General features: G+C 35.9%; 4 protein-coding genes and 2 pseudogenes across 5 annotated transcripts; 4 read left to right on the forward strand and 2 right to left on the reverse strand.

The window, feature by feature from the left end:
- Nucleotides 1–14864: 14864 nt before the first annotated feature.
- Nucleotides 14865–17263, forward strand: LOC120151430 (pyruvate dehydrogenase E1 component subunit alpha-1, mitochondrial-like). The gene is made up of 4 exons (XM_039163891.1): nt 14865–15177; nt 15287–15358; nt 15451–15504; nt 17201–17263. Exons 1-4 carry the CDS (start codon nt 15064–15066, stop codon nt 17261–17263), a joined length of 303 nt encoding a protein of 100 aa, XP_039019822.1. The 5' UTR covers nt 14865–15063.
- An 8308-nt stretch (nt 17264–25571) lies between these two features.
- On the forward strand, nt 25572–27118 carry LOC120151439 (probable galacturonosyltransferase-like 9). The gene has a single exon (XM_039163896.1). The coding sequence runs from the start codon at nt 25843–25845 to the stop codon at nt 26956–26958; it is 1116 nt and encodes a 371-aa protein (XP_039019827.1). The 5' UTR covers nt 25572–25842; the 3' UTR covers nt 26959–27118.
- A 537-nt stretch (nt 27119–27655) lies between these two features.
- On the reverse strand, nt 27656–28408 carry LOC120151440 (annotated as a pseudogene).
- Nucleotides 28409–31362: 2954 nt separating this feature from the next.
- On the forward strand, nt 31363–34659 carry LOC120151431 (annotated as a pseudogene).
- Nucleotides 34660–37136: 2477 nt separating this feature from the next.
- Nucleotides 37137–39783, reverse strand: LOC120151441 (formin-like protein 4). 2 transcript variants are annotated; one of them, XM_039163898.1, is made up of 3 exons: nt 39011–39783; nt 38543–38935; nt 37137–38451 (listed from the first exon to the last, which is right to left on the reverse strand). In XM_039163898.1, the coding sequence occupies exons 1-3, from the start codon at nt 39745–39747 to the stop codon at nt 37152–37154; spliced, it is 2430 nt and encodes an 809-aa protein (XP_039019829.1). In that variant the 5' UTR covers nt 39748–39783; the 3' UTR covers nt 37137–37151. The 2 variants fall into 2 exon arrangements, with proteins under 2 accessions (XP_039019829.1, XP_039019828.1); XM_039163897.1 differs by having other exon boundaries at nt 38543–39783.
- A 16691-nt stretch (nt 39784–56474) lies between these two features.
- On the forward strand, nt 56475–59921 carry LOC120151436 (zinc finger MYND domain-containing protein 15-like). The gene is given in 13 exon segments (XM_039163894.1): nt 56475–56506; nt 56508–56583; nt 56674–56787; nt 56889–57007; nt 57148–57197; nt 57278–57378; nt 57841–57925; nt 58208–58316; nt 58718–58889; nt 59007–59078; nt 59250–59363; nt 59535–59692; nt 59792–59921. Coding segments are annotated over 12 exon segments (1122 nt in total). The 5' UTR covers nt 56475–56489; the 3' UTR covers nt 59628–59692; nt 59792–59921.
- Nucleotides 59922–72089: the final 12168 nt, after the last annotated feature.

The raw sequence follows: 72089 nt of genomic DNA on the forward strand, positions 1-72089 counted from the left end.
TTCAACTGCCCCATTCATCTTTGGACGATATGCCACTGAGTTTGCATGTTTGATCTTGAACTGTGCACAAAGTTCGGTCATCATTTTGTTGTTCAGGTTCAGAGCATTATCTGTAATGATCCTCTCTGGTAGGCCATATCGACAAACTATCTCTTTCTTTATGAATTTGCAGACTGTGGACCTCTTAATATTGGTGTATGAAGCAGCTTCAACCCATTTGGTAAAATAATCAATTGCCACAAGGATGAAGCAATGTCCATTCGATGCCTTTGGTGTGATTGCTCCAATGACATCTATTCCCCACATAGAAAATGGCCATGGTGCTGTCATTACATGTAAAGGAGATGGGGGTACATGAATCTTGTCTGCATATATCTGGCATTTATGACATTTCTTTGCATAATCAATGCAATCTGCGTACATAGTAGCCCAATAGTATCCATATCTCATTATTTTTCTGGCCATGGAAAGACCATTTGCATGTGTTCCACATATTCCACTGTGTACTTCTTCAATGACATTTCGAGCTTCGATGGTATTTAAACATCTCAATAGCATTTGATCACTGCTTCTTCTATACATAATCTCTCCATCAAGAAAATATCCAGCAGCCATTCTTCTCAAGGTTCTTTTATCAATTTTTGATGCATTTGGTGGATAACTTTGATTGTTGATATATTGCAGGATATCATGATACCATGGTTTACCATCTACCTCTTCTTCCACACTATAACAATGTGCAGGAATTTCATACACTTGCATTTTGATTGGCATCATATCAACTTTCTTATTTGCCTGAAACATAGCAGCTAATGTAGCCAAAGCATCTGCCATTTGATTTTCTTCTCGAGGGAGATAATTGAAGGTAACTCTCTCAAATTCTTTTACTAATTCGAGTGTAAAATTTCGATATTCCAACAATTTGGGATCTTTTGTTTCCCATTCTCCTCGCAATTGATACACCACTAAAGATGAATCTCCATATATCTTGAGAAATTTGATTTTTCTTTCTATAGCTGCTTTCAACCCCATGACACAAGCTTCATATTCCGCCATGTTATTGGTGCAAAAGAACTCCAGTCGACTTGTAAAGGGATAATAAACATTTTCAGGAGAAATTAACACTGCCCCGATTCCTCGTCCCAAAGCATTAGATGCTCCGTCAAAATAAAGCTTCCAAGTTGCAAATGCATCATTTGTTTTGACTTCTTCATTCATGGATATGCATAACAGATCTTCATCGGGAAATTAAAATTCAAAGGCTGATAATCATTTGAGACACGACTGGCCAAAAAATCAACTATGACACTTCCTTTTATCGCTTTTTGGTTGACATATACAATATCAAACTCAGATAATAACATCTGCCATCTAGCCATTCTGCCTGTCAAAGCTGGTGATTCCATTAAGAACTTTAAAGGATCAAGTTTGGATATCAACCAAGTAGTATGGTATAACATATATTGTCTGAGTCTTCGAGTAGCCCACACCAAAGCACAACATAATTTTTGTATTGGTGGATATCGAATTTCACAATCGGTAAATTTCTTGCTCAGATAATAAATAGCTTTTTCTTTTCTTCCAGATTCATCATGCTGTCCTAGTACACATCCCATCAAATTTTCGAAGACCGTCAAGTAGAGAATTAATGGTCTATCAGGTATTGGTGATACTAAAATGGGGGCATTGGATAAATATTTCTTAATAATATCCAAAGTTTCTTGACATTCTTCATTCCAGACTTCAGGATTGTTCTTTCGAAGTAATTTGAACACTGGATCACATTTGTCAGTTAATTGAGAAATGAACCGAGATATATAATTTAATCTTCCCAAAAAGCCTCGAACTTCTTTTTTTGTATTGGGTGGTGGAAGATCTTGAATTGCTTTTACTTTATCTGGATCAATCTCAATTCCTTTTTTGCTGACTACAAATCCCAAAAGTTTCCCAGAAGTTACCCCAAAAGTGCATTTAGCAGGGTTAAGCTTTAATTGATACTTCCTCAATCTCTGGAAAAGCTTCCTCAGATTTTGAATATGTTCTTCTTCCGTTCTGGATTTGGCAATCATGTCATCTACATATACTTCGATCTCTTTGTGCATCATGTCATGAAACAAAGTTACCATGGCTCTTTGATATGTTGCCCCTGCATTTTTCAATCCAAATGGCATCACTTTATAACAGAATGTGCCCCACATGGTTATAAATGTTGTTTTCTCCATGTCTTCAGGATTCATTTTTATCTGATTATATCCTGAAAAGCCATCCATAAATGAAAACCATGCATGCCCTGCAGTATTGTCCACCAATGTGTCTATGTGGGGTAATGGAAAACTATCTTTCGGACTAGCTTTGTTGAGATCTCTGTAATCCACGCACATTCGAACTTTTCCATTTTTCTTAGGTACGGGAACAATGTTGGCTACCCATTCTGGGTATTTAGATGCCTGTAGGAAACCTGCATTGATTTGTTTCATCACTTCTTCTTTGATTTGCAACAACATTTCTGGCCTCATTCTTCTGAGCTTTTGTTGGATTGGTTTATATTCTGGATTGATTGGAAGCTTGTGTATCACTATATCTGTGCTCAAACCAGGCATATCTTGATAAGACCATGCAAAGATATCTTTGAACTCTTGAAGGAGATTTATCAATTCTTGTTTTATCTGGATTGTCAGAGTGGTACCAATTTTCACCTCTTTTATTTCTTCATCTGTTCCCAAATTCACAGTCTCAACCTCTTCCTTGTGTGGTAGAATTTGTTTGTCCTCTTTTTCTACCAATCTTAATAATTCAGTAGGAACATCACATTCCAGTTCATCTTCATAACCATTGATTTCTTCCAGACATATAGGCTGCTCTAAATTTATCACTGGATTAAATTTAGGAATACACATGCTATTAACACGGTGACACCTGCAAATTTAAGTCGGAACATTTCCGAAAGAATATAGTAAATTTATGAAATGTAAAAATGTAAGAAAATGTAAAGAATGATTGCCATCTGAAAATTTTAAAGAAAATTTCTTATATTTAACATAATTTATTTTACAAGATACCAAAAAGTTTTCATATTTTTGAGCTAAACATAAAGATTAGTTCTGAATATTACTCTGCATTAATATTAAAAACTATAGGAAGATCTTCAGTGGTCCAATTGGTGAGTGTTTCTCCAGGAAGACATGGTCGAATCCTATCCAAGTACTTGCCAGTCTTGTTGTCATTCATGATCATGTTGATAAATAATCCATTCATAGCTTCTTCAACTATGTCTTGATCTTTTGTCATCTTTTCTTCTTTAAAAGCTTCAACAAGCTGCTGTTCCACATTAATTGTTCCCCCTGATCTGAATATGGTTTTCAACTGTGGGAAAGACATGTGTTTCCAAAGGATTTCTCCTCCTTTCAATTTTGCCTTTCTGTCTTCACATCTTCTTTTAATCTCTTTGTTCTTTTGCTGAAGATTGGGCTTAAACCCTAGCCCAAAACGGTCTTTTTTCATCTTTATACTGATAGGAACTGAAATCCCTTGAAGATTCTTTCCTAGACCTCTCCCAGCTTTAGCTCCGATGCCTAAAGTTTGTTGTACCGTCATCTTGGTGCAATCAGACAGTCTGGGATATGGAATTTTGCTTCCTTCTGCAATAAAGGTTGCATTTACAAATTCAAGAGCTCGAAAAGAGCATTCAAGAGCCTCATCATTGGTGTCGATATATGGAGCATCGCTTGTTACAGACGCAATGATTTCTTCTTCAGCACTGACGCATATTAGTTGTCCATTAACAACAAATTTCAATTTCTGATGTAACGAAGAAGGAACGGCTCCTGCTGAATGAATCCATGGCCTTCCTAATAGACAATTATATGTGGGGTGGATGTCCATTACCACAAAGTCAATATTGTACACGACTGGGCCGATTAACAAAGGTATTTCCATTTTCCCAAGCACTTCTTTTTGAGTACCATCAAATGCTCGTACCACATTCTGATAACTCTTCATGTGTGATTGATCCAGAGGTATTCTTTGAAGTGTGACTAGAGGCATCAAATTGAGAGCAGACCCATTGTCAATCAATACTCCTGGCAACACATGACCATGACAATGTGTCGTGATGTTCAAAGCTTTTACTGACCCCATTCCGCCTTCTGGTATTTCATCGTCTGTGAATGTTATGTAATTGTCAGCGGCTATATGTCCCACAATTCTGTCAAGTTTATTGAGGGATATATCTTCGGGGATAAATGTCTGATTGAGGATTTTCATCAAAGCATTCCTATGCGCTTCTGAATTCATCAAAAGATCAAGAATAGAAATTCTCGCCTGTTGTTTGTGTAGTTGTTCAACCACACTATACTCACTATGTTTCAGGAATTTCAAAAATTCTTGAGCTTGTTTTTCTGTCACAGGCTCATTAAATGTTGGAAGGGATTCATCCTCAAATACCTTATGAGGTATTGTCACGGCTTTTCCTTTTGCTTTCACTTGTTCTGAAGCATTGGATGTTTCGGGAGAGTAACATCTCCCACTTCTTGTAAAGAAACCGACCTCGCTCACTGCTTCGGACGTTGATGTTGTATTCAGACTTTGTATTTTCTCTTCTGTTTTTTCTAGGGAAACAGCTCCTCCTACCATTGAAACATTGGTAGTATAATTCCAAGGTACCCTGCGGGTATCTTTGTATGGAAATGGTAGAGGAGTAGTAATAACTACTTTTGGCCTTATTGGTGCCGGAATTACCGTGGATGATTTCACATTAATGATCACAGGATCATTTATTCTTTGATTTGGTTTAGAATCTTCTAATGAGCAAACATCATCTTCTTTTTTCCCGGGTTCTTCTTCAAAGAATTCTATTTCTCTGTTGTTCATCAATTTTTGCACCAAGTTTCTAAAATCAGGACATAGTTGAATTTTATGCCCTTTCTCCTGATGATATTCACAATAATTCTTGCCTTCATTCTGTTTTGGCCTGAATTGTTGTGGAATTATACCGGCTAAAGAAAGCTGTTGGAATATCCAAACAAATGGAGATTTAATTTCAGAAATGTCAGTCTTTGCTTTCTTTCTGTTCTCTTCCTGAATTGCATTCACGTTTTTATCTCCATGATTTGGCAATGGATGACTTGATGCGGATGGTGTATTGAATTCCAACTTCCCAGTGTTGATCAAATTTTGAGCCACCCTTTTGAATGCTAGACAGTTTTCAATAGAATGTCCTGTAATTCCTTCATGGTAAACACATTGTGCCTTTGTATCATACCAAGGAGGGAATGGTGGTTGCATGGGAACCAAAGGATAGGGCCTTATAACATCTGCTTTTAACAGCGAATCATAGATCTCTGCATATGGTACTGGTAAAGGTGTAAAAGATAACCTTTCATTTTCCTTTCGAGATCCTCTGGAATCTGCTCGATTAGTGTTTGTTTCCTCTTTCTTAACCCTTGGCTGGGTTATTGTAACACTTTTCGATGAATCCTTGCTGTAAGAATTTGCATTGTTGACTTCATTCTCCTTTTTCCGGTACGTAGGTCTTTTGGAACTAGACCCATCATTTGATTCAATCTTGCCACTTTTCAAGACATTTTCAATTAATTCTCCAGAAATGACCAAATCTGCAAAATTTCTGGTCGCATTCCCCATTAGATGGTTTAAATAAGGAGCCTTCAATGTATGGACAAACATTACTGTGGCCTCTTTTTCTGACAAAGGTGGTTGAACTTGGGCCGCAGTATCACGCCATCTCTGGGCATACTGTCTGAATGTTTCATTATTCTTTTTCTCCAAGTTTTGGAGAGTCCATCTATCAGGGACCATGTCTGTCACATGGCGGTACTGCTCTAAAAATGCTTTAGCCAAATCTTTCCAGGATCTAATGTTGGCTTTGGTCAATTGAGTATACCATTTCAAAGCCGGTCATGTCAAACTATCCTGGAAGCAGTGAATTAACAATTTTTCGTCCTTCACATATCCTGCCATTCTTCGACAAAACATAGTAATGTGGGATGAAGGGCATGTAGTACCGTCATATTTATCAAATTCGGGAGCTTTGAACTTGATAGGGAGGATTAGGTCTGGAACCAAACTCAACTCACTAGCATCAAATCCATAGAATGATTCAGTTATTTCCACGGATTTCATTCGCTCTTCTAAGCTCTTGATCTGTCTGGTCAGTTCTTCATTTACTTTTTGTTTCTCATTCAGCTCATTTAAATCTGGGATCAAATGCTCAGTATTAAGATCCCCTACTTTCACATCTGATATAAGCGGATTTTTGTTTGAAGATGTGGGATCCACTTGTTGATCTTCATGTGGTTTAGCTTCTTGTAATGCAGATGTACGAGCATTGATTTGTATAGGGGTAGTACCAGAGTGATAAATTGGTTCTGGTGAAAAACCTAGAGGATATATGGGTTCTTGATCGAAAGATACAGGATTTTCATGCATTTTTCCACTGATAGCCTGCCTTTTAAACATGTCCTCTATCTTCTTCATCATACTGTCTTGTGAATTTGCAATACTGGCTTCAATTTTTTCCAACTTCATTCTCATTTCTTCTTGTTCTTTATGATGTTGTTCCTCAATACGCTGTATTTTATCCTCCATAATTCTCTTAGTAGCTTGTCTAGTACCGTAGTGATGTAGTATTTCTCTTTTGGCCAGAGTAACTGCGATTGAAAAATCTCTTAATATTATTTTTTCAAATTTTAATTAATGAATTTTAACTTAATAAATAATAATTCATAGCGAAAATTGTGAAATGAATGATGAATGTATGCAAAATGCATGTATGTAAAAACATTGATCCCAAAAAGTTAACTGTCATAGAACAACTTTCATCGGCATACAAAAGTTTCTTTATAATAGTTCATAACTACAGATAAGGCGTAGCTTTCCTATTAAGCTCTATAATTTCTTTCATTAACCATGACACCTTCTTTCCACATCTAGAAACTGGATCAACTTGATGCTCAATTATTTTGGCTTCAACAGCTAGTTCCCCAACATATCTGGCAACTTCGCTCATTTGTACCATGGCCTCGAACACCATATTACTTCTTTCTTCACTTCTTTCAACATAAAACTCAGTTGACTTTTGCCATTGTTCATTTGTTCCTTCAAGAGTTTGCTCTAACTCAGTGATTCTGACTTGACAATTGTGCAAGATTTTTTCAAGATCTCTAATTCGTCTTCGCAGTGAAGCATTTTCCTCATTACTTTCTTTGAGATCATTAGGTCCTAGACGAACCTTTTCTTGAAACAATGATTCTTCAAGTTACAAAATGTAAGAATTAAACTCGGAGTTTTTGTTTCTAGACTGATTCAGATCCTCTTCAAGTTTTGTTCGTGCTTCTTGCGTTCTTTGATTAAACTTCTGGATTTGAACATCTTTGTTTCTGCATCTTTGCATCCAGTTGCTAGCCACTTCCTGCTCTACCTCAAGTCTGGTGTTGAAATTTTTTCTTTCTAGCTCCCATTTTTCTTTTTCAACATTGGATTCTTCCATCTTTTGGCCTCTGACTTCAAGCTCAGCAATCAACTGGTTCATTTCAGATTCAAATCCCTTGAACATGATACTTTTCTCGCTTTCAAATTTAACAAAGATGTCATTCTTCATCTCTTCTAAATCTTTGGCTCGATCTCTTTCTCTTTGCATTTCATTCATGATCTCACGGTGTTCAGCCTTGTGTTTTATAATTCGCTCTCTTCTGTCGACCTCGAAATCTTCCATTTTTTGCTTTCCTTTTTACAGGCTTTTGAGTAGACGATTATTCTTTCCTTTCAGATCTTCAACTCGTCTTTTCTCAATGTTCAATTCTCTGGTCATCTGTACCGTCGATTGGCTGGGTCCTGATGATTTTCGGGATTTATATAACTCCTGGTAATTTTTCTGTAAGGCTCTGTACTCATCCTCACCTTTTTCTTTATCTTTTCTCAACATTGCACATTGTGATGAATGAAAGTCAATGTCAACCCCCAACATAACTTTATCTTGTCTCATTTGCTCTAACTCTTTCGACCAGCCATCTCTTTCTGCTTTAAACTCAGCTCTCAAGATTTCAATCTCTGATGGAACCACCTTAATGCGATCTTCCATAGAAATATCCTCATTTTGATCTGGTAGAGGAATATTTTCGTTTTTTCTGACAGATCTCCACTCTTCATAATCAGGAGTTAGCATTTCTTTTGCTGCTTTAGCTCGAATACAAAAAGTTGTTTTCCAAGCTGTAACGGCTTCCATGATATTTCTTTTATAATTTTTGCTGTGGAATGCAAACTCAGATGACTGTAGTCCAGCAGTGATAGGCACAAATTGACGACCTTCATACTGTCTTATAACCAGAAGTGGTGCATATCCAATTCCTCCCCATAATCCGAGCAGCATTATCCAGTTATAATCTCCACATTTGTAAATAAATTCCCTTTGTATTTGCCACGGGGCTCGCCAAACAACGTCATTGCTTTGCAGATTTCGAAAGGCATTAATCCACATATCTTTCTTAATTTCTTTAGGCCATTCCTGCTCCAGAAATTCCTTTAATGGTGAATAATCCGTATTGAAGCGTCGGTATGAAACCTTTTCCGTCCTCCAGAAATGACTACGGATCCAAACATATAACAACTGGGTACACCCTGAGAATCGTCCACCTCCTAATCTTCTGCAAGCATTTAACGATCTGAAGGTCTCTGCTAGGATTGCAGAAACGGGATTAATCTTCTTCGGTAGCTGTTCACACAAGTCTACCACTGCAGCTTCAATATATCCCAATACTCTTGGGAAAATGACCATACCATATATACCCAGAGCAAATAGATCAAATCGTACTTTAGCGTCTGGATGACTCTGAATAAGCTCTCTGATGTTGGTCCAAGCAATGCCTTCACTTTCGCCTTTTTGTTTTGTACGGGCTGCTACCCATTCTTCTCGTACCCCGGCAATCTTTGCTAACTTAACTCGAAAAGGTTGAGTTTTAATTGACTTTGAATATATTCGATTCTCTAAAGCACCTTCAAGATGTAACAAAGTTGTATATTCTTCAATAGTAGGGACCAAGTCCTCCTTATTGAAAGTGAAGCAATTGTACCCTGGATTCCAGAATTGAACTAGGGCTCTGAGTAATTCATCATCAACTTCAACATAGAGCAAATATGGGATGTCTCCGTAAGTCTGATAAAACTGCAATTTTTTGTTTGAATCCCAACTTTCCCAAATGCTTCGCAAATCTTGCATATCATTTCTTTTTAGTGAAACTGAAGCATAACTGGCCAAGTCAGATACATAATCATCCTGCAAACTGTCTCCTTCTTGTCTTTGTAAATCCTCAGCCCACTGTCTTACTTCTGAGTTTAGAATTACTTGACTTGAACACTTTTTATCCATAGATGAAGGCTTTCCAATGAGACAATTAACACAAGGATCAATGTCTTTTATCCTGTATGATGCAATGCAAACAGAAAAATAAATAACACACAAAAAGAAAATAAATTAGTTTACATAATAAAGGAATTTAATAATAACATAAATATTCTTTATTTAAACATGCTCTTCTGAATTTAAATAATTTAAATAAACATGTAATTTAAACAATAAATAAATTAACAGGAAAGACAGAATTCATTTCTCCTGTGTGTACACCTATTTTGGACAAAATTTCGGCATGACTTCTGATCAGAAGAGTTTCTAAGGTTTTTTATATGCAAGGTTTCAGATCTAGGAATAAAGGTACCCGAATTGTCCTTGTTAGTGCCCCCTTGGGCTGCTAACCCTCAATCCTAGTTCATTACAGACTAAAGTGGATCGAGTTCAATTCGAGGGGATACATTTCTCTATGCCTGACACGGAGAATAAATTCTCACGAAGACAGAGAGCATATGAACCCCGGAAGTTACTTGCTAGGTCTGACACGGAGAATAAATTCTCACGAAGACGTCGCTTTCACTCCCACTTAAAAGGGACAACTCAATTATAGAGCTTTATGTTATGCAATGCAAGTGTTGTGTGTGAGGAGAAATGTTCATACCTCTGACAAAATAACTAATAAAATAAAATACTTGCAAATAAAACATATAAATATTATAAAAATAATAAATACATAAAAAATTTGAAAAGAAAGAATTAAAAATTAAATATATGAATTTTTAATTTTTAGTTAATAGAGACAATTTATAATTAAATTTTTAAAAGTTTGACCAGTCCCCAGCGGAGTCGCCAAGCTGTCGTAACCGGTTTTCGTCCGGGCACGAATATATTTAAATTTGGCGGGAAAATTGATGTGAATAAATGGTTTTGAAAATAATTTGGGAGTCGCCATCGGCCTTTTGGGTCAGATAGGTCGAATACCTAAAAAAAATATTTTTTAAAAGAGTTTTTAAAAAAAACATCAATTAAAAAATTAAACTGATATGCGTTTATAACCAAAAATTCGTTCTTTTTAATAATAACAAGGGATTCGTGGTCGGTTACGTTTAGGGAAGGATTAGCACCCCTACAACGCCCAAAATTGGTACTTTTTAATTATAAATTGTCTATATCATTAAAATTTTAAAAATTCAAAAATATATTTAATTTATAATTCTATTATTTTCAAAATTATATTTATTTAAAAATATCCGAAAAGAACTTCTAGGTGCCTTAAGACAGCTCTTTTCTTTGATATTGATAAATATTAATTTAAATAATATTGTTTATTTTTTAATTTTTTAAAATATCAGAATAGGACATCCAGTTGTATTAAGACTGTCCTTTTCTTTGATAAAAAATAAATATTTAAAAATTATTATTTATTATATATTTATGAATATATAAAAATATTTAACCATATAAAATAAAAAATATTACTAAAACAATGTATTTTAAGCAGTAAAATTAAAACATATAAAATAAATAACTAAATTATAATAAAAATAAAATTAAATCTAATTCCTAATTAATTAAATATTTTATTTTTTATTTTAATAATTTAGTGACCAAAACAAAATTATCTAAAATTCAAATTTTATAATAAAATTAATTAAAAATATGAACTAGGGATAAAAATTTTATTTATTAAAATTAAGGGATTAAATCTGTCATTTATCCTAAATATATTATTTTAATAAAAGGGACTAAAATGAATAAAATTAAAATTCGAAGACTAAATTAAAATTATTACAAATTCAGTTTAGTGACCAAAATGTAAATTTTACAAATACGAAGGACTGCGGCCGGGGTTTAACTATTTCGTAATTACGCGAATAGCCCTTCCCAAAACGGCGTCGTTCGGGAAGGGCTATTTAAGCCTAAAATCAGCTGGCCCGAAGGGCCAGCCTCATTTCTCCTCTCTTCCCTCTCTCTCTCTTTTCTGAGAGAAAGAAATTCTCTCGCTTCTCTCTAGAAAAGAGAGAAGCTCTCCGGCCGGCCGCCGTTAGCCACCGTCAATACCACCGCCGGCCGCCATATCCGGTGGCCGGAAATTACAAATCCCACCCCAAATTAAAGCCTGGTTTTCCCTAAAGCTAGATCCGTAGGTTTTTTAGCCTAAAATACTACTGAAATGCGTAGATCTAAAGTTTATACCTTCGACCTTTGACTTTCCGATGGCTCCAAAAAGGTTCTGATGACCAACGGTTCCCTCGGTAAGTTTTTTTCTTCCTTTTTCCTTTTGTTTTTGCTCTGTTGTTGTAGACTGGGATCGCTGGTAGTTGTTATTTTCTCTGTTTTTTTTTTTCTCTGTTTCTGTCCCTCCTCTTTTCTTGCAGATGGGTGGTGGCTTTTATAGCCACCACCGGTGTAGCCGTCGGACCGGTCCGAAGAAGGGCTCTCGGTGAGTCACCGGACTACCAGTGGTGACTCACCGAGTAGCCATGGCGTGGACGGCTGCCATTTTATCTTCTGGAGTCTTCGGTTGGGACGTGGCAGCGGCGTGGCGGCGAGAAGACTGTCGGCAGCCGCGTGGAAGCTGGGGCGGCGCCGCGTGGCCCTAGGGTATCAAACCCTAGGGTTTCTCTCTGGAACCATGTGGACCGTTGGATCGTGCCAGATCCAACGGTTGTGATGAGGCGGCTGAGGATGATTAGGGTTAGGAAACCCTAACTGGAAACCCAAATATTTAGGGTTTCTGGTTGGATTTGGACCGGCTCTGGTTGGTTTGTAACTGGGCCGGTCCAGTTGTAATTGGGCCTGTAATTATTATTATGTATTTAATATATTTAATATAAATTAATAATAATAATAATAATAATAATAATAATAATGATAATAATATTAATAATAATAAGGATAATAATAATATTAATAATAATAATATGGATAAAAAAAATTTTAGTATCTTCAGGCAGCTCCGGTTTATTCATGTTCAGCGTGATAGCAACAGACCTGCGGACGCTTTGGCTAAACTCTCTTGGTCTCTCCCGTTTGGTATTGACAGGTTTGCAGAGCCGCTTGCACCTGTTCGTTCTTTCCTGCATGATGATCTAGCCTCGATGGCTAGGAACTAAGCCGATCTTCTTCCGTTGTACTAAAAAATTGACTGGCGTACAATACAAAATTCACAATTTGTGAATAATACAAGAACAAATAACAAAATTAATCCTAAAAATTCTATAAATCTATATTAAATATTGATTTGATAGATATTATCATTACTATAAAAAGTTTGAGGACATTTGAGCACACAACTTCCTTCTATCATGAATTTGAAGTGAAATTACCCTTGACGGACTTTGTCTAGCTTTTCCACTTTCTGGTACTATATAATTTATAATAAAATTTAAATGGAATATTGATCGAATTGATAACGAATAAAATCTTCATTCTCTTTATAAGAGTGATATACAGATATTAGTTCATTGATTAGTTAGTTAAGTTTCTAATTATTCAATTAACCGTTACAATGATCGATTTTGTTTTATACTAATCATATCTATTTTATAACTTTAAATAAAAACTCTTTACATAAATAATCAAGTATAAAATAACTTCAAACAATATAATTAATTAATTAATTAAAGTATAATTAATTAATTAGACTCTCTAACAATAACCGTCAATACCTAATAAACCTTATCAAAAGCAACAGGCTAGCGGGCGTCCTCCCTTCTAGGGCTGTCAATGAGACGAAACAGATCGTGAGTTACTCGAGATCGACTCGGTCAAGGCTTTATAAATACTCGGATTGAATGAACTCAACTCAAACTCGAGCTCGACTCGAATTCTTAACGAGCCGAAACGAGCTACTTGATACTCAACTCGAAAAGCTCGTGAGCAACTCGAAAATATAATATATTAAGATTTAAAAAAAAATATTAATAATATTAATATTTGTGTGTTGATTTTTTTAAAAAAAAATACAATAAGGCTTTCATGTATTTAAAGTTCAAGTTCGAGTTCGAGCCTTTTCGAGCTGCTCACGAGCTTCAGTTCAAGATTTCGAGTTCGAGTCGAGCTTAAATTAAGCTATCGAGTTTTCGAGTCGAGTTGACCTCTATTTCAGAGTTTTCGAGTCGAGCTCAACAAAACTCGAGCTCGACTCGGCTCGTTTACACCCCTACTCCTTTCTCATCTTTGTTACCTATCGGTAAGCAAAAATTTTCATCCATCATATGTAAATCACAATTCTTAAGCTCTTTATTTTCTCCTCTTTTCAAAAATTCACATGAAAAAAAACACTGTTTCTCCAAAGCAAAAAATAATAAATAAATTTTAATTATCGTAAAATCCAATCTCTTCAACGTCTTTGCTACAAACACGACGAATCCTTCGATCTGAGCGGTAGAACTTCTCTTCTCTTTTATGTTGTTTTTCTTGTAGAGTTTGCTTGAGAACATTGGTTTTTGTTTTGTCAACTCTTTTATTGTTTACAATTTAGTCATTTTCTCTTTGTTTTTCTGTTTCAGAAACTATTTTTCATTTAGCCTGCCTTTATCTGCACGTAATGTGAATTTACAAGTGAAGTTCATTTTGGTGATGATCTGTTGAGGACGTGAGGGGAATAAAAAAAGATTAAAGAAGTTTATTTCGTTTGGTGTTTTTCAATTTGGTTTTGAGATCTGCTTCGTGCTTAATTGTTTGGTTTAAAATAACTGTGTTTTTTGTTGATTGCAGGAATTCCTTGCTTCAGATAAATCGAAGTTCAAGCATGATTTGTTGGTGTGTTAAAGTTTGTGAAAAAAACATACTTCTTATTGCATAAATGATAACTTTACATCTCTATTTATACAAGTCATAAAACTACCAACTACCCTATAACCAATTATCTAACAAACTAAACTAAGCTGATAATATGTCACAACTTCTCTCAACATGGTGAGATCAAAGAAAAAATTAAGAAAAGAGAAAAAAAAGCTTATGTTTTAATTAGAAAAAAGTGAAAAAAGATGAAGCGGTCTAGGGATGAGGTTTACATCGGCGGTTCTCAACTTAAAAGACGTGGTTTCTTCTCGAGGAGAAGGGTAAAATGAAACTTAATCTTCTTTTTATATTAGTATTGTTTTTGGTCTGATTTCGTGTTCACGTTCTGAAAGTTACAATGAGTAAGTTTGAAATCTCAGAACATGGAAAGTACGCCTGAATGTGTAGTCCAGGGTAATCATAACTTTTGAACTTCTTTGGAAACAATGGGCATCTATGATGTTATGTTAAACAAGCTTTTTGGGACATACTCATGAATCTCCATTTTCAGTTGCTTGTTGATAGTTCCTTTGATTCCCCTAGGATAATACGGTATGACAATCACTGAGTAGTTGATAAGTTGTTTTTTTTTTTGCTAATATTTGATGAAAATATGTTTACAAGGACACTCTATTGGTCTGAGATATTAGTATTATGAGACAAAAGCTATTCTTATAGGTACTTAACTCCTATGGGTGTAAAGTATTGGGAACTTCATTCTACAAGATGCCTAACGATATATGACTCCTAATTTTGTGAGCTTACAAGTCATGATAGTTGGAGTGGTATTGATGGAATGATTGTAGATTTACATTCTATCTAATTAGTTGACGAGAAGTATCTATATGCTGCTATTTCCTTTGTGAAATCTCATACAATTTTCTGTAATATATCGCATAAGTAATTAATATTAAGTCATGCCTGCTTATATGCAGATTCTTGAAATGGACACTTACAGATATCACGGACATTCCATGTCTGATCCTGGAAGCACCTATCGAACCCGTGATGAAATTTCTGGTGTTAGACAGGTAGATGTTCAATCATGATATACTTTTCCAGGGATTCGTTTCTTGAATATTTTATGTTGTATTTTAATCAAGTAATCTAAAACTGACATTCTAGATGTGATGTTTCTAGGAGCGTGATCCAATTGAAAGAATTAGGAAACTAATATTGTCTCATGACCTAGCTAGTGAGAAAGAGTTGAAGGTATTTATAACTAATTTATGAAACTATCAGAATTGAAATCCTGTAAGAATTTTGAAGTGAGAGACATATAAAAGTAATGGGAAAAATTTCAGGTCATTGAGAAGGAAGTAAGGAAAGAGGTAGACGATGCAATTGCTCAAACTAAGGTAAGACATTTTTCTGTTGCCTTCATTTTGATTTAGTGATTATTTATAAGTTTTTTTTCTAGTTGTCAGCGTATATGGTAACTTGTGAATTTCATTAATGAGTGAGCTCTCTTTGTCCTTTTCTTCTTAAAGTAACATTGCTATCAGATAAGAATGGTATCCTTCAAATGTAGAGCTTTGCTAAAACTGATCATCACGAATCTGTTCTGGAAAATTAGTTAATCCAAACTAGTCAAATTGTTAGCCCATTTATTTCTTACCAAGTTCTCCATGCAAAATGGGCAAGAAATTACCTGATGGAAGCAGGTAGTCAATGGTTTCATGATTAAGTTTGTTCAGAATCCATCATGATGATCCTAGATGCTTTTACAATAAAGTTGAAGATCATAGGTAGGAACCATGACTTAAAATACTTTTGTTGCTTAATCAAGGCATTAATATTTCTTTTGTGTATTTGTGCCTAAAAGGGAAATGGATTTTGGCCTCATGCTCAAACATTGAGGTTAATACATAGGAATAGGTGTGGCCATCATCATATAAAATTTTTCAATCATCTGAAAACAATGCCACAAACCTACTTAAGATATTGTTATCAAAATTTTCTGGCTGAGTCAAACATAGGGGAGTTTAGATTGGAGTAGACTGTATACTTGGCAAGAACTCTAGTTGAACTAAACCTTCAGTAGTTGAAATGATTTCAGCTAACTTTGGATTTTTACTAGAATTCCTGTTATTCAAGGCAATGAACAAGGCAAAAATCACAGTTAGATTCAGCTAAAGAACCATTCTTGAAGTTTGACTGCTTGAATTAAAACTTTGGATAATGAGTTAGTTAAATGATAAGAGTTTTAAGCTGGTTCCGATGGTCTTCCACTTATGGGAGTTTTAACTCAATTAAAGCACATCCCCTTAGTCAGATCTACCATGAAAATCATATATTTATATAGTAATAAATGTACAAGAGGAAATATGCTGGTAATTTATAGGAACATGCTAACTTGCCCTTGCACTCTTGATTGCCTAAAAGGTATAGGGATTGGCATCACTTTCTTGCCTTGTGTTAAGGCTTTTTTCGGTGTAACCTGAGTTTACCAAGATCTAGTACCTTTAGCATTCTGCAAGGTGGAGTAGGATTGCATCTTATGGAACTGAACTAAAACCTCGAGAGAGGCAATGTTGGCATAAAAAACTTCTAGTAAAGCCACATGCTATTTCAGAAAGATGGAAAACATATTGCATCTATTCTGAGAGTACTAAAAGTACATTGTACTTTCTGACTGCACACGGGCATCACCTGGACTATCTAGCATTGTTAGTTAGAATTCAAAGGTAGATTTTTGGTTATGAAAAGAGATTTCAAGGCTATTGCATGTCAAGGGTTTCATCTACAATATTAAAACATGATTCCCAGTCTTGTCACTAATATGAAGATAAAAGTAAAACTGATAGATTTGTGTTATTAATTGACATGTTTGACTTTATTGTATCTGTAGAGAATGGAATAATTATTTTACCTTTGATTATGGGGAAGAATTGTTCCAGTTTAGGCGTGTGCAAAAACCGTGGGTTTAACTTTAAGCCTATGATTTGTTAAAATATTAAGATGTGAATGTATGTATGTATGAATGAGAATGTGAGTGCATGCATAAGACGGTTATAACTGCTTCTATTAATGCTTCTGTTAAGGTATTGTTAGGAGTTAGTTCAGTCTGTTATAACTGCTAAGTCAGCTGAGCAGTGCAAGCTTGCATATATATAGCTGGTTGATTCAATGTAAAGATAATATACTTTCTGTTCATTCACTATCAAAAACGTGAATCTCAACATGGTATCTTTCGCTAGACGATCCAGGCGGTCTTCTCGTGTTCTCGCTGCTTAAAGAAAGGTTCATCATGGATGTTCTTTCGCTAGACGATCCGGGCGGTCTTCTCGTGTTCTCGCTGCTTAAAGAAAGGTTCATCATGGATGTTGATCGGTTGTCGTCAATGGAGCCTGTATCAAGGAATGCAAAGACATTCTCCAATAAAAAGGTTAATGTCATTCTTGATGACGCAAACTTTCTGCTATGGAAACAGCAAGTGTTGCTCACTGTTCGTAGCCACAGATTGGAGAGGTTACTCACAGGCTCGATGTATGTTCCATCACAGACAGTGCTCAATGAAGCTGGTGAAGATGTACCGAATGAATTGTATGAAGAGTTCGTTGAACAGGACAGTGCTCTAGCGTCCTGGTTTTTGTCAACAATCAGTCCTCAATTGTTACCTCAGTTTGTGGGCGCTAAAACTGCCTCAGCAGTCTGGAACACGGTGCTCCAGTTCTTCTCAAGTATATCCACGACTGTTGTCATTAGTCTAAATTACAAGCTTCAATCACTAAAAAAGAGAGATGAATCAATGTGAGTGTATCTTACTAGAATTAAAGAGGTTTGTGATGCTCTAGCATCATATGGAAGTGTTTTATCTCAGGCAGTACAAGTTGCTAGTATCTTGAAGGGATTGTCTCGCGAATACCAACCTTTTGTGGCGGTTATAACTACTATGCGCGAATCAATATCACTTGATGCTATTTACACCATGTTGTTGGATGCTGAAACTCAACTCGCTGAGTTTTGTGATCCACTCGAGTCACTTCCTATGAGTGCTCATATTGCACAAGGTCAGATGTCGAGCAAAGCTGTTGATCAATCTGAGCGCTCTGCAGCATCTCGTCAGACGTATTATCGTGGTCGATCGACTGGTCAAGGAATGGGTGGAGCTCGGTTACAGTGCCAATTATGTGGAAAAACCGGCCATCTGGTTGATCAATGTTGGCATCGGTTTGATGAAGACTTTCCTGGAGTTATAGCTAATAGTAATGTTTACTCTAAGAATGAGTCAAGTACTGCTTATTATGCTGCCAATAATAACAGAAAAGATAATGGCTGTGATTGTGGTGCTAGCTAAAAGTTCAGTTTTAATAAATCACAAGCAGATCATGAGCAATGGATTGTGGACTCGGGAGCCACACATCATGTCACTTCTGATGACATGAACATTTCTCAACCTGTGGATTTCAACAATCCAGGTAAATTAACTATTTGTGATGGTGTTGCATTAGATGTTAAGTTTGTTGGGAAATCTTCTTTGTATATACCCACTCGCGTGTTGTTACTAACTGATTTACTGCATGTACCAAGAATAACCAAAAATTTATTATCGGTGTCAAAGCTTGCTAGGGATAACAACATTTTCTTTGAATTCCATGCACATGAGTGTTTCATTCGTGACAAGAAGACTGGTGCAGTATTGCTTAGAGGAAATGAAGATGGTGGTTTATATTCATTTGCAGTTGATTCATCAACTTCAGATAGTTCTAAGACAGTAGCTTATGCAACACAATTCTCTATGACTGTGTATGATTTGTGGCATCAGCGTTTGGGACACCCCTCGTATGATTGCCTAGTAAAAGTGTGTAAGGAATTTAATGTAATCTTGCCTTCCAGCATTAATAAAACATGTGTTGCCTGTCATTTAGGAAAAAACCATAAATTACCTTTTTCTGCATCTACAACAGTGTATTAAACTCCTTTTCAGTTAGTATTTACAGATCTTTGGGGACCTCCACATGTAGTCTCGAATGGCTACAAGTACTATGTGACATTTGTTGATACGTGTACCAGACATTCATGGTTGTATTTGTTAATATACAAGGCTCAAGCAGTTCATGTATTTGAAATGTTTCAGCAGATGGTCATGGTTCAGTTTGATCTACCTATAAAGGCTGTTCAGAGTGATTGGGGAGTGGAGTATCGCAGGCTGTCTAATTATTTGTTGAGGAAAGGCATCACACACAGGCTTACATGTCCACATACATCGGAGCAAAATGGAGTGGTCGAGCGTAAGCATCGACATGTGATAGAGCTTGCTTTAGTTTTGCTTGCCCAAACATCAATGCCTGTTAAGTTTTGGGCATATGCAGTGGTGACTGCAGTTCACCTGATAAATAAACTTCCTACAAGAATATTGTAAGGAGTCTCGCCATTCGAGAAACTCTATCATAAGAAACCAAAATATAGGCAGTTAAAAGTATTTGGATGCCTCTGTTTTCCTCATTTAAGACCCTATTTAAAGAACAAATTGGATTTCAGGTCAAAGCCTTGCACGTTCTTAGGCTACAGTATGCAACACAAAGGTTTTCAGTGTCTTGCTGAAGATGGTAGAGTTTACACAACGAGACATGTGGTGTTTGATGAAAGGCAGTTTCCTTTTGCAGGGAAGAATGGTCATGTGGATGTTACATCTAACATGAGGAGTTGTTCTAGCCCACTACAGGTTGTGACTGATGTAACTAAGCTTCTTAGTGAAAAAGGAGTTGAAGAAGTTGGTCATAATTCAAAGGTCAGTAGTAGTGGCAGTTCTAGTAGTTCGTTTGGTAACTTGCTTGGTGTCAATTCTGGATCTGGACTAATCGAGAATACAGGTGGTGTGCAAGATGTTGAGCATCAAGCATCAAATGAATTTTTGCATATTGGTCAAGACACTGGTGGTGATGAGCAAGATCACGATGTTAGAACTCAGGATAATGATCAAGCTGTTAGCACAGGGAATATGATTGATGCTCAAGTAAACACACATCCTATATTGACAAGAAGTAAATGCGGAATATTCAAGCCAAAAGCTTATATGACTGCAGCTGTTGATGAAGTTCCAGGTGACATTTATGAAGCAATCAAAGTCTCCAGTTGGAAAAAAGTTGTTCAAGCTAAACTTGCTGCATTGCAAAGGAATAATACCTGGTCACTTGTTAAACTGCCTGCAGGGAGTGAGATTGTTGGTTGCAGGTGGTTGTTCAGAGTTAAAAAGAGGCCTGATGGTTCTGTTGAGGGACATTGTTACTAAAGGGTACTCCCAAGTTCCTGGTTGTGACTTTAAAGAAACTTACAGTCCTGTTGTTAAATTTTCTACATTGAATGCAGTGCTTTCAATTGTTGTTGCAAAGAACTGGCCTTTGAGACAAATTGATGTGAATAATACGTTTTTAAACGGGGATTTGACTGAGGATGTATTCATGCAGCAGCTACCTAGATTCGAGGAATATGCTAATGATGGTAGTTTACTTGTTTGCAAACTTAATAAAGCGTTGTATGGATTGAGGCAAGCACCAAGAAATTGGCATGATAAACTAAAAGCTAGTTTAATTCAGTTGGGCTTTAGTGAATCTCGAGCTGATGTATCGTTGTTTGTTAAAAATGATGAAGGCTGATGTACATACATGCTTGTTTATGTGGATGATATTATCCTTACAGGTGATTCATCTCGTATCATTGACAGCGTAGTGCAAGCTTTGAACCAGGAGTTTTCTTTGAAGGATTTAGGAGAGTTGTCTTATTTCTTGGGTATTGAAGTCAAAAGGAGTAAGGAATGTTTGGTGTTGTCTCAAAAAAAGTACATAAGTGAACTGTTAGAGAGGACAAATTTGTTTCATGCAACACCCACAGCTACCCCAATGGTATGATCACCAAAGCTGACTCAGGAGGCTGGAGAATTATTGGCTAATGCACGAGAGTATCGAAGCATTGTTGGTGCTTTGTTATATGTTTGTCACACGACCGGATGTGGCGTTTAGTGTGAACAAGGCTGGCGTTTAGTGTGAACAAGGCTGCTCAGTATATGCATGCCCCGCGTGAGTTGCATCTAGCTGCAATAAAGAGGATACTTCGATACCTATTTGGAACGTTGAACTATGGACTTACATTTTCTGGCACTGGAAGCAAGTCATTTGAAGTAGTGGCATTTGCTGATGCTGATTGGGGTGGCAGTCTTGATGACAGAAGATCAGTGCCTGGACATATGGTGTTTCTTGGTGCATGCCTTGTAGTTTGGTGTTCAAGGAAACAAAAAACTGTCTTCAGATCTACAATGGAGGCTGAGTATCGAAGCATTGCTGAGGCTATTGCTGAAGTTACATGGGTGAGTTCATTATTGGGTGAACTAGGAGTAGTAAACAGAAATACTCTTGTTATTTGGTGTGATAACACCAGTGCTTTTGCCTTAAGCACAAACCCAGTATATCATGCAATGTCAAAACATGTAGACATGGATGTGCATTTCATTCGTGAGAAAGTTACATCAAAGCAACTTCAGGTGAACTATGTTCCAACATGTCATCAGGCAGCGGACGTATTCACCAAGCCATTGACAAAGGGAGCTTTTGAAGTATTCAGAGATCAAGTGCGTGTTCTACCTTGTCAATGAAGGAAAAAGGAGTTGAAGAAGCGGGGAGAATGTTAGAATATTAAGATGTGAATGTATGTATGTATGAATGAGAATGTGAGTGCATGCATAAGATGGTTATAACTGCTTCTGTTAGTGCTTCTGTTAAGGTGTTGTTAGGAGTTAGTTCAGTCTGTTATAACTGCTAAGTCAGCTGAGCAGTGCAAGCTTGTATATATATAGCTGGTTGATTCAATGTAAAGATAATATACTTTCTGTTCATTCACTGTCAAAAACGTGAATCTCAACATGATTCAATTGGTTGCTGAGACCAATCCATGGATAAATTCATTCTTGAAATCCAGAAGAGCTTTAATGCTTGCATTTATCGATAAAAATGGTGTCCATCAAGTATCTTCTATATAGTTTTATCCATTTCCACTGTTGTCAACTTAGGTTATGGATGAATGGTCATCAAACCAGTGATCTTTAGCATTTATGGATGGATGAATGTCCTTAACAACATTGGATAAAGAGTAATAATTTTTAATATTAATGAATGAAATTAGTTTGTTATTTAATTCTTAAATTTTAAATATAATATTAATTTAATTCGGATAAAATATCAATTTAATTCTTGCATACGATGGAGAATCTCTCGGTGTTGACTATTACTCTCCAACATGATCGATTGTCATCGATTATTATTGCTGGCAACGTAGAACAAAGTTAATTAAATAATATAAAAGATATTTAAATTTGTCAATGGAGAAATTGAATATCCTAACACGTTATATCACGTAAAACAAAATTGCATCCGCTTAAATACATCTTTATGTTATACAATTAAAATTAATTTCATTTATTTAAAGAACTTTTTAATACTATTCTCATAATTAGTTATTAAATGGGTATAGTTCCCTTATAATTGCCTTATCTGACCACCTATGTCGGTGGTAATGAAGTCAGTCTGCATTGCCCCAATGGAATATTAATTTTCTACTTCTATCACTGCAACTCTTGTAACCATGCAAATAAAATTCAGAGTATCCTATGCCAAATATACCTACTTCCCCCTTCTTCCAATAAATTTCTTAATTAGTCCCTTAACCTTGTTTTACCTGACCAAACCCACACGTGCAATTAGTTAAATAAAACACCATATTTCTCACTCCCATTAACTTTTAAATTAAACAGAGTTTTAAGTTTGTCTCCATTGCTCTCTCTCTCTCTCTCTCTGGTGTCATGAACAGGTCAAGTCTTCTCTCTCGCATACACTGACGGTGCTTGTTTATTGGGTAACTTTTCATGGAAATTGCAGTGATTTTGTGCTTATAATTCACCAAGTTGTTGGTTGGTTGGTTCACGAGATCTCAACTCCAACAACTCCTTTTTTTTATTTACAAACCATCGAGTGCCCACCCATTCTTTATGTTTGTATTATTAGTTTTCTTTGGTTTTAGTCTGACTATAATATGATCAAGTAGTATAAAAGGTTACGTGAATAAACATTTTTACTTGTTAAATTATGTAAACATGACATGAACACCCATTGAATTTTAAATTGTAAAATTATCGCAAAATATATGAAGTATTGGACAAACTAAAACTGATATATGACAGAATCGTTGACATGACCCTTATTATGTTAACGTGATACATTAACGTAATAATTACTATGCTGATGCAACAAAAATCATATATGAATGATAATATGGTAGAGAATTTTGATTGATTTTTTTAATTTAAATTGATATATTTTTGAAAGACTATTAATAATTTGATAATGAATGTTCGTATGTCTCCTGCAAACATAGTGTTCAAATCCGAAACTTCAAAAGGTAATAATAATTCTTTTATTATCGAAACTATTTGATTCTTGCATTAAATACGAGTGCGAGGACTAAAATAGACCATAAGCCTATATGAAAATATAGAGTTACTTCAGGTTATGCCTAAATTCTGACTAATTTTTCAGGATAAATAGAGCTTGTTTCTCCTTCCCTTTTTGACCTCTTTGGGAGGGCACATTGTTGATCCTCCTTTGTTAATTAATAAAACATGGATTGTGATAATAAGTTTTGGGAAAGCTTTAAGATGATCAAACGAAAATTGCAAACTAACACATGTTGCTACTTGTCAATAGTTTTTTAGAAAATAACGTACCAAAACTCTCTAGCTAGTTTGTTTACTTTTGCATATAAAATTTTAGCAAATAAATAAAGATTGAAAGCATTGACAAAAAAAAGGGGATAACATGGCAAAAAATAAATAGGAGAGGGAGCACGTCTGATCACATGGGGGTGGTAAATGCCAGCCACGATACATGAACAAGGCATTAGGCATAAACCAGCTGGATGCTTCGGCTGCGTAGCTGTCACTTAATTAGTGGAAGCCCCAGGCTCTGATGTGCGAGGGATGGGCATGGGATTAATAAAGAACGAAGGTCATAGTTTGGGGATTAAATTAAAATGTTCAAAAGTTTAAGGATTAATTCGGAATGATATCATAGTTTAGGGATAAAATTAAAACATTTAAAATGTTAGAAATCAATTTAAGATGAGGATCATACCTTGAGGACATGGGATGCAATTAATTCTCTCTCCAAATATATCGTAAATATATATTTTGGTACTTGGACTTGTTCTTATGGTGTAATTTGGTATTTATATTATTTTAATCTAATTAAATATTTATTTGATATTTAAATTTTTAATCTAATTAAATACATTAATTTAATTTTTTTTATTAATATAAGGTATAAGTGACGGTATCTGTTATAAAAACTTAAGCATTGGATAGTGAATGTTAAAATAAATTATTTACCATCATAACGAGATAATATAATGTAGGTGTAAAGGTCTTCTTTAAATATATAGGGTAAATTATGTATCTAGTCACTTAATTATTATTTTAATTATATTATCGCCATTCAACTATTTTTTTAAATTATACATAACATTACGTTTTGGTCACTCGCCTTTAAAAATAAATAAAAATGCTAAACATAACAATTTTTCCCAAATGAGAATGTGACATTATTTTATGATGACATGCTAGCATCATCATTAATTTTTAAATTGTGCGTGACAAAAATAAAGTCAAAATATAACTTTTGGTATAATTTTAAAAAATAATAAGAGTAAATTACGTATTTAGTACCTAAACTATCAATTTTAGTCCATTTTAGTATAAACTTTCATTTTTTTCAAAATCATACCTAATGTTTAGTTATTTTGGTACCCTATTCAAAATATAACGTTAAGTTTTGAATTTTCTTTTTAAAGTTTAAATACTAAAATAGACCAAAAGTGATAGTTTAAGTAAACTCGTTAACCTTTTAGCGGTGGGCACTAAAATAAAACAAAAAACTAAACGTTATATATGATTTTGAAAAATGAAAAGTTTAGGTACTGAAATGGACTAAAATTAATAGTTAGGTATTATGAATAATATACCCAAACAATAAATGAAAGGACAAAACTGAACAAAATAATTTAAAGCCATGCTTAAATAGCTAATTAGATAAATAAAAATTTATAAATGAAAAACCTAGCTGTAAATTATAATTTTGAACCTAGATATATACTTTTCCAACATATAATAATCAAATATCTCTCTTAATAGTAAATAAAGTAAAATGAATATTTTATTATAGGAATTCGTAAAATAATTTGACATAACATTTTCTTATCTTACTTTTTTTATTATTACTTATTACGTCGGTTATAAATTTTTTAACTCCACTAATAAAATTAAAAGCTATCCTCTCCCTCTGGCCTCTGTTATTCCCGTAAGGAAAAAACGGGAAAGAGCCAACAAATTTTCCTACTCCCCAAACACTGTTTTCCCTTTATTTACCTTCCTTTCCTTTCGGGTATTTCATTTCATTTCCCTTCATCACTAAACCGCGTTTCGCTTTGAATGAAACCCAAAATAATAACAGTGTTGATTAACCCAAAGTCTTGAAACTTGAAAGCTCTGTTGCTTAATCTTTACCAGCATCACTTTCCTTCTCGTTTTCCCTTTCGCCGCAATGCCAATCATCTGAAATTTCTTTATCAAAGGAACTCAGAAGTGAAAGCTAAAACTTAAACAGAACACACTTGTCTCTCTTTTTCTTGTTCTGTTTTTTGGAAAAACGATAATGCGTTCCGTTTTCTATGTTGCCGCCGTTTTGCTTCTTCATTTCTCGCTAACGGCGACGTTTTGCGACGGTATTCGGACCATTGGAGGGGGAGATGGGTCCCGGTTCGAGTTCTCGGAGGCACCGGAATACCGTAACGGGGTGGAATGTCCGGTTTCTGCCAACAAAGAAGCGGTTTCCTCTTGCGATCAGGATTTGGTTCACCTGGCGATGACGCTGGACTCCGAGTACTTGCGTGGATCGATCGCCGCCGTCCACTCCGTCCTCCGCCACGCTTCGTGCCCCGAAAACGTCTTCTTTCACTTCATTGCCGCCGAGTTCGACCCGGCGAGTCCGAGAGTCTTGAGCAAACTCGTCCGATCCACGTTCCCTTCACTCAACTTCAAAATCTACATCTTCAGGGAAGACACGGTAATCAACTTAATCTCTTCTTCAATCCGTCAAGCCCTCGAGAACCCACTCAACTACGCCCGGAACTACCTCGGAGACATCCTAGATCTCTGCGTTGACCGAGTGATTTATCTCGACTCGGACCTGGTCGTCGTCGACAACATTCACAAACTCTGGAACACGACCCTGACAAACTCACGTGTGATTGGAGCACCCGAGTACTGCCACGCCAACTTCACAAAGTATTTCACGGACACGTTCTGGTCCGACCCGGTGATTTCCCGGGTATTCCATTCGAGGAAGCCGTGTTATTTCAACACGGGGGTTATGGTGATGGATTTAGTCCGGTGGAGAGAAGGGAATTACAGGAAAAAAATAGAGAACTGGATGGAAATTCAGAGGAAACGAAGGATTTACGACTTGGGTTCGTTGCCGCCGTTTCTGCTCGTATTTGCCGGGAATGTGGAAGCCATTGATCACAGATGGAACCAACATGGGCTCGGCGGCGACAATGTACGAGGTTCTTGTCGGTTGTTGCATACAGGTCCGGTGAGTCTGTTGCATTGGAGTGGGAAAGGGAAGCCCTGGGTTCGACTGGATGCCAGAAACCCATGTCCGGTCGATCATCTCTGGAAACCGTACGATCTTTACAAGGGAGGTTTAATCAAGGATCAGTCTTCTTTTTCTTCTTCGATATTCTTGGGATTTTCTAGTTATTTGTTATGATTCTTTTTCTTTGTTTCTTTGTTCTGCATACAGATTGAATTCTTTTTCTTTTCTGGGTCATTATTTTCATATGGGTATCAATTCCTTTCGTTCATCAGACGGGTTCCATGATTATGGAACAATTTTGGTTGGTTGGGTTGATTTCTTTGAATGTAATTGGGGAAGACAACATTACTTAGAGAGGAATAACGTTTACGTGTTCATTGTTTTCTTTAATTCATTATCTATTTCTCAAGTTTCGCTTTTGTTCACGGGACGCACTCTTTTTACCACAAATTTCAACTCAGCTTGATGTAGTAACAGTTTTGATCCCCTCTATCAACTTATGTAATGATTACACATCGGCATTAGAGTTCATAAATAAGACATTACCTTTATTAGTGAAAGTAATCCTTTTTCCAAAGTTTGGACATGTATCTCATTCTCATTTGATGTTACACTCTTCTACTAGTTTCTTTTGTAGACGTGTCGGCCCAACACAAAGTCTTGAGCATTTGAGATTCCCCCTCCAAATTAAGGTCAACAACAACAAAATTCAACATTTATAATTAGTTTTAATATAGATTTTAAAAATCAATTTAATTTAACAAGATGAAATTTGTCCATAATCAAATTGTAAATTTATTTGTTAGACTTTCTGTACAAGCAACCATAATAAACGAACAGTTTCGGTACACAATTATACGACCGTTGATGGATCTATTTTTATGGGAGTGAAGACTTCAACCACCCGTTTTCCTACATGATTGATGAATAGCAAGAAATGATTATTGAGGCACATAAATAACATATCAACCGCCGAGGTTTTTACGTATCTTGGCAACATCCTGTGGACTGATTTGAAACGCCTTTTCCAATACCACGTCAGGAATGGGCGGACTCGACACGAAAGCGGCCCTCGAAGCTATTTGTGCGCCCGGGTTTGGCTACTCAGGCCCGAAATAGCCAAAGCCGGCTTCTTCAAGTCCGTGTTATAAAGAAAATGGATCAGTCCTCTCGGAAAAACGAACGAGTCACCGGGCTCAAGCCTCTGACTGAAGAGACGATTAGAGGTATCCACAAAACCCACTAGAATAACGCCCTGGAGACAAATGGTGACCTCCGAGGCCCGAGGGTGCGAATGTGGCGGAACGAGCCCGTTACCGGCTATGTCAACACGGGCCATGGTTATGCCCATGGTGTTGATCCCGGGCAAACTCGCGAGGGTGGTGAGGGTGACACTGAAGCCGAACTGGTTCGCCTTGGTGTCGCCCGGTTTGGCTAGAGCGGAGGTGGTGAAGTGAGAGGACAAAGCTAGGGCTGGATTGAGACAGGGTGCACCATTAAGGTATAAAGGGGAATTTGTGTCTGCAATGCAGTAGTCTTGGAGTAGGTCCGGGTCGGGTTTAGCTAGACCCGTTAGGAGAGTGAGACAGAGGAATAATTGAAGAAACAAAGAGGAGGTATCCATGTTGAAGTTTGTTATATAACGCGAGTTTGAAGAAGCAGATATATATAGTGGAATTTGAGACGGTGATTGTACGTGGAAGTGGAGATTGAGTAGCTTAAGAGGCATTGGAGGAGGAAGAAACAAGGCAAGTAAGAGAGCCCCTATGGGACATGACATGGGTTATATATGTTCCAAATTCACACCACCCACCATTCGTGTTTTCGACTCTTATATCCATATTGTTTTTAATGTTACAATTTACATAGAAGAGTAGACTTGGATGAGCAGTTTGAGCTCCACTGCATATTTAATATACTTAATTCGAGTAAACATGTGACCATATAAGATATCAAATAGACATATAGATTTAGGATCGTTGGCTGCGTGAAAATATATTACTAAAATTGACTCATTTTTTTCAACTAATATATTATCATTTCCTATTGTTAATGTCAAAATTTTACATTGTATAATTGAATTTTATCTCATTATTAATATATCCAATAAGTAAACATAAAACGGTTTTGTATTTTCAATTATAGAATTAAATTAAAATTTAATTTATACGATTATAACGATCCAAAGTTTATGTATTATATTATATATTAAATCCAATTTCATATATAATTTTGAGATCAAATCCTTTACTTTGTTTTATAAAATTTGAATTACAACAAGCCTATAAACATGGTTTTCATAACCGGACCGGTTAACGAACCGGTCATGCTACCGATTCACTGGTTCAACCGGTCGAACAGATCCGACCGGTCGGAAGAACCGGAAGATGTCATAATTATTTAAAAAATTAAATAAAAATACCAAAAATATTTAATAAAAAATAATTTTTATATCACAAGTCATATTCAAAGCAAGTCATAACATACATAAGTTAAAAACCATAAAATCAAGTGAAACAAAATGATTCAAATTAACTACAATATAATATTTAAGGTAAAAGATATTAAATAATAAATATAATTATATAACTATAATCAAAAAATAAATTTATGGCTAAAAAAATCATAACAAAATAATATTGTTTGGTTTAATTTTTTTTAAAAAAACAATCACACATGGCTAAGAAACATAGAAGAACATCCCAAAAATCTAAAGAGTAAAAATATGAGAACAAAACAATCTCACATAGCTAAAAAACATTGAAGAGCGTCCCAACTAACTTCTATAAATAATAGAGGTAAGTTGGTAGTCAAAATCATAAAGTTTTTTTGTAAGAACTATTCTTTCACTTCAATCAAGCTCGAATTTTAAGCTTCAATCGAGCTTCTAAATTTTGTTTGAGTTCAAGCCTTTTCGAGTTCAAGTTTCAATATTATATTTCGAGTTCGAGTTGAACTTGATAATTTTTAGCTCGTGAGTTTGAGTCGAGTTGAGCTTACTTTTAAAATTTTCAAGTTCAAGTAGAGCTCAGCAATACTCGAGTTCGACTTGGTTCGTTTAACAAACGACTTTGGTTTAATTTTAAAAAAAAATTAACGATTTTTCCCCTTTTTTCCGATTTTCAGCCGGTCTGATTCGAATGATTCAACGGTTCTGGTCAGTTCACTAATAACGGTTCAACCGGTATATATTAAACCAGACTGACAACAATTTTTGATTGAACCGGTTGAACCGGCCGATCCGATCTGGTTTCAAAACACTGCCTATAAAACAAATATGAAAAATGAAGTGTGGCGATTCACGTAGCAGGAGCAAGACAATAGAATTCATCATCTTGATTAAACGAAACTGAAAAGTCAAAAGTCCAGATCCCACCGCCGCCGCCGCCACCACAACAACCACACGTCTCCTTTAAGGAAGATTTAGTGATATTTAATCAGCGAGTGGTTGGCTTCCTTACCTCTTTTACTTCACTACTTTCCAATGTGGACCCTTTTCTTATTATACCCGTAGGCCATATCCATTGTTTCATTTTCCAACAATCTTCTCATCATCACTCTTTTCCCCCATATTTTTGACTCAATTGTTTCCCAGTTACCATCATTTAAATTATTGTCCATATTCCGTACTTACATCTCCTCTTTTTTTACTCAATTGCCCAACTTTTCATTTTCACTTTAAGGCTTCAAGCTTCAAGCTTCAAGCTTCAAGCTTCAAGCTTCAAGCTTCAAGCTTCAAGCTTCAAGCTTCAAGCTTCAAGCTTCAAGCTTCAAGCTTCAAGCTTCAAGCTTCAAGCTTCAAGCTTCAAGCTTCAAGCTTCAAGCTTCAAGCTTTCATTATTGTCCCAACTCCCAACTAACATTTTAGCCGAAGAGTCATATCTCTACCTTAAAAACAAGTCTTTTCCCACGGTAATTATTCATGATAATATGATATTAATAAGTTTCAAAGGTAAATAATCTTTGGGTTCTTTTTTTTTTTTGGCTGTGATTGAGTTTTTTTTTCCTATTTGGTACTTTCCCCCAAGTACTAGAAAGACGGTTTTTAATTTTTAATATGAGAGCTTAAATCATACACAGACACGACCACATGCCTTCCATTATTGGTTTTATTTTAAGTAAGAATGGTAGAATGATTCGAATTCGACGGATAAACTTGAAATTTAGTCAAGTTCGGGTTGGATATCAAGGAATTTTTCGGGTTTAAGTTTGGATTTGAGGCAAGGTATCCCGCCCCGACCCACCCCGATTAATTATATATATAATATTTTATATTTTTATATTAATTATATATATAATATTTTCAGATTCGAGTTTAGATATAATATTTCAGATCAGATTTGAAAACGAGACAAAAAAATTCTCGACAGTACGCCCGATAAAATATTCGTCGGGATCAAATCGGAGTCGAGGACGAGGATTAAGTTCGGGGACGGGACGAGCAAAACCCGCCCCCGTTGCCATTCCTACTTTTAAGTGTCATATTTGGTTTTCAATTTCTTCGAGGCTTCTATTGTCTTTATTTTGAGTTGCTTCTTCTTTGGGTCCTTTTTTTAGTGATCCAATGGATATGGACAAATGAAGCCAGCTGCGAGGCTTGATGTGCTAGCTTTGTTAGCTTGAAGTTTTCTTTGTGTGTGTGTTTTTTTTTTGAGAATTTAATGGCTTCAAGTAAAGAATTGAAGGTACTACACTTTGTACTTTTGGTTTTTAATTAACCTTCTTCCATTATTGTTGCTTGGATTTAATTTTGTTTTGTTATTATTGGGTTGTTGATTGAGTTTTGCACTTCATAATTGCTTAAATTCTGTTTGTTCATTCAGAAAATGCTCTCAATTTTGTTTTTTTAAATGTGTATAGATAAAGGCAATGGGTTCTTCAAATCCAGCTCTTGAAGTGTCGCGGTTTCTTTTGGTAGATTTGAGAATGATTCCTTGGGAAAAATGGTCGACTTTCTCCCCAAAAAAATACTTGGAAGAGGTCCGAGAAATGTGCAACTCCGGGATCGGTTTCTCAGAAAAAAGCTTACTTTGAAGAACATTACAAGAAGATTGCTGCAAGGAAAGCTGAGCTACAGGCTCAAGAGAAGTCTGATGAAGGAGATCCGACTCGTAAATCCGATGGCGATGAAGGCGATAAGCAAGAAATTTACTTGCTAAGTGAGGCTAATGATATTCAGGAGACTAAGTCAAGATTCATGGGTTGAGGAATTGAAGGAGAGAATAAATGGCATGGTAGAAAATGAAGAGAAATAAGAAACAATGGGTAGCATAGTTAAAAGTCCTGTGTTAAATGAACCAGAAGAAACTGCTCCTGAAGAAGAAGCCTTTTTGGTGAAGAAGGAAATGGAAACTCCTTCAAAGGGGTCTCAAGATGTTGTGGAGTTATCATCGAGATTGGAAAATGCCATCGAAAGCACTCCCGAGATCAAAGATAAAAACTTGAAATTGGGTCAATCTGCAAAATCTCATAAGGTAAGTTTACCATCATCATCACAATGTCTTTTTTTAATCGATTTGTGCATTGGAAAAGCTTGACTCAAGTGAATTTGTTGAGTTTTCTTCTCTAGATCACAGCAGTGAATAAGGAGAGAATCGATTCGAGGATGAAGAAGAAACCTGCCTCACCTGTGACTAAAACACCACAACTTTCTACATCTAGAGCATCAAAGACAACATTAACTCCTACCACGATTTCTGCTTCGAGAAGTCAATCGTAAACAGGAACTGCATTATCTTATTCTTCCACCAAGATCAAGAATTCTTCTGTGGAACCAAGCAAGAAAGTGGCTCCTAGATCCTTGCACATGTCTCTTAGTGTAGATCCCTCAAGCCCTGACCCGGCTTCCCTTCCTGCAACAAGGAAATCTTTATTTATGGAGAAAATGGGAGATAAGGACATTGTCAAGCGAGCATTTAAGTCGTTTCAGAGTAATTATAACCAATTGAAACCTTCCAGTCAAGAACAATCTGCAGCAGCAAAACCGGTATTGTGTTGTCATTTTAGAATTTTAATCCTTAAGGTCTACCTGACATTTCTATTACTACATAAATTCACATGCATCTTTTGTTTCGCTTTTTCTTGCAGGCGCCTGCAAAGGGAAGAGAATCAAGGGTTCCCACTTTGACGACTCTGCAAAAGGAGAATGGAGGGTAAACTTCTAAATTCAAAGAATCCAGATGACTAATGCATACATGCTTGCATCAGTGGATTTGCATGCTAGTTGAGTCCTGATATGGTTTTGATCTTGGATATAGACAATGTATCAGTATCTCCTGAACTTTTTTGTACAGCATGTTATTTGTCATCATGGATCCACATTCGCATTAGACACGTTTTGGAAGCTTAAATAGTTCTTCTGTTAAAACTGATAGTAATTGGGTAATGAGTGTCAAAATATGAAAAAGCTATCCTTGAGCATGTGAGGACTCAAATATGTGTGTGTACATAAGTCGGCTAGTGTTTCCCTTTTTTTTTCCAGCTGAAGTACTTATTATCATATCATTACCAAGCTTTTTGTCATTTCTGTCTGATCCCTTTTTTCTGCATCTTTCTTTTTTTAGGCTAAAAAAATGGAAAAGGCAACAAAAAAAGAAGTGGGGATTGAACAGTTAACAAGTTTTTAATTGTTGGGTCACTGATATGTAGCCAATCATACCGCTTTAAAGGAACATTGTTGTTAGACAGTCATTTACTTCAAGTACAATTTGCTTCTTCATGGCCTTAAGTTGCCAGGTCCACGTGAACTTTCCTGGGTTTAAAGTTCATGCTATCATTTCTCGACTTCACATAGTAGTTCTTAAAATATTACTTCCAATAATTATAAGCAGAAGTTTTGTATGTGCCTAAAGCGTCCATCATCCCGAAATTTCTTCATTGTTGCATTAATTGATTTGAAACAGGTCTTCTAAAGTTAGTAGCATGGAGAAAAAGAATGCTAAGGCTGCTCCATCTTATTCTGGCTTGAAAAGTGATGAAAGAGCTGAGAGAAAAAAGGAGGTATGCAACGATGCTTCTCCCTTCTCTTCCCTTCCGTAACGATTTGTTTTGATATGGATGCACATTGTTCGTCATTAAAATCACGATGTCTCATATCCTTTATTTCAGTTCTCCAAGAAACTGGAAGGAAAATCCAACGATAGGGAAGCAGCGAGAAGATATCTCCAGACAAAATCAAAAGTACGATTAATTTTCTTTGTTGAGGATGTCTTTCCATCCACTCGATATTGTCTCACATGCTCATAAAGTCTTTAATGAATCAAACATAATAGAGGTATCTGACAGGCTGTTTGGTTGTCGGATTCTAAGATAAAGAAAACATCATCTCCCGTATACTAACCGGCATATGATTTCCTAATTTAGAAGACAGGCATTGCTGAACACTATATGATTGTCACAGGATAATAGAGATGCATAGATCAAAAAGTTAAGGCAGAGCCTTAATTTTAAAGCTACACCCTGCCTGGTTTTTATCATGGACAGAGAACATCAAAAAGCTCTCTTGATAAGGTATTTCCTTTCCTCCTTTCCTTGTTTTTAGTTTGATTACGAACCAACATAAAACTTTTAATGCCAATCATCTTAAATCATACTTAGTCATACGTATAAAACTGTGATTGCAATCTAATACTTGAGGAACTATACTTAGTTCTGGTAGAGATACTAATGCTCCCCGTTTTACTGCTCTGTGGTTCTGGTAGTGTGCACCGTAGGGTGCATCATGGGATAAAATGAATACAGTTATCTCTCAACTTAACCTCATCATGCCAATTTTAAATCTTTTTTAGTACTGAAACATAACGTTACTGTTTCTTGTGTGTAATTTCACAGATTGGTTCCAAGAGTGACATCCATCGGTAAACTGGCTTCCTCGGGTCAAAAGACCAGGCTGATTCATATACAATTAGGGAGAGAATACCAAGAACATTTCTCTATTTATAAAAAAGGATGAAAATATAAGAAGTACATCAGCTTCGGTGGCTGTCGGGCAAGGAAAGGTATATGTGAAGGCAAGTTTTTCATTGAGGATGTATGGCATGATATGGAATTTGTCGTCGATGAGTCACATGTCGTCTATCCGAATGCATCAATCCTGTCATCAAGTCGGTACATATAGTAGTAGAGAAGTATAATTGTAATATATGTAAATGTGGACAATAACAACACCACTGAATGTGTATCGAGTCCTGCTTGACATTCGTGATTGAATCAACTTCAAGTTTCAGCTACAACCTTCTGTCATTCCGTATGCAATTTTCTATTATTTCTTTGAACCAGAAGAGAAAGGGAAACACTGTCTAATTTCACACTTTGTGAATGTGCCATTTTACCCAACACTCGTTCATTTCAGGAACAGGTCTTTCCTACAATTTCATGAACAGAAGTCAATGAAATACAAAGTCAAAGACAAATAAAACATGTCATCTGCTAGAATTTCAGGCATGACATCAAGTGCTCATATTCTAATGAATTGACTTCCCTACAATTTCTGTTTGTTTCCATCCGACCATCCCTGCCTGCTGCCGTTGGCAAGAATCCAGTGCCCCCTATTTTTAGATAATCCTTATGTTATAATGACAAAATTATTTGGGATTGACGCAAAATTTTTTGGTAGATGGAGAATATATAAAATTTTAAGGAACGAAAATAAATTATCAATAGAAAATATAAAAGAAATATCTAAATTATGAGACCTTCTCTGCCAACCGCCCCTCAATCAATCCCCGAGTACAATGGTTTTGACACTCAACGACCCTTTTCCCACAATGTGGGAAAAGGATAGGAAAACAAACTAGAAGACACTAGTGATTTAGCATTAAAGAGTTAATCAAGGAAGTGATTAGTGTCACAAATGGCAATGTACTTATTTGGATTTAGACATGAGATGGTGTCATATAAAACATCTTAGACGCACAACAAAGAAACGATAGAACATGAAATGATTATGTAAAGTATCGAAGTGGTGGGGTTGACAGCATCATCGGTGTCTTGGATCAACTAAATAATTCTGTACAAATTTCATGGTAAGTCATAGTTAGTTCTTGCCTAAGCCTGATTACTTTGTCGTTGTCGTTTATTATAATTAGAGCAGTTCGGTTTGAATTTGATAAATATATGGGTCATTGCTTGAAACTTTGGGTTATGACAGTTAAGATTTCATGTTTGAGAAAGCTACAGGGGCAAGTGATAATATGTATTTTAGGTAGACAACAATTTGGATTGTGCCAAGAAAAAACAATTACACATACATTTCATGGTCTTTTCATTAAGAGGAATGAATGCTCATTCTTTTTACGTACGCCAAATTACAAGTGACGTGTCCGGTTATGTAATTAGGAAATTGAAGAGAAAATAGTTAATTAATTTATAGTTATGCTCTTACTTCCATTCCAAAAATTATTTTCTTCGACTCTTGATTAACAAGAGATAGAGCAAATTTTATTATTTCAAAGCAGGCAGCACTAATTGGGATCAAACGTCACCGTTTCATTCAGGGGTTAAAATAGAAAGGGTAAACTATGGAGATAGTCTCCTGTGTTTTTTGTTTGACCGACTTTGGTCACTAATTTAAAAATTAAGAGGAATAGTCTCTAATATTATCGATCCGTCCAAGTTTAATCCTTAACATTATCGATTCATCCAATTTTAGTTCCTCAGCTATATCAAATGGAAGTTAACGACTAAGGGACTAAAATCGAATGGAAGTTGGGGACTAATTGAACGAATCGATAACATCGGGGACCATTTCTCCTTAATTTTTAAATTGGTGACCAAATTCGATCAAACTCTAAACATAGGATACTATATGCATAGATTATCCAAAATAGAAAATAATGGCCCATGCAGGTTGCATGGTCTCGAACGCGAAGATCGACTCTAAACATAGGAGACTATATATGCATAAATTACCCAAAATAGAAAATAATGGCCCATGCAGGTTGCATGGTCTCGAACGCGACCTTCACGTTATTAGCACGACGCTCTAACCAACTGAGCTAAGCTTTAAAATCTTCAAATGTATGTATAAATTCTTGTTAACTTTCTCATCAAACAATCGATATCATATATACCAAATGATAGTCGGTGTTCTCTTCTGCCCTACAATAGCCCGTATGAGCAAATCTTTTGCTTATGATTATTCTGCTGCATGTTTGTCTAGTATTAGTTTCACTAATGCATGATATTTTCTGTGTAAAGCTTGCTCAGTGGAACTAGTTTGAATCAGAACAATCAGACGAATATTATTTACCACTTTTCATCAAAACTTGGTACAAAACAAATGGAAGAATTTTAAAAACAATTTCCTATAGTTGTTCCGAATCTACACCTTTCCTGTGAGGTTTATGTACATTGCCCACAAACATCTCTTAGTGTTCATAAATCAATATCTGATTCGCTGGAATCGACTTATCCGACATTAAATTTGCTGGCAACGCCGGGAACCTCATTTTGGTTCTTGACTCCTGTGAATTAGGTGATTGTGGTCCATAATTTGCTGTTGATGACTTCCTCCTTTGTTGGTTCCTAGCTATTTCTACGCATGCCTGGTCGACCATGCCAAGGAAGTCTTTAACGATGACGAATACTTGGAACTGATCCTTCGAAGCCCCTGCTTGATAGTACTCTGTAGTTCTTCTTACGTTATCCATCACTCTTCTTTGCTCCTCTCTTAACGCCTTCAGTTCTTCTTCGGCCTCGTCGACAAACCCTTTCATTTCTTGCACGAATCCCCCTTTTCCATCAGCCATGCACTGCAATACAAGGTGCTTGGTTTCCTCTACACGAGCAGCAAGAGCCGAGCAAGTGCCTAAAAGTGTGTTGAAATCTATAGTGGCTGCTTTGTTCACGTTGGTGAACTCGGTACTGAGGCCTCCTACCACCGGTAATCCGAGCATTACATATTCCTTCTCTCTGTCCACTTTCGCTGTCGAATTGCCAGTGGTGTTATTGTTGTTTCGGGTGCTGCTGCTGCGACTCAAGCTGTGACTTCGGCTGATGAAGCATTTCTTTCCCTCAGACCGGACTACTTCTTCGACCACAAAGTGGAGTAGAGTAGTCTTTCCATCGGTGCTTTTAACGTCGGAGAGCTTAAGCAGCGACGTAAGGTTAAAAGCTTGAGCATTGCCTCTGGCAGTCCCGGCATTCATGCGATTGCCGGCCTTCAGTATAGCTTCGAGGAGTTTCATGAACAGTCTTTGAGATCGAAGCTCCTTGCACCCTAACTCTAGAGTTTGTAAAGACTCCTTCATGTCGAGAATTTCCAAATCATAGTTCGTTCTAAACTGCATGGCAGTAAGGCGTGTGAAGGCCGAGGGAAGAGCTTTTAAAATGTGGAACAAAAAGGACTCGGCATCGGCGAGTCTCATCGGATCGGCGTTGAAATCAATGATTTGGGACTGTTCTTCTTCTGTGGGGGCAATTCTCATGAACTTTTCAAGAGTATCCGCCTCAAGACCTTGGCCTTCATTGAGTGCATCAAGCAGTTCCTTACGAGATAGAGCCAGGGATTTAAGCACAATTGCAATGTTATGCGATTTTCGGGGATCGAGAACCATGATCTGTGCCGATGAGCTAGTGTTAGCACTCTTTGTGTTCTTTTCACCGGTAGGGGATTTCTTATTTGTAGCCACATATCCAAATAAAGCTTCCATAAGATCATCATCAACCCTGAAGAATCAATTGCATTTTTGGTCAGATAAAAGAACAAAATCGGCTTAATAGTTAATGAACTAGTGAAATCGAAAAGTTTAAAACTTACTTAAAAGATCCGCCATTGATTTTGTCCCATACCATGGAATGATCAGCATTCTTCTTGTTCACTTTATCCCAATGCAATGGCTTCAATTTCACCTGACTATTATCACTATCTCCAGAAGACTCCCCTGATTTACCACTACCGGACTTATCTCTGGCCGCTGAAGGAGGTTTCAAGGTCGTAACTGAACCGCCGGCTTTTTTAGGTGGAGGTGGCGGCGGTGCAGGGCCTTTTGCTGGAATCGGCGGAGGAGGGGGCGGTGGCGCTGTTGGAGTTCTATTTGGTGGAGGCTGCGGCGGCCATTGCGGTGGAGGGGCAAATTTTGATTGAACTGGAGCTTCTATTTTCTCAACAGCTTTTAAAACAATCCCTTGATACGACGGTGGAGGGGTAAATTTTGATTGAACCGGAGCTTCAATTTTCTCAGCAGCTGTTAAAACAATCCCATGAGACAGCGGTGAAGGCCCAGATTTTGATTGAACCGGAGCTTCTCTTTTCTCAACAGCTTTTAAAGCAATCCCATGAGACGACGGTGGAGGAGTTAAAGGACTCGTATTTCCACTTGAATCTTCATCTTCAGGTGATGGAACATGAGAAGTTGACGATTTCCCACGAAGCAAAGGAATTTCATTTGCAGGCTCCATCTTTTTGCTTCTACTACCTTTCCGAACCATTCCACCACCGCCGCTTCCGCCGCCTTCTTCATCTTTCGTAACATGCAAAACCTCTTGGCGGAACGCATTTATGGTACCTCCGTTTTGAAGTTGCCTCCAATAAAGAACATCCAAACCATTTTCATCTACGATTAAACCCTTTACATTCCCATTAACTCTACCGAACTCATCCGGGGGCACTCTGGGCTGAGAACTATCTCGAACTCTCTCCCTTCCACGCTGAGCAAGAACATATCTTCTGATAAAAAAGAAGAATATCGCTGCAATTACAATAGTGCTTCCAGCGGTCGCAGCTACTGCCTTCGCAATAGTACGATTGCTATCGTTGCCCGATGAAGACGACGTTGATGGCGGCGGAAGCGGTGAATCCAACGGTCTTTCTTGAGGGATGGGTGAGACAGGCGGAGGAGTTTGAGTTGGGTAAAAGACTTCAATGTTTTGAGGTGTACCCTGGGAAGAAGAGAAAGGCAAGACGGAGATGAAGAACACAAGGAAGAGGTGGAGAAGAATCAATATCCGAAACGTGACAGCCATGAAAGAGCTGTGCGAAAAATCAGAAGAGAATAAATGTTTAGATTTTGGTTCATGTGGGGGGAATGAAATTGTTATGCTTTTGTTTCCTTTTTTTTCTGGGTTTGGATTTGGTAAACTAGGCGTTGACACTTTCAATTGAGTACTTACTCGGTTCTGTGTTACGGGTCCACCCAACTCTTGTCAAAAATTATTTTATACTCTTACCCGAGGTCTTTTTTTTCTTTAAAGAATTGATCAAATTGAAAATTCGAATATATTTTATATTTTAAAAACAAGTACGAACATAGGTTATTTAAGAGAAAAAAAAGTGTTCACTCTTTCGTAATAGTTTTTTTTAATCATCTTTCATAAGTTGAATGAGTGAATAATAAGCACTTGAACGAGTAAAATGCAAAGGTAAGACTTGAGAACGAGTAAAATGCAAAGGTAAGATTTGAGAGAGATGTGAAAAAGTAATACAAATAGGTAGATTAAAATACATTTAGGGTAGAGTACACAAATGATCCATCGATTATTTGATATTATTTTATTGAGTCCTTCAACTATTAAATGTTACCTAATAAACCCTTGATTATAGGATGTTGCTTTGTTGAGTCTTTCAACTATTAAAAGTTACAAAATAGTCATTTGATATTCATTATATTCCAAACTAGTCATTTTATGTTAAATAATTAACAATAATTTTAGTTATATGTTAATCTGTTGTCTAAGATATGATAGTCGCTTGAGGTTCTAGGATCATATTTTATCATATCTCAGACAACAAGTTAACATCCAACTCAGAGTATCGTTAATTTTTAATAGAAAATGACTAATTTGGAACATAATGGATAGTTGGGTGACCATTTTGTAACTTTTAATAGTCGAGATTTAATGAAACAACATCCAATAGTTGATGGATCATTTTGTAACTTTTGATAATTAAGGGACTCAACAAAGTAACACCATATAAACGGAGGATCTTTTGTATACTTTACCCATATTTAATATAGGAGTTTATCGAAATTTTAAGAATTTGTAAATATAAAAAAGTATTAAAGTGATATTAATTTAAAATAAGAAACAAGTAAGAGATAATATTTAATGTAATTTGATTTTGTCTATTTCTATAGAATAAAGAAACACAAATTTAATATAAATATAAGGTTTAATATAAAAATAAGTGTTTAAACTATATTTTTTCTAATTAGGTGTCAAAAATATTTTTGGGTCAATCCAAGCGCCTAACATTTTCAACGTTATACTTTTAGATGCTTGGATCGTCATCGTCAATATTTTAAAAGCCCTATTTTCTAAAATTATAAAAAAAACCCAAAAAAAATTAAATCCATAATTTCAGTCCTTTACCACCGTCGTTAATCGGTCAAAACTCCAACAACGTATGATCAGACGGACACCCAATGGTCGAAACCCCCTACGTCAACCTTTAATTGTAGTAAAAATCAACGATAGAGGTGCAAATTGACGATCACAAAATGTTGTCTTTACACCGTCGTTGGGTGCTCGGCTGGTTGCGAAAGCAAAGGGGTTTTAGTCGTGGTTGGTTGGTTGATCACACGTCGTTGGTTGTTCGACCTATTAACAGCGGTGGTGGCGACCGACAATGGAAAATGGATTGAAATTAGAGTTTAATTTTTTTTTTTGGTTTTTTTAATTTTATAAAATTTTAAGTTTTTCGGTTTAACGTGTATCGAGCTGGTTTATTGGACGGGAAACACCAGATCTAATCAAACTTCAATCAGGGGAATCACGAGTACCTTCATGAAAATATAATCTCAGATTAATTCCATAATCAAATACCAAATAAATAAGTAAAAATACTCAAAATACCAAGCATTTTCGGTTTAACGATATCGATTCGGGGCTTTCATATCATAATTTGACGAAACGAATCGTAAAATCAGACTGAGGATGTTGAAAAATGTCAAGAGGGAGGTTTTCGAAAAAGTCAACGCCAGTTAACTATCAACGACGTCGATCAATGGTTAACAGTAGTTAATGGTCAACTGTCAACGATCAACGGTCAACTCGGCTCTGGTTCAGCCTGGTTTGATTGGACTTATTTGGGTTTGGGCTAGTTCAAAATTGGGTTGGGTAGTTTTACATATTGGACAAGCAAGTTAATGGGTCGGACGAGTCGTTGGGTCGGGTCGACCTGGTTTCAAAAGGTTCACCAAGCGGTGAACAAGCCACCCGAGCGGTGGTAGTGCGTGCAGTGTTTCTGGCGGTCGAAAAATTATGAAAAAAATTCTAAAAATTATTTTTGAAGGGTTTTGAGCCACTTACCAAGCTTGGTTCACAATGGTGAATGGTGGAGAACTCGATAACGACTCTCCGAAAACTTTCTAACGTTCACCACTCCGCACGCCAACAACGAAGGCTACAAAACTGGTACCGGTGGACTCAGAACGACGCAAAGATCACAATGGTATGAGTGATGAAGAAAACGGAGCTACGGTCGACAACAAAACGGAGTTTAAAGGTTACTTGAAGAAGAAAACTTAAAAGGGAAGAAGAGATAAAAATAAAAAGTGTAGAGTTTGTAAACAATGAGTGTTGAGCTTTTTGGGATACTTTAAACCAACATTTAAAGAGAATGGAAAAATCATGTCATTGGTACTTAGGATCTTCTTTCTTATAAATTTGAATATGAACTTAACCAAAATTTCATTTTAGTCTCTGAATTTAACCAAAAATCAAAATTAATCCCAAAATAAATTTAGGAAAAAATTTAGCCCTTAAATTGAGGTGTGACAACTTTTCCCCCTTAAAAGAAATTTCGTCCTCAAAATTCACCTAGTCTGAACAGGTACAGAAACTGATCCTTCATCGACTCTGATGTCTCATAAGTATCTTCTGTGGGACTATGGTTGCTCCACTGAACTTTAACCATCGAAATATGCCTATTCTGAAGAACCCTCTCGTCCTGGTCTAAAATCTAAATAAGTTTCTCCTCATAAGACAAATCAGGCCTCAAATCCACATCCTCTGAACAACTAAGCTAGGGAGAAACTCAATTTCATAAGCCACAAGTCCGACTCTCTTCAGAATACGATACACTCTAATAAATATCAGACTCAACTTACCCTTGTGTCCAAATCTCAATACCTTTTTTCATGGAGATACCTTCATAAATAACTGATCATCAACCTCAAACTCAATATATTTCCTCATTTGAACATCATAAGATTTCTATTTATCAAACGAATATCTCAAGCAATCACGAATCAATTTGACAGTCTCCTCTGTCTCTTGGACTAACTCTGGACCCAACGTCTCCTATCATGTAACTCAGTCCAACAGATAGGAGTACAACAATTACGTCCAACAATACCTCATACGGTGTCATGCAGGTGTTAGACTAGTAACATATCTTCCAGAACCTGTATCACTCTCTCAACTACCATGGAATTCGAGCACACAACCCCGTAGCATATCTTCCAGAACCTGTATCACTCTCTCAACTACCACGGAAATCAATTACACAACCTCGTAGCATATCCTCCAAAACATGTATCACTTCATCAGTTTGTGGATGAAAAGTTATACTGAAGTTCAGAGGGTACCTAGAGCCTCATACAGAGCCTTCTAGAATCTAGAAGTGAATCTCGTATCTCGGTCAGAATTGATAGACAACGGAACACCATGAAGTCTAACGATCTCATAGATATACAACCTATTCAGGTTGTTCAAAGAATAATTAATCGCACCGGAATAAAGTGAGCTGACTTAGTGAGTCGATCAACAATCACCCAAATATAATCCTTTTTAGAAGGAGTCAGAGGCAATCCAATCGCAAAATCTATCGTAATGCGTTTTTATTTATACTCTGAATCATAATGGGCTGCAATAGACCAGATAAGTGTTGATGCTCTACCTTAACCTATTAACAAGTCAGGCACTTCGCCACATAATCGAAAATGTCATTCTTCATACCAACCCAATAGTAATGCTCTTTGATATTCTTGTATGTATTGTACCTATTATGATACATAGCATAGGGACTACTATGGGCCTCCTAAAGAATAGTCTGCTTTAACTCGCTATCCTTAGGCACGCTGTAATGGCCATGGAAACACAAAATATCATCCTAATCAAAACTATAAACAATGAGATGTCTAAGAGTTGTTTAGCCTTAATCTCCCCGTCTAATGTCAGTTTAACCTGCAACTCTGCCAATAGACTATCATCATCATACAAGCTTAACCTGGAAAACAAGGCCCTTAGTTTAGATACTACCTTACGGCTCAAGGCATCGGTCACCACATTAGCCTTGACCAGATGATACTTGATCTCACAATCATAGTCCTTCAGAAGCTCTAACCAAAGACGCTGCCTTAAATTCAACTTCTTCTAAGTAAGCAGATATTTTAGACTCTTATGATCGATAAAGATATAACACTTCTCCCCATAAAGATAGTGTCTCCAGATCTTCATAACAAAAACCACATCAGCTGACTCCAGATCGTGGGTAGGGTAGTTATGCACATGCGACTTTAAACTGACGAGACGCATAAGCTACAACCTTCTCATTCGACATCAGAACATATCCTAGTCCAGATTGAGAAGCACCACTGTAAACTGAAAAATCTTTCCCAGACTTAGGTTGAATCAACACCGAGGCTTCAGTCAGAACAGTATTCAGTTTCTCAAAACTAGACTGCCAAGCTTCGGACCAGACAAATGGAATGTCCTTCCACAATAGCTTCGTCAGAAGAGATGGAATAATGGAAAAACCTTATACAAAATGATGGTAATAGCCAGCTAAGCCCAAGAAACTATGGATCTTCGAGATATTATTGGGTTACTTTCATATTAAAATAGCCTCCAGTTTGCTCGGATCCACCCGAATACCCTCAATAAAGACAATATGCCCCAAAAAAGTAACCTCTGTGAGCCAGAACTCATATTTATTCAACTTAACAAACAATTTATGTTCCCTTAAAGTTTGTAGAATGATCATCATATGCTTATCGTGATCTGTTTCAGTCCAAGAATACACTAGTATGTCGTCATTAAATACAACCATGAACTAGTCCAAATAAGGTTAAAACACTCGATTCATCAGATTTATAAAGGTAACAGGGGCATTGGTTAACCCGAATGACATCACTAAAAACTCGTAATGCCTATAATAATTATGAAAAGTAGTCTTAGGGACGTCGAAATCCTTCACCTTGAGTTGGTAGTAACTAGACCTCAAGTTTATCTTTAAAAATACGGTAGCCCCTCGGAACTAGTCAAACAAATCATCGATCCTAGGTTGAGGATATTTATTTTAAATAGTGAGCTTGTTCAGTTTCTGGTTGTCAATACAGAGTCTCAATGTCCCATCATTCTTATTGAAAAAAGAGAATTGGAGCACCATACAATAAAATGTTGGGTCGAATGAATCCCCTATCCAATAATTCATGGAGTTGGACTTTCAGTTCTTTAAGTTTCTTAGGGGCCATACGGTAAGGAGCCATCAAAATTAATGTCGAATCGGAATATACTTCAATCTTAAATTCAACTTCTCTATCCGGTGGTAACCCAGATAATTCATCAGGTAAGACATCGAGAAATTGCTAAATGGTTTGGATTCTTTCTTGTCAGATCAAGAACCCATGGTATCTAGAATATAAGTGAAGAACGCCTCTGAACCCTTTCTGATCATCATTTCAACTGCCAATGCAAATATAGTATTTGTCAAGAACCTACGACATTCTCCGATCATCACTATCTTTCTATCATCATGAGTCTTTATAACAGCTCTATTGGTTTCACAATCGATATTAACTCGGTGCTTGTCTAGCCAATCTATGCTAAGAATCAAGTCAAACTCTTCTAAAAGTAACTCCATTAAATCAACCGAGAAAATCTTCCCATGGATCTCTACATGACACCCTCTATAAATCTGATCCAACTCTATGGACTGACCAACGAGACTCTAGACTATTACAACACTCTCGATATACTCAACCAGGATATTAATAGCCCCATATACAAAACTCAATATATAGGAGTTGGTGGAACCAACATCAAATAAAGTAAAGTATGGAACTGAATGAAAAGTAGCAATACCTACAATCACATCAAGCTCATCATGGTCATGTCAACGTTTAGCCTCATGAATTAGCCCAAGCTGTCTAGCCTCAGTCCGAGTTGTACCCATACTTTGAGAAGATCGACCTCTATTACCAGACTCAAATGCTCTCTACTGACTAGGACCCCCAATAAGAGTCTGAATTATACTTTGAGAATGAGAAAACGTCTGAACTGATGTTTGAACGGTAGGAGCTGGCTCCGAAAAATCTCTCAAGAAATGGTTGTCTGGTCTACATTTGAAACAAGTGATGTTTATACTCACTGAAGTGACGTCTCTCATAATGCTCACAAGTAGGTATCATCAGTACTCTAGAAGAACCACTCTGACTAGAAACTATAATTACCTGTGTAGCTAACGCTACGGGCCTAATATTGATATTATCTCTTTTAGAAGACTCGTCCTTACCTTTCTTGCTAGGATGCAGAGAATTATCAACTAAACCAGAAGACCTCCTAAATTAGTCTCGATCTCAATCTCTCATACTTACCAAACCCACTCGTTCAATCTCCTCAGTAGTCTTGGCTATCTCAATCAAGGCAACAAAGTTACTATCCTGGTGGTTAGCAACCCGACTCTTGATCTCATACCTAAGTCAATTTTTAAACCTCAATAATTGATCCAAGTTGATGTCTACCAACCCAGTAACATAATAAATCAGTATGATGAATTCAATCTCATAATCCATAACAGACATATTGCCCTGCTCCAAAGTCTGAAACTCCTGATGCCGTTCCTATAAGTATCTCTCTAATGTAACGACTCTGATAATGTTCCTTGAAAAGATCCTATGTGTTGAATTATGTTTCAATATAAAAAATTTAAAGGCAAAATGTTTTTGGACTTAAATTGAATTTATTCAAAGTTTTAAAAAGGTTTCAAAAATAATTCAAAGTCCATTAAATTTGGATTTGAGCAAAAATGCTAAAGGGTGTCAAAGTACATCCATGCACCCCTGCAGTGCATCCATGCACCTGCCACTAGTGCATCGATGCACCATATAGTGCATCCATGCACTCCATTTCGAATTCAATTAGTGCATCGATGCATCTTGCTGTGCGTCCATGCATCCTGCTGTGCATCCATGCACCAAGGCTACAACAGCTAGTAACAACTAGTTTATTTGAATTTAATGAAGGGGTATCGATGCACCTTGATAGTGCATCGATGCACCATGTTATGGGCAGCCTTTTTGAGTAGAAAATCATCCCCAAACGACTCCAAAATATCCCCAACAGTTATATACGACATCAAACACATTCCAAGCTATAAATACAAGCTAAGGACACTTGAAGAAGTAAGAGAACAACTATCCAAGCAATCAAACACAAGAGAAGAGTTTTTCAATCTTATTTCATATTTTTCTTGTAAATATTTTGTTCTTGTGAGCTCAATCTTGTAAACACATACCTTAGAGAGGTTTTCTTGTTTACATATTTTATCCTTTTGTAAAAGGAAAAGGTTCTAGCTTATCCAGTGTAAAAGCTAGGGAAAAGTTCTAGTTTAGCCCTGAAAAACTAGGGAGTTGTAAGGTTATCTCTTTGTCCTCAAAAGAAAGAACAAATTAGAGAATTTTTTGGAAAATCCTTGGTGAGGAGCTAAGGTAGTGGACGTAGACTTTGGTTTAGAAATTCGAACCACTCTAAATCGCTGTGCAATTTTCTATCTTTCAATATCCTTACTCCCTAAACTCAAAAACCGTTCTGACCCCTTTTTGCAAACCGTTCCGGTTGCCGAATCGAGCTTCCAAAAATCCTAACAATTGATATCAGTGTCTAACTCGTTAAAAAAGTTTAACCACCTTGAGACGATCCTCGAAGAAGCTCTACCAATTTCTGACACAACCGACAAAGAAATGACTTTTTCCTTCGGTGCTTATTATCTTAAAGAATATCCCATTATGGATTCACAACCGGTCATCAAGCCACTCTTCTTCAATGGAGCAAATTATGCACATTGGAAGAATAAGATGATGTACTTTATTCAATCATACAATCTAGGAGCTTGGAACTCAATCATGGACGGTTACTCCTCTCCACCCGGTAAGTACAACGATTGGAGTAGAGAAGAGCAGAAAAATTTCCAGCTTAACTCTAAGGCTATACATATTCTATTATGTGCTTTAGGACCAAATGAATATGGAAGAATCTCATATTGTTCCAGTGCCAAAGAGATTTGGGATAAGCTCCACGTCACTCATGAAGAAACCGACGAAGTGAGGGAATCAAAGAAAAGTCTTCTCAACCATAGCTACGAGAACTTCAAGATGAAACTCGATGAAGACATCAAAGCTATGACAAATAGATTTTATGTGATTGTCAACGGTCTCAAGGGATATGAAAAAGTAATCCCTAATTAGAAGCTTGTGAGGAAGATGATCTACTCTCTTTCAAAGGAGTGGCAATCGAAGAAGAAGACCATTATCGAAGAAAGAAACTTAAAGTCTCTTACTCTCGACGAGCTAATTGGTTCCCTTCTCACTCATGAGATGATGGTGAAGGAAGATGAAGAAAGGAAAGAGAAGAAAAACAAGAAGAAGAATGATGTAGGCATTGCTTTCAAATCCGCCAATGAAAGCTATCAAGATTCAAGTGATGAGGCGGATGAAGACAATGATGAACAAGAAGAAGAGATGGTCTAGCTTTTGAAGGAACTAAAGAGATTTATGATTTCCAAGGAAGTGAAACATGAATCAACCAAGAAGAAGAGTCCCTGATATTTTTCAATTGTCAAAGAAATGAGCATGTCAAGTATGAATGCCCTCTTCTAAAGAAAAAGGGGAAGAAGACATTTATTGCATCTTGGAGTGATGAAGATAATTCCAATGATGAAGATGAAGTAGTCAACCTATGCCTCATGACCACTCAAGAAGAATTCGAGGTATCTTCTAACTCAAATGAATTTAATTCATTTACTTTTGATGAGTTACAAGATGCTTATAATAGGTTGTATTTGGGATTTTAGACCATGAATTCCAAATATACGAAATTAATTTCAAAACTCAAAATTAAAGATAATTTGATTTTGAAAGCAAAAGTTGATTTTGAAAATCAAAATGAAAATTTGAAAAATAATTTAGAGCTTTCAAAAATCAAAATAAATGATTTAGAAAAAGAAAATTTTATGTTAGGAGTTAAGCTTGAAGGCTTAACAAAAGAAAAGAATTAATTTCTAAAAATAACCTATTCTGTTTAAAAATGGCAAAATGCTCACATTGTCATTTTTATGGTAATTTGGAACATACTTGTCCTTTAAAGAAAGGAAAATATTTTAAAATTAGACAAGTATGGGTTCCTAAGGGAACAAGGGGCATTGAAACTAACATCCAAGGATCCAAAACAATTTGGATACCAAAATTGAAATGAATGTCTCTTGTAGGTGTGTGGGAGCAATGGCGATGAAGATGATGATATTCAAGATGCTCTAGCCACACATGAAAAGGAATGGGTAACCTCTAAGCTTAATGTTTTTAATTTTAGTTTTTTGGTTGCTCATAGGATTTATGCATGCATGAGTTTTAATTTTAAATGATTATGCATTGTTTTTAATCTCATGTATGTTTAAAAAAATGGTTATGATGAACATTTTAATTTTTTAATGATTTTTTTTATTTTTAGTTCATCATAATAAAATTTTGGTCAAAATTGGTTTTAATGCAAATGATATCTCTCTAATAATTGATATCAATTTTTCAAAAACTTTTATTTTACAAATTTTAATTTTTTTTACCTAAATTTAAATGTTTATGCATGTGATTTAAATGAAAATGATATCTATCTAACAATTGATATCAAAATTTTCAAATGCATAACATTTTTGGAAAACTTTATGCATATGCACTTAATTTCAATAATTAATATTGCATAAAATATTTTAGACTTTGATATATTGAATTTCATGTACTACTAACATGTTTGTTATTATTTGTTGAAATTCAATTTTGTTTAAGTGTCATGATCCTAAAAGCTTAATTTTGTTTGGAATGTATTTATTGAGGGGGAGCTTTGATTTTTCAAATGATTTTTAAAATTTTAAAATTACTACTTACTCTCCAAAGTTATTTTGAACTTCAAAGATTGAATTATTTTTTATATAACAAAAAGGGGAAAAAGTTTTGGTTTGAAAAATCCAATTTCTTAATGAAAAAGGGGGAGTTTAACATTTTCATATATTTTCAAACAATTGGTAACAATTGATATCATTTTGTTAACAATTAATATCTTTTTCATTAAACATTTTATTAAGGGGGAGTTTTTCCAAAAACAATTTTTTAAATATTTTGTTATATCAAAAAGAGGGAGATTGTTGAATTATGTTTCGATATAAAAAATTTAAAGGCAAAATGTTTTTGGACTTGAATTTAATTTATTCAAAGTTTTAAAAAGGTTTCAAAAAAAATTCAAAGTCATTAAATTCGGATTTGAGCAAAAATGCTAAAGGGTGCCAAAAGTGCATCCATGTACCTTCCACTAGTGCATCGATGTACCATGTAGTGCATCCATGCACTCCATTTCGAATGTAATTAGTGCATCGATGCATCTTTCTGTGCATCGATGCATCCATGCACCAAGGCTGCAACGGCTAGTTTATTTGAATTTAATGAAGGGGTATCGATGCACCTTGATAGTACATCGATGCACCATGTTATGGGCAGCCTTTTTGAGTAGAAAAATCATCCCCAAACGGCTCCAAAACATCCCCAACGGTTATATACGACATCAAACACATTCCAAGCTATAAATATAAGCTAAGGACACTTGAAGAAGTAAGAGAACAACTATCCAAGCAATCAAACACAAGAGAAGAGTTTTTCAATCTTTTTTCATCTTTCTCTTGTAAATATTTTGTTCTTGTGAGCTCAATCTTGTAAACATCTACCTTAGAGAGGTTTTCTTGTTTACTTATTTTATCCTTTTGTAAAGGGGAAATGTTCTAGCTTATCCCGTGTAAAAGCTAGGGAAAGGTTCTAGTTTAGCCCGTAAAAACTAAGGAGTTGTAAGGTTATCTCTTTGTCCTCAAAAGAAAGAACAAATTAGTGAATTTGTTGGAAAATCCTTGGTGAGGAGCTAAGGTAGTGGACGTAGACTTTGGTTTAGAAAGTCGAACCACTCTAAATCGTTGTGCAATTTTCTATCTTTCAATCTCCTTACTCCTTAAACTCAAAAACCGTTTCGATCCCTCTTTGCAAACCGTTCCGGTTGTCGAATCGAGCTTCTGAAAATCCCAACACTATGTCAACTGATCCATCGGGATACTCTTAGAAATCGAACGACACCATCTTATCCATTTATTCTTAATCAAGGCTAGTGTTCCCTTCAATTTTTGTTCGGGCCTTAACTCCATCTTATCCATAGTCCTCTTAGTATCATCCAATTAGTACTTGGCATCAGTCGGAGGTTCCCTAATAATGCCCTCAAATGAAACTACTACAACATCCTCTAGAGATATAGATATATCCACAGTAGAAATATTAGAAGGAGCTCTAGCTGCCCTCTAAAATATGCGATAAGCAGCTCTATCAATGACACTTTGATCCATCTCACAATACTCATGCTCGAAGACAGGAAGGTCTCTTAAAAGCATAGCCAGATCCTCATGGGGAGCAGATAGATAGACACGCGGAGTATGAGTATCTCTAGCTAATTTCGGGTCCTCTATAGAAATAGAAGGTCGAGTCGGTCGATTATGACCATAACTTGTCATACGACTTGGAGCACTTATCAGAACGATCTACTAGGCTCTACAAAAAGAATTTAAATCTAAATTAGAATGACATCAAAGATCTCAAATATATTTAAAAGTTTTAAAATAATGTAACACATTTAATACATCAGAAAACATCTTTTAAAAATACCATATTTAAGGCTCTTCCAAAGTTCGAGTGTTTAAAGCTAAAGGCTTTAATACCATCAAGTGTAACCCCCTAGACCCGACCTAGACATTACGACTGAATCTAAGCGGTCACATGTCGTATATAAAATTTCCTTTCCATAATTAAAACATAATTAAAATCCATTTCAGTAAATAAGAACCTATATAACAATATGATACAAAAATAACCATCCGAAATATCCATACGGTAAACATATAGAGTTACGAACATCAGAAAACAAAATACTGGTAATACAATTATGTCAAGACAGTAGTAAAAACATGTGTCACCAAAATATGAATAAAGAGGCTTGTAGAAATATACAGTGAATCAAAAGGGTGAACAGTCGATACTCTTGATGTCAAGTCTGTTAGGCTATTATTGGATAGTAACTGAAAAGTTAAAAATTATAGAGTGAGCTAAAAAGCTTAGTGTGCTCCTTACGGTGTATAAAAACATTTAGATAAATATTTTAGTAAAACTTAATTTATAAAATATGCTTTTAAAACATGAACATTACCCCCATTCGAACACTGAAACATGTAGGTTCCCCTGAACTATACACCAACTTGTACACCTGGTAAGGACCTAATATTGATAGCATAAGGACCTGCGGTAAGGACTTACCCTATGCATAAAACATATGAGCATGCAGTAAGGTCTTACAAGTCATAGATTAAGCCTGAGATATTTCCTCCAATCATACCCCCAACGACAGTAAATATGCATATGTTCGAGTTAATGCTTTAAAACATAAAATCATGACATATTCCAGAATCAAATATATAAAATACAATAATAGAGATCGTGTTAGAAATATACAGTAAATCAGATGTCAAAATTTCATGCATACTATAAAATAGATATCATGAAGTTATAATTTTAAAATATCGTCAGAAATCTAGAACAAATCAGATAAGTAATTCAAAACATTAATGTAACACCATCAGGAACACACCTAAACCGATTTGAAAAGCATGGTAAGGTGTTCTACTATCGGGTTTGCTTATCACGATTAACGACAATGCTAGATCCTACGAATCGAAAAACTAAATCACAATCCTAGTATGATAAATAATAAATCCTAATTAAATAATTTACGAAAACCTATGAGTAGCTCTCAAAGAATGTGTATCAAGCTGGCCTGCCAAATGGGAAGCACTGGATCTAGTCGACCCTTGGTCAGAGGAATCACGAGTACTTTCATGAAAATATAATCCCAGATCAATTCCATAATCAAATTCCAACTAAATAAGCAAAAATGCTAAAAATACTAAGCATTTATTGTTTAACGGGCTTGATTTGGGGCTTTTGGATTAGAATTTGACAAAACAGTCCGCAAAATCGAACTCAGAACATCAAAAAATGTCAAGAGGGAGGTTTTTAAAAATGTCAACGTCAATCAACGGTCAAAGTCAACGGCGGAGGTCAATGGTCAATGGCGATCAAAAGTTAACGGTAAATTCAGCTCCAGATTGATCTGGTTTGATTAGATCGATTTGGGTTTGGGCTGATTCAAAATTGGTTTGGACAATTTTGTGGGTCAAATAGACGGGTTAACTGGTCAGCGGGTTGGGTTGACCCTATTCTAAAAGGTTCACTAGGCGGTAAAAAAGCCCCACATGCGGTAGTGGCGTTTGGGGGTGTGTGCGATGTTTCTGGTGGTTGAAAATTATGAAAAAAATTCTAAAAATTATTTTGATGGGTTTTGAGCCACTTACCAATCTCGGGTTACAATGGTGAACGACAAAGAACTCGATAATGACTCATCAAAAACTTACTAACGCTCATCCCTTCATACTTCAGCGACTGAGGCTACGAAACTAGTACCGGTGGACTCAGGACGACACAATGATCATAATGGTATGGGCGGTGTAATAAATGAAGCTACGGTCGGCAGTAAAACGTAGTTTAAAGGTTACTTCGAGAAGACAAGTTAAAAAAATGAGAGAGCAAAATAAAAAAATTGTAGAGTTTCTAAATGAGGAGTGTCTAGCTTTTTTAAGATGCTTTAAACCAACAATTAAGGAGAATGACAAAAACATACCATTGGTCTTTGAGTTCTTGTTTCTTATAAATTCAAATCCGAACTAAATCAAAATTTCATTTTAGTCATCGAAATTAATCAAAAATCAAAATTAATCCCAAAATAAATTTAGGAAAAAAATTTAGCCCTTAAATTGGGGTGTCACATGAGCTTTGTAAGCTCAGCGTTCAGATGTTTTCCGTTCGCGGGTTATTAGCTTGAGCTGTTTGTGGAGCACAATCACAACAAGACTTTCAGCATCTCTTCCATAGTACTATATTGTAGCTTTAGTGGGCATGTGTATTCATAAGAACTTTATTATTGTATTCAGATTTATAACTTTGAGTTGTATTATTTGGTTTTAAACTATGTGTCACAGAGCCCCGATTTATAAAAGTATTTTTATAACTGTCATGTATATTCTTTTGGAACCATTTAGTACTTTTTGAAAAGTGAATGAGCATGTTGTGAAAATAAGGGGTTACCTCGGTAGCTTAATGTAACACTTAAGACCTAATCGGGTTTTGGGTGTTACATGGGTATTACTTTTTGATTGAAAATGAAAGGGGTAATCAATGAATTTTCATAATTCTTCTGGACTGAATTAGGGATTAAAACCAGGGAGGGTTTTTAGAAAAAGGCTAAGTGAGATTTTTAAAGCTTGGATCTTCTTTCTTTAAGAAATTCAAGTACTGAATATTTCATGTTTTGATATGAATTGAGTTGGGTAGGAACCAACTCAAGGTTTTATCGATCAAATGATAACAAATTCATATTATAATTTTAGAGCCCTAATTTGAGAGAATTTCGAAATCGGAGAATGAAATCAGTAACCAAATATTAGCGATAGGTAGGATTTTGAAAAGAGTGGTGAAAATAAGGAAATCAGGAGACGAATTAAGGAACAAAGATCGATGAATTTTGTAAATTGGGAGCTGAATTGAGGGCAGTTGAGAAAGTTCGAGAAGGTTGTTTTTGATTTTAATCAAAGCGTGACGACAAAGTTGAAAACTTGAAGAAAAGAAGAATAAATATAATGCCAGATTTTTGAGTTTACAAAAAGTGGAAAAGTTGAAAACAGAAGATGTCCCCGAAAACCGCCTCACTGATAAAAGCGGAGCATCGAAATTCAATTTCATCTCCTCATTACGTTTCACAATCAAGAAATTCAAAAACTTTTTGATATTTTATCACATTCGTTTGGGGAAGATGAAGTAGTGGAAGCAACGGAGAAGATAAGTTTGGGGAAGAAAATATATGGGAAAAATGGATACATTAATATCTTATCCATGAATTATTTTGGATTTACAAAAAGACCTATGATTAGTAATTTATCTAAACTTTAAGGGTTCAAATAAGAATAAAAACTTTTTACTAACGTGTCATGTCATCTAACTCACGAAACTAACATCTCAATGACCGAATATTAATAAATCAATAATGTAAGTGACTAAAAATTATGCATTTTGAATCTAACGACCATAAATTTAAAAACTTCAAACAAAAATAACCAAATTTGTAGTTTACTCTTTTAAGAATCTCGTAATGATTGTGATTTGGTATCGGAAAGTTCCACTCCTCAGTTTTGACCAATTATTTATTAAAGACAAAAAGGAAACAACAAAAGAAGGGATGAAAATTGAAGGGTAAGAGAGCATTTTAATCTACAAAAAGGGAGTCAATTTGCATATTTAATTATTTAGAGGAGTTGGCTCACCAAATTGTATGATCTAATTTGACTTCTTCTTTATGTAATAATAGTAGATATTCATCATCAAATAATTAAAATTTTATAACATAAATAATATTTTAAATTTTACTATATCCCATTTCAATTTTCTCTTACATCAAAATTTGAATAATCAATCTTTTTACTTACTCTAATTGTGGATTATTTTGACTTGTTAATCATAAATCCATTGTTGACTTGTCCTTAAACAATTTTGAGATCGTACTTAAGATGCATTATAGATCGTACTTGGAGTTGTTGGGATTGGATGAAGTCTTAATTGGAATATATAATATATTTACATATTTATAAAATATAAAAATATTTATAAAAATTTTGTTTAACAAATGATTATGGTTGAAACATCAATCTATAGTTTGAATTATGGACTCTAGTGACATTTTTAATTGTTAATAGTTGTTAATTTTTATTAAATAAGGAGTAAATATTTAAAATTATAGATTTAATTTATAAAAAAATAAATTAATAACGTGATTCAAGTATTTTTATTATTATCAAACTCTATAAACTAATTACATAAGAATAAAGATATAATTTTATATTGTTGTATGTCATTTCATTCTATTTTGACATGTGTCACCATCTGATTGGAGACAAGTAAATATATAAATTAAAAATAAAATAAAATAAATTAGTCTTCCAATCGAATGAGGACATATTATTATTTAATTTATTAAAATGGGACCAAATTGAAAGAATATATTAATAACATGAACCAATTGTGTAATTATATCAAAATATTTTTAACTGGTACATCACCTGTTCTGTTAACTGTTAACGGCACGTGGTTTGATTGATACACTTAAATAGTTAGATGATCTATTTAATCAAATTAAAACATCGATGGTCAAAAATAATTTTTGATTATAGTTTAATAGTAAAAAATTATGGGCAAGAGTAAATGGGCCACCATTCAACAAGTCCAAACCAGCATTCGTTGGCCATAATATGAACCTGAGTTTTCCCACTGGGAGATCCGGCAGAAAAGAAAACAGCCGAAGTCCGATTAATGTGTGCTGCGAAGGGGAACTCGGTGCTTAGGTCCCCCGAGAAAGCGGTGCGGCCGCTGCGGGGCAGTTTCTTATTGCTCTGCTTCTCACCAGGTTCTTCAATTTCAAAGGGAATAATTCCAACATATTATGTGCCATGTTATTTCGTAAACTTAATTTTATTGTAATACAATTTGCCCCTAGATTTCTCACTGGAAGGAACATAGAGAAGAGTGTGAAAGGTTAGGGAAGCAAATTAAGCGCTTCGATTTGTTGAACGATTTTCCTTTCACGTTTTCTCTAGAATCTACGCTCCAGGTAACTGGCAACTTGCTTGAAAATAAGGGGTTCCATAAAACATTGCATTTAAACCTAATATTAGGCTTAAATTGAATTGGTTACCTGGTTTGTTTTTGTAGATTAGTGAAAAGCAAGAGAGCAGGTGTTCATTCTTGAGCAGGAGGGGCATTCATCAAGTGGGGATGTGGACTTGTGAATGCTGTTGTGGTGCACCGGTTACGTCCTTTGGTAATTCCAGGTTCTCTTCAATCTCCTTATTCTTAACTCTTCAGTGATGATATTTTAAGCCTTTGCTAGATATAGAGTTTGACCCTTTAACTAGTTGATTGCTTATGGTTGTTCGGATGAAACTTATGGTCACTTTAACCTTGTTTGTAGGTTTGAAAGTGATACCTGGAATCTCTCAAATATCTTGTGCCCATGTCACGGTATCCCTTTTGCTTCTAGACTTCCTACTTTTTTGTATGGGCAAATGGATGCTTCAAGAATTAACCTTGTAACAGTGCAGAGCCTTCATCTCCAATAACAAAACATTTGTGCAGTTGGAAGGATTACTATGAGTGGAGGTGCATTCCATTACAATCACCTGTTTCTTTGTTGCTTCACTGGGTATGGGATGCTAGTGTATGCTATAGAATCAGTTCTATGTTACTACTTTGTCATTCTAACCATCAACTGGTTTTTATGTCGCATCTTTTACCTGTGATTTCTTTATTCTTCTATGGTGGAAACATAGGGTGATATTTTAGTGGTTTCGTTGGTCTATAAGTAATAATCTTTCAATTCTATGAGGTGCTTTACTTTTAATCTGTTTAGAAATATATGATCAAATGCTAAGTAAACTCCCTAGTCCCGATTTCCAAAAGGTTTAGTTATGGCTTCTGGTCTAATGATATCCAAAAACAATTTTTCTCTAAGACTAAAGTTAGAAACTTAATTAAAGGAAATTAATAAATCATTAAGTCATTGAATCCAAATGCAAATTTGATTAAATGCTATACCTTGTAGATTTCGAGTTCCTTGCATATATTAACACTAATTATATATTTTTTCAATAATTTTTTTTCTCAGCCACTTACAATATATCATGCAATACAAATTGCTGGATTAGGAAGGTTGACCTCAGAAAGCAGAAAACTGCGCATACACTATCTTGGTACACTATCATCTTTAGCTTTGAATCTCCCTTTGCAATTTCTATATGCATTCATCTAGGTATTCAATTTGCTAGAACTTATTTGAAACTAACTGCTGATGCATGAGAGAGTAGATACTGTCAGTAAGTAATGATCCATCGACATGGAGCACTATATTATTTTTTACAATATGTGATATGTTTATTATGCATGCTTGTGTGGCTCTTTTCTTTTCCTAAGAAAATTAGTCTTTTCTTATTCCCCCCTTAACTTCTTAGTGTTTTTTATTTGTATGTTCAAAGGACCTGAGAGGGAGCTACTTCAACTCGCTGTCTTTGGAGAGTTACGTGCACTGTTTTCTGGGGTTCTTCTTCAAATTGAGCTTATCGTACCTGCAGTTCCACATCATAGGTTAGTTTTTCCCATTATTTTTTTGCGGAAATTATACTTCTTGTTTCTCTTGGCTAGAAGTACAACCCAAACTAGTTGGGTTGGGTGGGAATAGATTAAATTGTCAACTTCCCTATAATTCAATTCATAATATGACAATGATTAGTCTTAATTGTCTTCATATCTAGATTTTGGGGCTGGTCTGGTTGCTCTGTTTGAATACCTTATCATGAATAGGTTTTCCCCTCGAACTGTTATAACTTTCCTCTTAGGTCTAATTTTTGCATTTGTAAGGGCTGTATTAGAAACTGGTCTTTGATCCTTTGTTTTTCTTCTAAATGAGCCAACTTTCTATGATTGATGGTTTGATTCAAACTTGTGCTGGGCATTTCTAAAGCTTCCTGTTTCCATTTAATTCATAGAGATGGTGATACGATTGATCTACACAGCTATGCCCGTTGCATTGAACAAGATTGCAATTGCAAATACGAAAATGAGAAAACCAGCTGCGGTGTAGGTTCTCGTACATCTTCTGCGGTGACACTGCAACTACATAGAGGATACTATCATGAACGTTTCATAGATATATCTAAGGTCCGTGTTTCCTTGTGTTTTCCCTTTATGTCTGCTCATGTAAAGTTTTTCATCTTGGGAATTGTATGAATTGTCTTTTTGTTGAAACCAATTTCCTAAGAATATCTCATGTAACAGGATTCCCTCCCACACTTAGTTATTGCTCCAAATGCTGGCGTCGCAGCTTATGCAAGTTGGTTACCCACTATAGTACGTCTTCATTTCGCGCTCTAGATTTTTTTCTCTTCATGATTTTGTACAAGTGTCTGTTTCTATGAAAACTCAAAGCTTTCAATTTTATGCTGACCTTTTTGCTTGAGCAGTTCAGAATCCCCCCCCCCCCCATTCTCCCTAAATTTGGTTTTGTAATCACCATTTCAGGAGCTAATAAAGAAGATAAATGTCCCTGCCGTATTTTCCGACTATTGTGAAGAAGCTTGTCATCTTGCAGCATGCTGCATAAACTCTGTTACAAGCCAGCCGCTCAGGGTTCCTGTAATTTTACAATGCTCTGCCTGTTCTCCTTCACTCTTAATTTCCCCATCTAACATCCTATGCCTGCTTCCCTTTCCCCATCTAACATCCTATGCCTGCTTCCCCATAAGTTTTGAACATATATCTGGAAGTTTTTACTTTAATGATTCATGTGTTGCTTCTGTCCTGTAGATTCAGTTAAATCCGTTCAGGCAGCCGATGGTTGTGGAAGACAGTGCACTGCATCTTCCCTGTTATTCCAATTGCTTCCTATTCGCTATGTGAAGTGGTTCACTCTCAATCATTCAGCGGATCCTGTCATGCCTGATGGCATGCATGGTTTTCTAATGGTAATGGGATTTTTGATAACTGCTATAAATTGTGTATTATTAAATTCATTCGTGCATTGTGTGCATCGGTTAAATTCTTGGATTTTTCTTTAATGGCAGGATCTGGCGGCTGGAAATAGCTGAAAGTTGTACATTTTTTAAGTGTTATGTGTGAATAATGAAATTATAGATTGTTAGTATCTGCTGGGTAGCTGAATCATTAAACCAAAAAAATCTTACATTTTCTCAAGTTCATGATTACCTTTAGTAAGTTATTTTCAACTTTTATTTTCAAAATAGTTTTTTTAATGTTTTGAAATCATGATTTCAAACTTCAAACTCAGTAGGCATATGTAAGTCATCAAATGAGTTTAAGAAATTAAAATAGATGAGTTAGAAGTTACCTTTGGTTCTTTAATGACCTTGTGTTTGTTTGTTTGATTCATCATAAGAATATGCATCACTCCAAGAGTCACACTGACCTGTGTTTTGTTTGATTCATTTTCTTTCATTATAGACAATCAAGCTTGGTATGTTATAGATTAAGCTTTGAAACTTACTTTATTTGAAATCTTTTTTCTTTTTGGCTTGATCTCACAAATCTTTTTAACAAATATAATATCTCTTAATCTTAATCCACTTCGCCACCAAATTCATTCTCTTCTTTAATTGTAATTAAGGGCAACCATTCTTCTTTTATAATTTCTTTTCATATAGCTCATTGTTGAGCTTCATTTTCATGTGCAAGTAAAGAATAAAAGTAAGCTTTTCCAAATCCTTTGCTTCCTTAATGACGGTTACTCTAGCATCTTATGACTTTGGTAAGCTACCCTGTCACTCAAAATAGGATTTAGATTTTTCTTAATATTAATTTTGAGGATTAAAATGAATTTTAATTAAATTTAGAGATCAAAATGAACTTTTAATTTAATTAAGATATAAATTTAGTGATAACAAAAGCTTAGGGATCTCATGTATAATTCATTCCCTCAAAACATAAAGTTTTCATTTTTAGAAACCTAAAATATTTTTCAACTGTAACCTTCTCTTTTTGTGAACTTTTGACCAAAAATCTTTTAAAGACATTTTGTCGTCAATCATAGCTCTGGTAGCTACAACACCCATACTATCGTGTTTTTTGTGTCATATCGAGTCCAACGATAGTTGTCTTGTTGTCTTTGTTATCGGTGTGTGGAGGGGTGAGATAGTGAATTTTTTTGATGTAGTGTAATCGAGCTCTCCGTCTTTCACCGTGGTGACCGAGTTTGGTAATCAACTTAAAAATGCTTAAAATAATTTTAATAAATTTTTCGTAAATTTTATGATGCCCGAGGCTCGCATGAGCCCCTACACGCTGTGCTTGGGGCTTGTCTACTGTCATGGTGGGATTCTAGAAGCGGGTTAACTCGACCCGCTGATCCGTATGTCTGACTTTTACATGCATCTGGCTTGATCAGTGTACTCGTTTGGCCCAAACCAAAACCATCGTCCAATCAAACCATTTCAACCTAAATCGACCCAATCGAATCGGTCCAATCGGGTTTAATCGTGACCATTGAACGTCATTGTTGACAGTTGACCGGCATTGACTTTGATTGTTGATTAGCGTTGACTTTTTTCAAATCCTCAATCTTGACATTTTTTGACTTTATGAGTCCGATTTTACGATTTGTTTTGCCAAATTTTGATTCGAAAGTTCTGAATTGAGCCTGCTAAACTGAAATGCTTAGTATTTTTAGCGTTTCTTCATAGTTATCTAGGATTTGATTATGAAATTTATCTAGGATTATATTTTTATGAAGGTACTCGTGATTCCCCTGACCGAGGATTGACTAGGTTCGACGCTTCCAGTTCATCATATCCGTACAATACATGTTATTCGAGAGTTACTCGTAGGTTTCTGTAAATAGCTGAATTAAAGTTTACTATTGGTTTTAAAATATTTTTTTGAACTATCTATCTGAACTGTTTTAAAATACTGATTATATTAAATATTCTGATGCATGATATCTGATTTACTGTATATTTCTGATATGATATTTGATTGCTATATTTCTGTATTTTTGACAGGGTAAGTCCTTATCGCAGACCCTTATGCTATCAGTATAAGGTCCTTACTAGATGTATAGGTGGAATATGATTCAGGGAACCTACACATTCTGGTGATTGGATGGGGTAGTATTCATGTTTTCAAAACCTATTTTATAAATCAACTTTTACTAAAGTATTTCATCTGTATGTTTTTTACAGTGCTAGGGCTTTTTAGCTCTTCTTTATTTTTGAACTTTTCAAATAGTACCAGACAGTAGGCTAGTGGTGGACTTGGCATCAGGAGGACCGATCTCTCCTGACTTTTATACCACTATATATTTTTGTATGTCATTTTTGATATACTTTAGTGACACATGGTTTTACTATTGTCTTTTCGTATCTATATTATTAATATTTTTTTTGATCATGTTTTATACATTTTATGGCGATGGTATATGTATATGTTTATCATATGAAACTTACTAATGGTTATTTCAGTAGTTTACCGTTACATGGATTTTATTTCCTAAATGGATTTAGATTGCGTTTTAAATATGAAAATGGCTTCTGAATACGTCATGTGATCACCTAGATTTAATCTTCACTTCCAAGTCGAGTTTGAGGGTTACACTTGGTGGTATCAAAGCCTTTGGTTCAAACACTCGGACTGTTGATGAGTCTTAAATACTGTATTTCAAAAGATATTTTCAATATTTTTAAACACAATGTCACCTCATTTAACATTTTAAATAGATTTGATATTTTTTTGTCAGTCTAACTTAGGTTTAAATTTTTTCTATAGAGCCTTGTAGATCTATCAGATGAGTGCTTGAGGTCGTAGGTCAAGTCATGGTCATGGACGAGCAACTCGACCATATGTTTCTATTGATGATTCAACGCTAGATCAAGATCCTTCTGCTCCTCGTGTCTATCCATCTACTTCCTGAGATGATCTGATTATGCCCGTGAGAGATCCTCTTATCACAGAGGATGAGTATACTGAGATGGATGAGGGTGTCTTTGATAGTTATTTATTGTATGTTTCGAAGTGTGGTTATAGCTCATACGAATATTTCTACTGTAGACATATCATCGTCTATGGGGCTGATTTAGTAGTTCTTTTTGAGGGTGTTACTGGGGGATATCTAATTAATGCTCAGTATTGGTTGGAGGATTGAGAGGATTATGGATGAGATGAAGCTGGACTTGAGCAGAAGTTGAAGGGAGCGTTAACATGCTTCAGAAAAAAGGATTTAGATGGTGACATTCGATTTCCAAGAGTATCCGCTGAATCAGTGACTAGGGATCCTTTTAAGGAGCGTTTTCGGAGTCGTTATATCAGAGAGAGATACCTATAAGAGTGACATTATGAGTTTTAGAGTTTGGAGTAGGGTGACATGTTCTGGTCATGGATTATTAGGTTGCGTTCATCAGGTTGATTCGATATGCTACTAGACTTGTGGAAAACGAGTTGAATCAATGTTTGAGATTCAAGAATGACTCATATGAGATCAAAGTCAAGTTGCTACCCACAAGGAGATAACTTTGATGCTTTGGTTGAGATAACTAAGACTATTGAGAGATTGAGTGAGTGTATTTAGAGCGTAGGAGAGACTGAGTCAGGGATATAGATCGATTCAAAAGACTTATAGTTCTGGTGATGCTTCTGCTCGTCCCACAAGAGAGGTAGGGGTGGTCTTCTTAAAGGGTAGTATAAGTTTAAGCCTACAACGTCACCATATCGACAGTTTCAACTTCTAGTCAAGGTGGTTCTTCTAGAGTATACCATTGCCCACATGTGAACATTGTGGGAGATTTCACTTTGGGAGTGTTGAAAAAAGATGGGTACTTGTTTCAAATGTGGATTTGAAGACCATTTCGTTAGAGATTGTCCTGAGCTATTATGTATCGTTTTGTATTTGGGGGTCTTAATATCCCGGTTGAGAATACTGAGGGTCCTGTTACAATTCAGAGTCTTATAGGCCAGTCTATTGACTTGGATTGAATTTTTAGAGGGTGTCCTATATAGATTCACTGGGAGATCTTCTTGTTCGATATGATAGAGTTACCTTTAGAAGAGTGACTTGATTTGAATGGAATGGCTGGACAAGCATCTAGTTAATCTCGATTGTGAGACTAAGAGAGTTGTTTTGAAGACTCATAATGATAGGAAGATAGTGATGATCAGGGAACGTTGTGGGTTCCTGACGAATGTTGTCTTCTTTGGTAGCTGAAAGATTGCTCATGAAGGGTTTTGAGGCATTCCTCAATTATATTCTGATACCAGGGGTTCCTGATCTGGCATAGAGAGAATCCAAACCAATAAAGAATTTCTTGTTATCTTTCCCGAAGAGTTGTATGATTTACCAACGATAGAAAAATTAAGTTTGAGATTGAAATGTATTCCAGTTCGACTCCAGTTTAGATGGCTCATTACTTTTTGACCCTTAAAGAGCTTAGGAATTGCAGGTCAAAACACCATGAGTTATTGGATAGTGGATTCATTCAAACTATTGTTTCACCTTAGAGTGCTCCAATTCTCTTTGTCAAAAAAGAAGGATGTGAAATTGAAACACTGTATTGATTACAGGAAGCTGAACAGCTCACAGTTAAAACAAATAGCTCATGCCTAAGATCGATGATCTATTTTACCAGTTCCAAGTGGCTACCATCTTTTCGAAGATAGGCTTGAGGTATAGTTACTATCAACTCAAGGTGAAAAGTTATGTCATCCCAAAGATTACTTTTCATACTCGATATGGCATTACAAGTTTTTAGTGACGCCATTCGGGTTAACTAATGTCCCTGTTACCTTTATAGATTTGATAACTCGAGTATTTTGACCTTATCTGGACCAGTTTGTGGTCATATAATAGAAGACATATTGGTATGTTACAGGATAGAAAAAGCATGATAAGCATTTAAGGATCATTCTGCAGACTTTGAATGAGCATAAGTTGTTTGCCAAGTTGAGAAAGTGTGAGCCTGGCTTAATAAGGTGAATTTTCTGGACATCGTATCTACTAAGGGTATTCGGTGGATCCCTGTAATGTATAGGTTATTGTGTTGGAACTAACCTAAGAGTGTCTTGGAGATTTGTGGTTTCTTTGACTTATTTGTTTGTGGTCATATTAATAGAGACATATTGGTATGTTACAGGATAGAAAGAAAGCATGATAAGCATTTAAGGATCATTCTGCAGACTTTGAATGAGCATAAGTTGTTTGCCAAGTTGAGAAAGTGTGAGCCTGGCTTAATGAGGTGAATTTTCTGGACATCGTATCTACTAAGGGTATTCAGGTGGATCCATGTAATGTATAGGTTATTCTGTGTTGGATTATTATCGTCGTTTTGTTGAAGGTTTCTCTATCATTGTAACTCTTCTAACGAAGTTGTTAAGAAAGGACGTCCTTTTTGTCTTGTCCGAAGCTCAACAGTCTAGCTTTGAGAAACTAAAGACAATTCTAATTGAAGCCACAATATTGATTTAGCCTGAGTCTGGGAAGGATTTTTTAGTTTACAACGATGCTTCTCACTCTACTATGATGTTCAGATGTAGGATGGGATGGTTGTAGCTATATGTTTCTTCAGTTAAACTGGATGAGCGCAATTACCCCACCTATGATTTGGAGTAGTTGTAGTGGTCTTTACTATGAAGATCTGGAGACACTATCTCTATGGAGAGAAGGTTATATCTATATCGACCATAAAAGTTTGAAGTTGTTGCTACTTAGATGGAGTTGAATCCGAGGCACCTCGCTAGTTGGAGCTTTTAAAGGATTATATTTTGAGATAGAGTATCATCTGGGCAAGGCCATTGTGGTGGTCAATGCCTTGAGCTGTAAGACAATATCTGATCTGAGAGCCTGTTTGCCAGGTTGAGCTTATATGATGATGGTAAACTGTTAGCAGAGTTACAGGTTAAGTGGACCTTAGCTGAGGAGATTAAGGCTAAACAGGTCCTAGATAGTTCATTGCTTTCCATTATCGAACAAGTTGAGAAGGGATCAAGTTAGGATTATACTCTTAATCAAGATGGGGTCATATATTTCTATGACCATTATTGTGTTCCTAAAGATGTTGAGTTGAGACATACCATTCTTCAGGAGGCCCATAATAGTCCTTACACCATGCATCCCGGTGGAGATAAGATGTACAAGAATCTCAAATGAGCATCAATATTAGGTTGCAATAAAGGACATTTCTGATTACATGGTAAGGTGCCTGACTTGTCAGCATGTCAAGGCAGAGCATCAACACATGTCTGGTCTGTTGTAGCCCATTATGATTCTAGAGTGAAAATGGGAGCACATCATGATGGATTTTGTGACTGGGTTGCCTTTGACTCCTTCTAAAAAGGATTCTATATGGATAATTGTTGATTGATTCACCAAGTTTTCTCACTTTATTCCTGTTTGAGTCAATTAGTCCTTGGACAAGCTAGCTAGGTGTAATACCCCAAACATCGGGTCAATGATCAAAATGTAAGAAATTTAAAATTTAGTAGTTTAATTGGAATAAGTGATAAGTTAAAGGACTAATGTTTGGAATTTTTGTGTTAGGACTTATTAGCAATGAAGGAATAGAGGAAGGGCAAGATGGACTTTGTCAGCATATAGATTTTAAATTCATTTTATATTAGGATATTTTAAGTATGTATAAGGGAGAAAGAAGTATTCTCTGGATACTTAGCTATTTCCCTTCTTCTTTTTCTTTTGGCTCGTGACTTCGTGGTTTAAAGGTGAGTTATTTTAAGTTGATGATTTTCTTAGTTTATTGGTTTGTATTAAAGCTTTAAGAGGTAAAGAATGTCGAAACGATTTTTAACGCGGTGGGAGAGCGAGATTTTGAAAACCACATCATTTTTAATTATTCTCTTAAGATTACAATTTTTATTAAAAACAATGTGATTTTTAGAAAACCCCTCGTTTCGAAAATTTGGAAATCTCTTTACGATAAAAACATATGGTTCAAGGAGTCGCCACCAATCTTTGATTAGGGTGTGATTGGGCACCCAAAAATGTTGCCATTTTAAATAAAAATTAATTTTAATTAAAACGACAAAATTTTCGGTCTATGTTACCAAAATATGGGTTCGGGAGTCGGTTACGCGTGGGGAAGGGATTAGCACCCCCACAGCGCCCTAAATCGGTACCTCGTCAATTAATTAATGTCTTTGCAACGAATTTCACAAGTTCGAATTTAATTTGATTTATGATCCCTTAAAACAAAAAAATACTAATTTTATAACATTCAAAAACAACGAAATAAGTTAAATTAAAATTACCAAGCCATTGGATAGATAAGAATGTTCGATTATTTAAATATATTGAGACCAGATCTTTAGGTTAGTTCTAACAACCTTTTCTCAACAAATTTAAAAAGCCGAACATTTCTTTTCTTTCACTCCCAAATTTTAAAGTGAAAAATCAATTTTTAGTGACAATGACGGGATACACTTGTAATTAAAACCATTAAGAACAACTTCCCTGTAAGTTAAGAAAAGCTATTTGACAGTTTTAAATTAAAAGGGTATTACCCTTAATTAAATTATGTAATAGGAGTCAAGTTATGCAAATGAGGCTATCATGCAAAGTAACATATTCATACAAAAATTATATACACTTATTTATATATATATACAATACACAAATACTTGAATGCTAATGTACACGTGACTGCAAACAAAATACAAACTAATTATATTAAACATAATTTTACTATCTAAAATAGATTAAAATACAAGCAAATGCTAATGGATACGTGAATAGCACACATAATAAACATTGAAACATAAATGAGGTAAATAGCACATTATCATCATTCAAGCCTAGGATGAACATACATCCAAAACTAACTCTAACTAACCGTACGTGCATACACATAAAAAAACTTAAATATGGATTAAAACGTAATGAACATTAATTTAAGATTGAAACATAAATAAGGTAGAGACAAGAACACACACAACAAGCATGAAAATCGAAAATGAATAATAATATATACCTCATGAAATTGTCATTCGCCTTTTCAATTGCTTTCTTTTATTCCCGAATTACACTTGATTTCATCGCTCATGAATACTCAACAAAATCGGGAATGGACACCCGAAAATTGCTTTTCTCTAACGATAAAAAAATGGGAGATGAAAGTCCCTTTACATACTATTTTTCTGTGAAAAACCGAGAGCTCCTCCTTCCAATTCTGTGTAGGATCTGCCGCCAATGTTAATTGCTGTTGGTTCTCCTTTTGGTGAATGGTCGCCCCTTTCCCGTGCTGTTCATGAACCTCTTCTCTCGTTGATGGCCAGCCCTATGCTAATTGCTGATCCCCTCTCTCTGTAGGATGTCCTCTCTTTAAGAATAGATGCTGAACAAGTGTCTATGCTCCTTCCCCCCAACGTGAGTGATTAGCTCCCTTTTTTAAATTGCAAAATTATAATTCATCAAACCAACCATTCTCCCACGTTCATTTGCTCCCCCTTTTTTCTTAATGCTATATCCAATACCTTATTAAATATAGGTAGTGGAGTAATATTCTCTTCATGTGGGAATAAAAAATAGATGGCATAAGCAAGGGTTTCTGCAAACTACACGCATGGGCAGCATTTGAGGGTGAGTGGAACATGAGTGGAATTTGATGTGTATGATTTCCCTCTAATCATGCGTGAGTGGTGGCTGGTCAACAAGTATCAGCTGTTTTATGCCTAATTTCAGCTGGTTTAGACACTCCCAAGTGTTCCCAAGTGCTGTTCCAACGTGTCTTATTGTGCAAGTGAGCAAAGGTCTGCTGAAAATTCGTAAATCCCGTATTGATTTTCCAGCCTGCACAGTCTTCGGTTATCTGATCATATCTTGAGCTACCGATATTGGATTGATGTGATTCAAAGTGCGTTAGAAAGGTAAGAGATAGAGGATTAAATGTTAAGAAGACTTCCTCATCCAAATATGCTTGGAAAATGTTCAAAATTTGCAATCAATATGGATGACGTGCACTGTTTGTAATTTGGGACCTGATTTGTGCTCGGTGTACCTTGGCCTGCAAAATGATAACATAAATAACGTTAATATTATTATTAATAATATAATAATAATAATAATAATATAATAATAATAATAATAATAATAATAATAATAATAATAATAATAATAATAATAATATCCCGGACAAAACGGGTGTCTACAGCTGCCCCTCTTTGCTCATCCTTGTGTTAACAAGAATAGAGCAAAGATAAAAAAGAGACAACACGTTTTTGTCCAGTTCCATCTCTGCTTTAAGACTTGATAAGGGATCTGCTCCACTCCTCTCCCAGGATGAGACTTGCAAAGTGTTCGGAAAACATATTCACTCCCTCTTTCCTCAGAAAAATGGAACTCGAAAATCTTCAACAATCGTATCTGCTCTCTATTTCTTCAGAGAGTATAAGACTCGAACAATTTTCAACAATCGTGCCTGCACCCTATATCTTCAGAGAGTAAAAGACTCGAACAATTTTCAACAATCGTGCCTGCTCCTTATATCTTCAGAGAGTAAAAGACACGAACAATCTTCAACAATCGCGCCTGCTCCCTATATCTTCAGAGAGTAAAAGACTCGAACAATCTTCAATAATCGCGCTTGCTCCCTATATCTTCAGATAGTAAAGGACTCGAACAATCTTCAACAATCGCACCTTCTCCCTATATCTTCAGAGAGTAAAGGACTCGAACAATCTTCTTCTTACGGGTTTGCTCCCTCTTTCTTCAGGAAGTATAAAACTAAAAAAATCGTCTTCTTACGGGTTCGCTCCCTCTTTCTTCAGGAAGTATAGAACTTGAACATCTTTTTCAAACAAGTTCACTCCCTCTTTCTCTAGGGAGTATGGAACTCAGACATCTTCTTCAAACAGGTTCGCTCCCTCTTTCTTCAGGAAGTATAGAACTTGGACATATTCTTCAAACGGGTTCGCTCCCTCTTTCTTCAGGAAGTATAGAACTCGAACATCTTTTTCAAACAAGTTCGCTCCATCTTTCTTCAGGAAGTATAGAACTCGAACAATCTTCAAACGGGTTCGCTCCCTCTTTCTCTAGGGAGTATAGAACTCGAACATATTCTTCAAACGGGTTCGCTCCCTCTTTCTTTAGGAAGTATAGAACTCGAACAATCTTCAAACGGGTTCGCTCTCTTTTTCTCTAGGGAGTATGGAACTCGGACATCTTCAAACGGGTTCGCTCCCTCTTTCTCTAGGGAGTATGGAACTCAAATAATCTTCATTTGCTTCACCACTTTATTGTGAAGGCTTGAGTTTGATTTTCTTCAAAGGTCGAACCTGAAAATCGAACATTATCAATCATTAATGTATGCTTGAAGATTCGAAAAACATTATACTCAAAAATTTAGAATTTAAGAGAATCTTTTCGAAATCATTTCTCTTGTGAGAGCTTGTCTCGCCGCAATTGAATACGAGAGTCTTCCTTGACTTGACTGCCATTTGAACCTCTCCCTTTCTGGGACCTTGAATCGGTTAATGACTCCTCGCACGTGTTTCTTTTTAATCACTTGATCAGCTTCTTTGTACTCGAAAACTTTTTTTTTTTTTTTTTTCTCCTACATCTGATGGTCGGATGGTTTGTTCCAACACTCTTCTGAGAAGGCTTAAAATGGATCTGCTTCACTACTTTTTGGTGAAGACTTAAGATGGTTTGCTTCGCTACTCTCTGGTGAAGACTTATGATGGTTTGCTTCACTATTCTCCGGTGAAGGCTTCAGATTGATTGCTTCACTATTCTCCGGTGAAGGCTTCAGATGGTTTGCTTCACTATTCTCCGGTGAAGGCTTAGGATGGTTTGCTTCACTTCTCTTCGGTGAAGGCTTAAGATTGACTTTGCTCCAATCTCATGTGTGCAAGTCTTTCTTCATACACGAAAATCTTCATTTTTCTTCTACATCTGATGGCCTTCACTTCAAAGCAATGCTCCTTCTATGGATTAGACCTCTCTGTTTTTCAGGGTATGCCTCTTTAAACACTTTGCATTTGAGGTTTGAAATCTTCCTTTCGATCATTGGGATTTTAACATTCTGCATCTTCTCTTTGCGCTGGAAGATCTGTCAAAATCATGTATTTATGCAAGAAACACGAATGCAATTCAACGTATCAATGTAATGCATTTTCTTTTATGCAAATGATGTTATCATGAATGCATAAATGTTGAATCAATCTTCACTTGGCTCCAAGGTGGTGAGCTCGGTCTTCTTCTATTTGATCATTCTTTCTAGGGTCTGCTTTATATACTCATGGAGCAACTCATAGTTTTCAACTTGCATCTTTGAAGAGCCATCTGATATTCTTTTATCTTCTTGTCATCCTTGTTTTCTGTATTCATTTTGGAGAAAGTGTTTTCTCTCTCGACTTCTTGCTATGGTCAGAAGCATGATTGTGTTGTCCCATTTCTGCCATTGGCTCAATTATACTTTCAGAGTTGTTCTTCCATGACTCTGCCATTGATCGATGCTCAGTTGATTTGCTTCACAAAGTAAGCTCTGCTAAAATTCACAGTCTCCCCCTGACACTTCAAGTTGCGAGACTCATTCTCCATAATTTCTTGGTCTGAATCTTTTCATCTCAACATGACGTGGGTTTGGTCTCGCCCCAACATTATCTTACACTGGTATGGGCCTTCAAAATGCCCCATCACCTCAAATTGTAAGGCTCATTCTTCATGCCTCCTTGGTCTGAATCTTTTCATCTCAACATGATGTGGGTTCAGTCATGCCCCAACATTATCTTATACTGGTACGGGCATCAAAATGCCCCAACACCTCAAATTGTAAGGCTCATTCTTAATACCTCCTTGGTCTGAATCTTGTCTTCTCAACATGATGTGGGTTCATTCGTGCCCCAAAATGGGTACTCATGGATCTCTTCGTGCCCAAAATATCCTAACTTTGACGTTCTCATTCTGGTTTCACTATACAGTAGTGTTGTCAAATAGTCTGAGGGCTTTTCTTCATGCTACTTAAGAAGTGATCAACCCTTCTAACACAATGTCTTGCATTTTCATTCGGGCTGAGATATGTGCCCCTTTCAAATATGGCGAGCATCTACTTCTTGATGGGTTATTGACAACGTCATCTGGAAATTCTAAAAGCTCTTATTCTTCATTCATTCTGATCTCTTTAGACCATCTACTTCAAGATTGCGGAATGCTTCATGTTTCGAGATTGTTTATTATTCTTCTCAAATAGAGGCACAATGAGCCTCACCAACTTTAAGGACCTTTCACATTTGAACTGTCCTATTTGAATTTTTTTTTCTTCTTTCTCTTATTTCAAAGATCAAAGAACGAAAGAATTTTATAAAACATTGCCCTTTAATTCAGGATCACAATAGAATCAAATCATAACCATG

Source organism: Hibiscus syriacus, unplaced genomic scaffold, assembly GCF_006381635.1.
Source record: "Hibiscus syriacus cultivar Baekdansim isolate YM2019G1 unplaced genomic scaffold, ASM638163v2 tig00111057_pilon, whole genome shotgun sequence".
Classification (NCBI taxonomy): Eukaryota; Viridiplantae; Streptophyta; class Magnoliopsida; order Malvales; family Malvaceae; genus Hibiscus; species Hibiscus syriacus.

Bases quoted from the DNA above. Each gene is read 5' to 3' on its own strand.
- LOC120151441 (XM_039163897.1), bottom strand. From the start codon at position 39,747: ATGGCTGTCACGTTTCGGATATTGATTCTTCTCCACCTCTTCCTTGTG. The intron at 38,452-38,542 runs GTAAGTTTTAAA...TTGATTCTTCAG, and splicing joins ATCAATGGCGGATCTTTTAA to GGTTGATGATGATCTTATGG.
- LOC120151439 (XM_039163896.1), top strand. From the start codon at position 25,843: ATGCGTTCCGTTTTCTATGTTGCCGCCGTTTTGCTTCTTCATTTCTCG.
- LOC120151430 (XM_039163891.1), top strand. From the start codon at position 15,064: ATGCCTGCTTATATGCAGATTCTTGAAATGGACACTTACAGATATCAC. The intron at 15,178-15,286 runs GTAGATGTTCAA...TGATGTTTCTAG, and splicing joins AAATTTCTGGTGTTAGACAG to GAGCGTGATCCAATTGAAAG. The intron at 15,505-17,200 runs GTAAGACATTTT...AGGTATTGTTAG, and splicing joins ATGCAATTGCTCAAACTAAG to GAGTTAGTTCAGTCTGTTAT.